Here is a 72,089-nt window from a genome sequence, read left to right on the forward strand (position 1 = left end):
TTAAAGTCTCTGATCAGCTTCTATTGAGCTTCATCAGTGTGAGTTAGTCATATCAGTGATATCTGACACATTTACTGTATTCTTAGCATAAAATTCCCTCTTAGTGTTTCCTGTTTCTCTGTGGTGGAAGTATAGTAACAAAAAGACTTTGCTACTAAAAACACTGTAACGTTGAAACATAGAAGATGAAGATTTGACTCATTTGGACTCTGAAGCTTCATTTAAATCCATGTTTACACAGAAGGAGGACTGTGGATTTAGTCCTCCATCACTTCCATTGTAAGTGCGTTATGAAGGGATCTTCTAATAGTCAGTATGAACAGGAGGAATCATTACAGACAGATAAACCTGTTACAGTGCTCATTGACTGTTGTTTTAAAGTAGGACATACTAGTGCAGTGGCATCTAGTGGTAAGGTTGCAGACTGCAACTAACAGAATACCCCTCCTCTCCCTGTACCCTTCCAAGTGTACAGGAGAACCTAGCAACCCCAAAAAATGTGAAAGCCCCTCTCTCTCTCTCTAGAACCAGGAGTTTGTCCATTCTAGGCTATTGTACAAACATGGTGCTGCAACATGGTTGGCTCTGTGGGAGAGGACAAAAACACAAAAAATCTTGTTTTCAGCTGATTATACACTGATTAGAACACACTTACTACTAATAAGTCTGTTCCACTTTGAGACAGACTTTAACATATCTTTATTGGCATTTTGTCAGCGTTGTGCTTTATTTTCTTGCTTGTGTTGTGCTTGTATCAACCACTGTGGTATTATTGTTGTGTTGTGCTGTTTTGTAATAAATACTGTAATGTAATGGCAAACACGCTTCATAAACGGCTCTCTGTGTGATTGTTTTCTAGAAGTGAAAAGTGAAACATGGACACACAGCAGCATTATGGTTGTCATGGTGTCACCTGTTGGGCATATGCTGCCCACCCTGCCGGACACATGCCTCCCCTCCAGGTCTCTGAAGAGGGGTTCAGGGTTCAACACACGTGTATGGCTCTTGTGGGGGTCGCGATTGGCTGAGGCGCGTCCATAGCTCCCGCCCCTCCCTGACTACGTCATCACGGCTGTGTCTGTGTGGGGCTCTGCAGCGCTGACCGAGAGCCGCACTGCACACTGAACAATCCTGGACGGGGCGAGGCGGAGAGCTCAGTGTGGCCCTCATCCATCATCGCTATGGGAATTACCACAGCGTTCTTTCTGAACCAAGCCCTCATCCCGTACTATCTGAAACCGGTCCACCTGGAGACTCAGACTATAAAACACTGCAGTTGAGACTGTCGCTGCACCATAGAGCTCGGCTCAGCTTGTCTCCTCCAGCAAAGCAGAGGAGGATGATGAGGATGAGACACATCTAGAGATGAGAAGTGTCTCCTCTCGCTGACAACTTGGACAAGGACGTTTCTCTCGACCCTCATCTAAGTCTGTGTTTTTCTAGATCGGGACGATGCCCGTCATGTGTGTGTCCGCAGTGGTGAGTACATCACACTTCATTCACCTCCGCCTGTGCTTGTTTTTATTCTTTATTCTAAGGACTCCTTCAGCAGGTTCTCCATTTAAAGGAGCAGTACCTGTTTTTTTTAAAAAAGCTCCACCAATTGTCCCCAGACTAAACTTTCACATCAACTATTCCAAAAATTCTTCCAAATCTGACTTCAATAAAAAAAAATTTTTTTATAAAAATGAACATCTCATCAGTGTGCTATTTGTTCCTCTGTGTGTGAACAACATTAAAGAGTATCCAGTGGAAGGATGGAGAAAGAAAGGACACTCAGCAGTCTATTGTTTATCTCGTTGCACTTGTGTCCACCAAACAACTGGGAATGTCAGTTGAGTCTTATCTGTTGACTGTCTGTCACCACAAAGACAACAGCTGATTCAACACATTTTTGTGGAAAACAAAAGCAAGTAAACAAAGGGAAAAAACACTAATGAATAAAAACTTTGATTTCGCAAAAAACAACAACAGATGAAATAGTGGACTAAATGCAGCTGTTAATGTGTCTATTCTACTCACACTCGTTTGTCTTTACAGTTATGTGTTGACTAGAGTTGGACCAGTAGCTGTTAGACCTGAAGGTTTTTATGAGCCTCTCTGTGAGTCACATTACGCTTCAACACAAAGACTTTGCCTTTGTCTCCTCACAAAGCAGGAAGCCCGTCTGTTTGTTGGCTTGATCGGGATCAGAGCTGGAATTCATAGTTCGGAATGTTTTAGGATTGAGACACAATACTGGTCAAAATTGGACTTTGAGGCGTCTGTTTTTATTTTTTTAATTTTGTAATTTTTTTGTCTTTTAAAATGCAGAGATGGATGTCAGCTGATAGTCAAACTGTTGCTGTTCTATGGGTTTGATTACAATAGGGCTGCAATTACTTATTCATTTAATTAGGCTATTGGTTCTTTTTGACTATAAAGTGTTAGTAAATAGATTAAATTATAAATAATAATAAATGATTGAAGTTTGGTTTTGTCCCCCCAACAATCCAAACCTGCATATTCACTTTATTATCATCAATGACAAAGAAAAACTAGTAGCTAAGTAGCTAAAATCAGCTAATGTTTGGATTTTTGCTTAAAACTGGCCAAAGTGAATTCAAGTTTTAGGAAGTGTGGTCCCCTTGGATTATCTTATAGAGTTCTACTATCTGACCCAAAGACAAAGAGTCCTAATGATTCATTGAGTAATCAATTAGTCATTTGATAGAAAGTTAATCTGCAACTTTTTAAGTAACTCTTTGATAGTTTTGAGTCATTTATTAAGGAAAAAAAGGTCAAAATTCTCTGGCTTCTCAAATGAATATTATATAATGAATATGTTCTTAGTCAATAGTAAACAGTATATACTGTATCAGTACAATATCTCTGGATAGTTGTTTGTTCTAACCCATTTTTCACCATTTGCTGACATTTTATGGAGTAAACAACTAATTGATTAATCAATTCTTCTGGCCCGGACAAAACAGACGTGAACCTAAACTGGCCCATGTAGTAAATGCTACATTTGGGCCAAATATCACAAAACGAATATGGCCCATCTTTGGCCGAAATATGGCAAGTATGGCAATGACTAATCCGGATGTGAGCCTAAAGAGGCCCACATATAAGGAAACATACTTGGCCCACCTTTGTTGAAACATATTTGGGCCAGTCTTGGCCGAACTGGTTTATTTGGTGTGTTTTTGGTTGACATCTGGCATTGTGATGGCTTGGTTATGGCCCACTTTTGGCAAACATGAGCGGACCGCCCAAGTGCCATCATTCCATGCTGTATGTGGGCCGGATGAACATGTCAGGTGTGGGCCAGATATGGGCCAAAAGAATTTTGCTATCTGGGATCCAATAAATAACAGATTGATTGATAATGAAAATAAAAAGTAGTTGCAGCTCTACCCAGCAAAGTATCATCTTTCACGTCTAGTTCTGGCTGTGCTGTTGCATAAAACTTTTGGTTTTTGGTTCAGGTTCATGTTTCAAATAGAACATAATATATACTGTATATATATGATTGTCTCTGACTTTAACAGTCACTTAGTCTGTGTGTCATGTTGCAGGTAATATACATAGTGCTCTGTAGAAAGACTGACAGAGACAGAACGTAGCTAGCCTGGAACGCTAGCAGTAAACCGTTGATTATCTAAAGCAACAATACAGCCTGGGGTCTCAGATTGGGTGGGGTCTCCACATGGGAAGTATCAGTTGGGTTCATCTTGATCTTAAAGACATGGGTACAAGTGCACAATACTGCAGTAGTTTTCACAGTTCCAACTCTCAAATGCATATGATACATTTGTTTTTCAATGCAAAATATGAAAAAAACACTGTAAACTTAAAAATGAACACACAAAGAGAAAGTTGAGTAACATTGCCTGCCCAGTATTGAACCTTTTAGTTGTGGCTAAAGTAGTGGCTGGTCAATGCATTTTAAATGAAGATGAAATAGCACTAAATGATTACCTACAGTAAGTTAGATGGACAGTTTTCCTGTATAACTACCATTGTGCTTGAAACCCACCTTGAACATGCAACCAACTGTCCAACTGCACAACTTATGCACGTGCACTATTCATAACACCTCTCACTTTACTTAATGAACAACAAAGATAATTTGTTGAAGAAGAGACTGAAGTTGGCAGGTGACACATTTATATTTTCACAATAGATGAGCTGAGTTCTTCTTCTCAGTGCTCCTCCCTTCAGTCATTAACAGTAAACTCAAACATCTACACAAATAGTCATCACTGCTTGTTGTCACTGATAAATTCAGCATCACCGAGTCTAAACAGAGTCTCTTTCTCTGGGCTGAAATGAGCCGCGACTGCAGTGCAGGATGACACGAGGACGCACAGCAACAGGTGCTGCATGCTGTATGTGTGTGTGTGTGTATGTATGTGTGTGTGTATGTATGTGTGTGTGTGTATGTATGTGTGTGTTGGAGGAGGGGTATAGTCTATGTTTTGTTTTAGTGTTTGTTTGCCAGTGTGTGCTGTGTGAATGTTTTGTATATGTGTGTGTTGATGGTGGTAGGCCCCGCTTTAATTGGACAGTAATTACAGCTTAATGCTCTTTGCCACACACGCACCCAAACATTTGTATGCACACACCTCATTATGTAACACACAAACACACACACACACACACACACACACACACACACACACTATCCTTAACAGTAGCTTGATTGTTTTCTATGGTGACCCACCACAGACAGTAAATGGAGTCATTCCTGAAAGCCTGACTGTAAAATCGCTGAAACATTTGCAGTCCTGCTCTGTTTCAATCTTCTATCAGTCCACAGTTTTCAAAAACAATGTAATTCCTGCTCTGCGGTAAAGTTTGTTAATCACAAGTCATAGGATGAGGCTGTAGCCACTACATCTAGCTGTACAGTGATGCCTTCAAGCCATATATCTTCCAGACAGGCGGCTCTCCTCTCATGTTGACAGCCTGTATGCGTTGGCATGGAGCCTGTCTGTACACGAGCATATTCACCAGTTTATTTTAAGATGTTGTCAGAAAACGTAAAGACACTGAAGAGCACTCCTCTTGCCTGTTGTTGTGTAGCCTTGTGTCTTTACACATTGCATAAAAGTGTTGTTTATAGTATTGTAACATCAATTACTGCATTCATTATGTATGTACATATATATATATGTGTGTGTGTGTGTGTGTGTGTGTATACAGTACATTAGTGGTCAACATGACAGGGTTAGTAAAATCAAAGAACACAGCATTAGAGTGCTACTCGAGGGATCTAGCATTACATTTTCATGAAAGCTAGGTACTTGCAAGTGACAGATTAAAATAGAATGGTCAACATTGAAGCAGCAGAGGCTGAGATATACTAACTTTTAGATGCAAAAACACTGGATCCTACAGTTGTCATAATGCAATTTGATAGGGTTTTGTTCTCCTCTGCCTGGTAAATTCCCACATTGGTCAAGCTGTCTGAGATCACCCTGATGACATCACAATGGCATCATCAGGCATTAAAAGGCTCCCCCTGACATCCACAGACATGAAATAACATAGTTCAGTCTTATTCAGTAACCCCCATGACTCTGACTCCCCCAATTGACTCTGCAGTTCCTCTAATGGCCACTAGATGCTAGTTTGAAGAAAACACCAACAACTTTTCTATCAAAATACAGCACAAATTAGGAGCTTAAGAGTTTGTTTCTACCAATGTGAATGTTACATTGACTTAATTTAAAAAGTTTTCTTAAAGTTAAATTGTAAGAACAGAGAATTGCTTAAAGAAGGGAACATGTCGGCTTGGTTGACAGGTGTCACATTCAGTCTTGGCGGTTCCTACTTTTAATCCCATCTCGGCTCCACCCAGGCTCCACTCTCACTGCTGAAATTTAAACGCTTGACAAATATGGTGCTCAAACTAAAGGCTTGATAACGCCTTCTTATAATCTCACTGGTGATGTAGCAAGTAAGATACTTACTGTAGTTCTACGATGACGTGGCAACAATACTGCAATGATGTTTTAAAAAGACTCCAGGCAACACACACACACACGCACACACACACAGAAAATGGACAGATTATTGTTGCCTACTATACGTGCGATTAAGAGCAAACAAACCCGTATAACACACCTTCAGTGACCGCCTCATTAATACACTGCCTTCACCCCTCGTTGACTCTCATATCAGTCAGAACAGCCATGGCACTGCGTCACGTGGCAAAAACATGCAAACAACTGACAGTTCACTCTCACAGACAAAAAAAGAAAGATGGAAAAAAGGGAAGTTAAAGAAGGTGCACATTTAGCAGTCTTGTCACCTAAAAAAAGATTTGACCTATCAGTTTTGCTTCCGCTTCAGTGCCTGCAAGGAAATTGGGCGCTAGGCGTGTCTCTGGACCGGTCTGTAGCTGCTGCTGGAGGTAGAATTACAGGGTGTTCTGCTCAGCCAGCCAGGCAGGCAGGGAGTCACAAAGTCGGGGGGTTGAGGTGTTTTTTTTCACTGAGTGACTGTGTGTGTGCGTGTGTGTGTGTGTGCGTGTGTGTGTGCGTGAGTTATGGGTGGGTGTGCTTGACAGGAACCTTCTCTGCAGTGGTGCAGTGGTGCCACTCTGTTGCCTATATGATGTAAACAAGAGTTGCCTGACCGGCGACCGCACCCTCAGATCTCTCCCTTTTCACCCTCTGCTCTGTCCTTTTGCTCTGTGAGTGAGTCACAGCAGAATCAGTCCCCTGTCACCCCACACACACACACACACAGACACACACACACACACACACTTAGTCCTCACTAACAGATTAAAACCCCAGCATACATAGTCCTACATTTTTAGACGATTGGATTGCGAGATATTTTTTTGTAACAACAGAAGTAATGTGTAATCACTTACTAACAGCATCAAATCCCTAGGGGTGAAGACTCCCCTGGAGGTTTGGTTACAGGAAGCCTGATTCAGGGAGGGGTCCAAAATTGAAACATGTAAATGTTATGAGTTTGGGAGAAATTTGCCCTGAAGTTCTGTACCAAATAACTAACAAGAAAAAGCAGTGGAGGTGATACAGTCACTTGCTGTAGATATGTATCTGTGGAGGAGAATATCCAACATTACAGATATACAAGATAAAATAAAAAGTGCTGTTTGGCACAAATGTATAAGATTACTGGAGAATATCAGAAGTAATCTGCTCATTAGCACTGATGCAGCAACAATGGCAAACAAGAAGTGGTGGATGTGGTGCTGTACTGTTGATTTGCCTCTGGTGGGACTTCCCTCAGACCAACAACAGCATTGTGTCCAATTTAAATGTTGCTACAACTTGAGGCAACATGATCCAGCAATGCACTGACCTATCAAATCATATGCAATCGCAGAAGTGTTACAACCACTGCGTGTCTTCTGTTTACCTCTCCATTTTAAAGACAAATGATAAAGTGATTGTCACTAAGATACATTTGTACAATCCCTCCATATAGCACTGCTTCAGTGTCTTCTCAGCCTTCAGACTCAGACTCATGAATCTGTTGTTCTTAAATGGAAGAAAACCTATTTACTGTTCATTTGGACACCTGACTGTTGTTTTAAGACAACATTTAAAAAAAATCTGTCCTTTAATCTGCTGCCCTAACATGATCTTATTAGATAAACCTTCCCTGTTTTTCAGAGAATGTCATCACTGGTTAGTAGGAAGAAGTGAAACCACATGTCAGGTTGGTACTTTATGGCTGTCCACACCTTCTCCAGGTTGAGAGCAGAGTGACAAAGACTGCAGTGCACAGGGAGCCGGACATATCAAGCTGGGAATGAAGAGATACAGAACAGTAGTGCAGTTCCTGTTCCTGTCTGTGATTGGCTGACGGGCCTTTGCACCAGGCAGATGATGTAGATTACAGGCAGTGCGGCAAGACATAGACAGAAGCTGGCAAAATATATGGGAAAGCAGGCGGCACTGAGACTTCACTTGATTCTTGCATCGCTGAGCTGCAGAGGTAGCTGTGAGGAAGCTTCAGCCAGTGTGTGTCTTCTGTGTGTGTGCATACGTGTGTGTGTGTGTGCGAGCAGAAATGCCCTGACAGTGTGCCAGTGCTGCACTTTGTTTCCTCTTCTCCTTTTTGTGTCTTTATTGGCCTTTTATTTTAATAATGGCAAAGTGGAAATGCAGTGACACAAGACTGATTGAGAGGGAGGGAAGCTCCCAGACACAACCACAGACAGACACACACTCACCAAACGTGAGCATCTATTTTTCTGCCATTAGCATACAGCACTCCTTTCTTTCTGTGACTTGTTGAATAGCAGCCATCACAGTAATTATCCTCATTAGCTTAAAACCATAGCTGCAGACTGAGTCAGGTCATCTGAGGTCAGTCTGCTCCCTGTGGAGCTTTATCAAAAGCTTTTATCCAGAGGGCAACACACACACAATGATATCAGCTCAGTGAAGTAATGTGTGTTGGTTGGTTTTCACTCATTTCCAGCAGCTGTTCTGCTTTTCGTTGGCTTCACATATCCTAATGTTCAATGAGCTGGAAAATAGTGCATGGTAAACACATGCAGATTCAGTGACAACTCTATTTACCAAAAAATATGTGCAGGCTGACATAAATCATAATGGCATTTAATCATAACTCACAGTTACAGGAAATGGGTGTAACATTACATGATATGTTGATTTCTACAAAACAAGAAGTCTAACAATGACATAGCTGTCAGTACTGAAAAATAAATAAATAAATAAATAAATTGAAAATCAAATCCAATCATGGATTTGGAGAATCATTACACCCCTAATTATCAGTATGATAAAATAACTGTGCATGTAATTGCTAATGAAAAAACAATGGATTAAGTGTTATACTTTTCTCTGAATTCAAACTGACATTGAAATTGCATTAGCTAATAATTATTAATGATTTCATCTCTGATTTTATAACATTCAACATTTGAGAAGACTCAGCTAGCTGTGAAGTATGTATTTCACTCGGAAAAGTGAAAGCTAGGTAGCCTAGCTTGCTAAAGTTAGCACAGATTCCATTAGTTTTTGTCATTTCAACATGACTCATGCACAGACCTCAGTACATATACGCTACTCTTCTCTGTAAAACTACTATTTTACCACACGGTGTATGTTGTTGATTTCACAGTGAAAATGTGCTTTCTGTTTTAAATATATGGTCTAGGTAGTGTGATGTAAGATGTGAAGATAGATTCTGTAAGTGTAATCTGTGAGTGAAGGAAGCTTCTGTTATAATACACTGTAGAAAACCCAGCCTAAGCAACACACGCTTGCCGCCTTAACTAATGTCTTCAAAAAAAAATTTTTTTTTAATGGATTATTGTTTAATTATGTATATTAATGTGCAACCAACGGCAGTGCTTACTGCAGGATGACTGGCCGGAACCGCTGTGTCCGACTGTCTGACTTCGACCCTGAACACACCTGTAGATCTCTCTGTACCTCCCGCTAGCATAACACAGACACGCTAACAGTGATATTAAGTTTAAGGAAAAACACAGAGAAGCTAACAGTGATATTAAGTTTAAGGAAAAACACAGAGAAGCTAACAGTGATATTAAGTTTAAGGAAACAAACAGACCACTGGTTAAAACATAAATCTACATCATCTGAGGCAGAACCTGCTCAGAAAAAAGCAGTGGAGCCCGAAAAACTAATGAAAACAGCGCCATGAGATGTCAACATTAACAACGTTTATCCTCAGACAGGTAACTGTGATGTTATTATAGTAACAAGTTTCAGGCTATACACCACCACCACTTAGTACAACCTCAATAATAAACAAAGTAGAATCACTTTTTTGACAATGTCAAAAAGAATTATATTGCACGTGTTCCTAAAGAAGTTGCAGGTGTAGTTCAGAGAATAAAACTACTATTTATTTACTAAATAACTAATTACTATATAATATAGTTCAGAGAATATCTTAAATTGAAGGAAAGTAACAAAATACAACCTGCAGTAAGAATAGGACAATGTACGGCCTATAGTCCCCCCCAACAAAGTAAGCCCCCCCCCCCCCACTGCTACCCACCACCTTAACTAACACATTTTCTGCAGGACACCCTGTATACGTATATGTTGGCAGACACTAATGAAGATTTCTCAAACTTGCAGATGCAGAAGCATGTTTCAAGCTTTAGAAAGAGCCACAAAAGAAATTCAGCCATTTTCAATCACAATGTTTACCTTCACAAATGAGTTATGAAGCTCACTGCTCTTGGTATTTTTTAATGAGCTTGCTTCTTCAGACAAAAACAAAATCTGCGCCCTGGGTACCAGCATGAAAAGCTTTGCACTAAACCATCAGAAAGTTCCTGTTTAATACCAGCATGCCTTTCCTTCCACAGCCCTCACATTAAATAGTGAGTGATACACCTCAATTATGGTTATGGTAAAGGGCAGGGCATGCTGTTTCAATAATAAAATTCAAGAAAGAGCCATGGGGGGACCATCCATTGTCCTGTAACAAGCAGAATGTTCCCATTTACTGCTGCGTGTACACCCTCCACCGACGTTTCACTTTGAACGTTGATGTGAATGAATGCATTGATGTTATTGACGCAACTGAGTTATGAGCAGCATGTCGAGAACATGCTCTGATGTTTATGGATGAGGTTCTGGGAAGGAACACAAAGAGCCAAATTGGTGGTGTGGTGAAAGGGCACTGGAGCACTGAAAGAATGGACAGCATTCTCCTTTGCTCTAATCACAAAATGATTTTGTCTTCCTTTGACCATTTATTTAAGAGTTTGTGGGGAAACTTTTTTTGGGAAACCACAATTCCACTTGAAAAAACCTCACTGACCCCAATGTTCTCAGGTATAGATGTTATTCAAACCGCTGAGGTGTCCAAATGGATAAAAATCATCATAACAAAATTCACGATTTCTGTGTGTGTGTGTTGTGTGTATGGACTTTGACCACCTCTCCACCCCCTTGAGAAACTACTGGTACTACACTGGCATGACTCTAAACTGATGCTTTTAGTTCAGTGGAAGATTTCGATCAGGCCTCATGGAAGACAAACATTCACATGCGTCATCAGCAAAATTCTCTCCTCAGTGCATCACTTCAAACCCACCAGCCCTGTTTATTCTGCATATGCATGCATGCACAGACACACACACATGCACACACACAAGCTACTAATCTCCATTCACATTTGTCTGAGTACACACACTGCGGGAAAGTACACAGTTAAACACACATTTTTGCACACAGATCCAAATTTTGTCTAACCTGTCTCTATGTCTGTCTGTGTCCCCTCCTGTTGGTTCTGTCACACTTTGTTTCTCCAGCCTTAAATTATGTTTTCTAACTCACTTCTGATATACTTTACAAACTGTGATACACATATAGAACAATACAATGCAAATCAAGCTTAATTTACTTATAAAGTGTAAAGTTAAAGCCACTATGCACAGTGCTAGGAAGTTTCAAATTGGTGGTATATGACCAAGGTTGTTGCTGCTACTAACTTAGCATCAACACACACACACACACACACACACACACACACACACACACACACACACGTCTCTATAGCTGTTTGTGAGGACATTCATTGACATAATGCATTCCCTAGCCCCTTATGCTAACCTTAACAATCACAGATAAATGTCTAACCCTAACCCTTACCCTAAACTGAATTAAACCCAATTCTAGCCATCACCCTAAAACCAAGTCTTAACCCTCAAACAGCCCTTTGCAGATGTGTGAGAAGATGTCACTTTCCTAACATTTTCTGACTTGGTTCTCACAGCCCTTACAATGCAGCCCTCTTCTCTGCAGGAAAAAACCAACAACCACATCAATCAATCAATCAATCTTTATTTGTATAGCGCCAAATCACAACAAAGTTATCTCAAGGCACTTTACACATAGAGCAGGTTCTAAACTGAACTCTTCAGGTTTTAACTTTAAAGAGACCCAACATTCCCACATGAGCAACAGTGGCAAGAAAAAACTCCCTTTTAACAGGAAGAAACCTCAGAACCAGACTCAGAGTGGGCGGCCATCTGCCTCGACCGGTTGGGGTAGAGAGGAGAGAAAGGAAGGATAGAGGAGAGAAGCACAATGAAAATCAACAATGGAGCCAGATGGTCCGGGACTGGAATCTGTCATCCAGAAGTCTACAGGCCCAGATTACCTGTGAGACGAGAAAGCAGAGCCAGAAACCAGAAACCAGAAAGACAACTCCGGGGAAGAAGTTTAGGTTATTGAATGCATTAATAGAACATAAGTGTTAATGGATATAGATGGATGGATAGAGAGAGAGAGGGAGGAGGAGAGAGAGGCCCAGTGCATCATGGGGGTGGGGTCCCCCGGCAATCTAAGCCTATGGCAGCATAGGCTAAGAGCTCTAAGAGCCCTAACTATAAGCTTTATCAAAAAGGAAAGTTTTAAGCCTACTCTTAAATGTAGGGAGGGTGTCTGCCCCCCGGACCAAATCTGGAAGATGGTTCCACAGGAGAGGAGCCTGATAGCTGAAGGCTCTGCCTCCTGTTCTACTTTTAGAGATACTAGGAACCACAAGTAGACCTGCATGCTGGGAGCGCAGTCTTCTAGTAGGTACATAAGGTACTATGAGCTCTTTAAGATATGATGGAACCTGACCATTAAGAGTTTTGAAGGTGAGGAGAAGGATTTTGAATTCTATTCTTAATTTTACGGGAAGCCAATGCAGTGAAGCCAAGATGGGAGTAATATGATCTCTCTTTCTAGTTTTTGTCAGAACACGAGCAGCTGCATTCTGGACCAGCTGGAGAGTCTTTAGAGACTTGTTAGGACAGTCTGATAATAATGAATTGCAGTAGTCCAGCCTAGAAGTAACAAATGCATGGACTAGTTTTTCAGCATCATTTTGAGACAGGATATGTCTAATTTTTGCAATATTACGCAGATGAAAGAAGGCAGTCTTTAAAATGTGTTTTATGTGGGAATTAAAGGACAGATCCTGATCAAATATAACTCCTAGGTTCCTTACAGTGGTGCTGGAGGCCAGAGTAATGCCATCCAGAGTAGTTATGTCATTTGATAATGAGTTTCTAAGGTGTTTATGGCCAAGCACAATAACTTCAGTTTTTTCTAAGTTTAATAACAGGAAGTTGCAGGTCATCCAGGCCTTTATGTCCTTAATGCAGGTTTGTAGTTTAGTTAATTGGTTAGTTTCATTTGGCTTTATTGATAAATATAATTGAGTATCATCTGCATAACAATGAAAATTTATTGAGTGATTCCGGATAATGTTTCCTAAAGAAAGCATATATAAGGAGAATAGTATTGGTCCAAGCACTGAACCTTGAGGAACACCATGTCTAACTTTTGTTTGCATGGAGGATTTATCATGAACATTTACAAACTGAAATCTATCACATAGACATGATTTAAACCATTTCAATGCGGTTTCTTTAATGCCAATTAAATGTTCAAGTCTCTGCAACAGGATTTGATGATCAATAGTATCAAAGGCAGCACTAAGGTCTAACAGGATGAGGACAGAGAGAAGTCCATTGTCTGATGAGGTTAAAAGGTCATTTGTAACTTTTACCAGTGCAGTCTCTGTGCTATGATGAGCTCTAAATCCAGACTGAAAGTTCTCAAATAAACTGTTACTATGGAGAAAGTTACACAGCTAATTAGCAACTGCTTTCTCAAGGATCTTAGAGAGAAAGGGAAGGTTTGATATCGGCCTATAGTTGGCTAGAACCTCTGAATCAAGAGTAGGCTTTTTAAGAAGTGGTTTAATTACAGCTACCTTAAAGGACTGTGGTACATAACCTGTCACCAAAGACAGATTAATCATATCTAATAAGGAAGTGCTAACTGAGGGGAATACTTCCTTGAGCAGCCTGGTTGGAATCGGGTCTAAGAGACAAGTTGATGGTTTCGATGAAGTAATCATTGAAGTTAATTCTGTAAGGTTGACTGGAGAGAAACAGTCTAAGGTATCAGGTTTAACAGCGATTCCTAGGTATTCTGTGTTAGAAGATGAATCAGAGTTTATTGAGGGCAGGAGGTGATTGATTTTGTCCCTAATGGTTACAATTTTATCATTAAAGAAACTCATGAAGTCATCACTACTGAGAGTTAAAGGAATACATGGATCAGTAGTATTGTAGCTCTTTGTCAGTTTAGCCAAAGAAACATTGGACAGTTTTTATTCTCCTCTATTAGTGATGAGTAGTAGGAGACTCTGGCGTTACGGAGGGCCTTCTTATATGCTTTAAGACTGTTTTGCCAGGTTAAGTGAGATTCTTCTAATTTAGTAGAACGCCATAATCTTTCTAATTTTCGTGAAGTTTGCTTTAATTGTCTAGTTTGGGAATTGTACCATGGAGCTGTTCTCTGTTGTTTAATGACCTTCTTTTATGGAGGGGTGCTAGAGTTCAGAGTTGTTCTCAGTGAGTCTGCAGTACTATCCACAACACAGTCAATCTGGGGGGGGGACTAAAATCAGAATAAGTCATCTCTGTTGTATTGAGACATGGCATTGAGTTCAGTACTGATGGAATTATTTCTTTAAATTTAGTGACAACACCATCAGACAGACATCTAGTAAGAACATGTTTGTCTAACTGCGTATAGTCCAGTAATAGGAATTCAAACGTTATTAAATAATGGTCTGATAAAGAAGGATTATGAGGGAAAACTATTAAATGTTCAACTTCAAACATATGTTTTTTACTGGCAGACTGAAAATGTTAAAGGTGCAAACCACCACCTACTGCACCAGACTATGCAACATCATCCTATTCACAGACGTCTCTGTTGTCATGTATGAGAGAGAAAGAGAGACAGATAGAGAGGGCGGGCAAGCAGTTCCAAAAATAGAAATCAATATTTGGCGGGCCGCCACAAATAAATGAATGTATGGTAAACTTTAACTCACTGAAAATTGTGTCACTATCTTGAATGCAGTGTTACCAATTATTTTCAGTTAAAAGTAGCTTAATCATGCTCAGAAGTCTAATTTGCATATCTGTGACATCATGACGTCATCACATATATTCAAGGTTTTAAAAAATAAAAGTAAAGAAATACTGGAAAAAAACACTTTAATAAACTCACTATTATTAAACAATCTATATCAAAATAGTAACAAGTCAAATAATTTATAATAAAACAAAGGTAAAAGGAAGAAGTTGAATAACTAGTGCCCTGTTGACAATTAGGTTGCCATAGTAACTAGTTAAGTGTAGTCAGCCCAATAGTATTATTAGAGACAGTCTTCTACCCGTAAGACTGCCTGATGTTATTATTACTTTGACATGACTCAGTTTGTGCGTGTGCATGTGTGTAAACAAAGACATGTGTGGTTTATTCCCCTAAACCTCATGAGTTGTCGGCTTCCCAGCAGAGGTGACAGGGAAGCCAAGAAGAAAAAAAAAAGTAAAGGAGAGCACGAGTCATTTGTCTCTGCTAAATTCTCAGCTGTGCTTGTAAAATGAATGCACACCATTGGACACTTTAAAAGGGATGGGATGAGTCAGCAAACAGTAAATAAAATCAGGGTGGATTAAATGAGTTTGTTTATTCTGAAGCTCAAATAGCACCATGAGGTATATTGTAAAACAGTTTTTTTCAGAATCAATGAAACCTGACATCATTACAATCATGTTTAGTATAAAATGTTCAGCATAAAATTCCCATCATGATTTTGTCCGTCTTTTGGATATCATAACGTGATACCAAACATTCATGCTTAGTCATTCAGGAGAACCATTTGGAAATGTCGCAGGGCTTCTGTCACGCTGCATAATGAATAAATATGTGTTCTGAGTTTGACATACCATAGAAAAGTGTGTTGTTAATCACACTGCCAAATTTGAATGATTAAAAAAATCGCAAACTCAGCTAACTGGCTAACTGTAGACTGTAGTAGTAGTAGTGTGTGCTGAATGTATTTCTACCTCTACAGCAGCAGGGGCGGGTTTATGCTAATCATTCAGACCCGCCCACTAAATCCTGAACACAGAAATGTTGAAACACAGTTTGTGAAGCCTAGCTCCACAATTCAAATCTAAATGGTTGAAATGCTTTTTACATCTTTTTTAGAAATACATTTATGACCTATTTAATGTGTTAAGAAGAAAATGTGTGAACACACTTTACATGGTCTTTTAATAATGTTGCTATTTTTGTCTTTTTTTAAAAACTCCCACAATCTCTTCTCCTCAGCTCTTATGGGTGGTGGTGGTTGACATCTCAGCCCGGGTTCTGACCACAACGAGCCCAGCTGACCAGCTCCTCCTCTCTCCTCGCCACTATCAGCACACCGATCCAGTCTCGGGCACCCAGCTTTTCTGCGACAAATGCCCGGCAGGCACCTACGTGTCCGTCCACTGCTCCCTAGCAGCTGAGAGGGACTGCAGCCCCTGCCCCGAAGGTACCTTCACCCGGGGCGAGAACGGGGTCCAGCAGTGCCACCGCTGTCGGGCTCTGTGTCCCGCAGGCTTCATCGAAAAAGTACCCTGCACTGCCACCCAGGACCGTGTCTGCACATGTCCCCCCAGCAGCTTCTTATCGGGGGACGGTGGCAATGAGTGTAAGCCCCACTCACTATGCCCTCGAGGGACAAGGGTGAAAAAGCGGGGCAGTGAAACAGAGGATGTGCTCTGTAAGCCATGCAACAAGGGGACTTTCTCAGATGAGGACTCGAGCGTCGCGAAGTGCCGAACCCACACGGACTGCCAAGCTCAGGGTTTGGTGCTGCTCACACCAGGCACAAGAGAGAGAGATAATGTCTGCGGCTCACCTTCTACAGCTCCCCCCTCTTCTTCATCATCATCACCTGTCTCCACAGCCAGCCCACTGGGGCCTGTATGGACTGTGCATGCTCAGGAACCAGTGTCTTCCTCTCCATCATCATTACTGGCTGCACACAAAGGTGAGAATAGGGAGCCTGTTTCATAGTTGCTCTTCCTCATGTAGCTGATGGTGGGATTTGATAATAATTTGAATTTATTCTTAGGCTAAGGTGAACAAGAGTTAGCCAGCGTATGTATGAACTTTCAACATTGATTTTTTAAAGTTAAAGGGGCTAAATGTGATTTCAATTTCACCGCTAGACATTGCAGCTCTGGACTGCGTGCAACCAAAACAAAACTAGCTAAGGGGTACACCCCCCCCCTTTCCGCTCGCCTCCCCCTCGCTTTCCGTCCGCTCCTCCTCCTCTACCTGCCTGTTTTCAGTGAAGCACTTTCCATCCGTGATGAAACAGCTGACTCAGGACACAACGGACCGTTGTGACGTCAAGTAACGAAGTAAGTAATACAAGCGAGAGTAACGTATTTCTAATGTAGTGTAACAGTTATTAGCTTTCTGATGCTAAGGTTAGCTAACTGCTAGTAGTTGAAAATTAACAAGCTGAACATAGTAGCCAAGCTAACAACTTCACATTGATCATTTCTGTTGGATTTTATGAGCACTGCTGGCAAACAGACATTTGGGTTTTTGTGCAATTGTGAAAATATTGACCAAGATGTGTGTTGCTAGTGTAATGTAGCCAGAGTCTGGTTCATCAACTGTCTCTAAGGTAGCTAATGCTAAGTTTGTTCCTTATAAAATGATAATGTTATATTATAATTGTTGCTGCTCTCTTCATAACTGATAGTTTGATTTTGGTTTTGGTAAGGGCAGCAGTAGCAGCATCATGTCTGCTGAGGCAGCTGCAGTGTCTGCCTCCTCAGAGGAGCCGGTGTGAGCTGCTCAGATGATGAGAAGAAACAGAGGTTTGTATCATCTGTGTTTCTATCTATTTGAAGTAAAGTGTAAAATATCAACATAGTGTGAAACGCCAGTTTTTCCAGTGTGTCTACATCATGATGTACTTTTCAGTGTACGTGTTGTTCATCTTTTACAGAGCCTGCTTCAAGACTTGACCCTGGAAGGAGCCTTTTGGACCTGAGGCCAGGGCTGGTTTCTGATGCTCTGATGATGCAGCAGGGCCATCATGATGCTCAACTGCCATGCCATACCTACCTCTGACATCTGCAGCAACATGCACCCCACATTTACAGGAACATGCATCATTTTGAGATCAAAGGCAACTCAGTCCTGTTCAGTAGACTCCTAACATGTTTAATTCATCATTTATAATAATTTATGTTCAGAAGTTATTGTTTAGCCTATTGTTCATTAATGAGTAAACAAATATTCTTCAAAAAATGATGTGTGGATCTGCTTCATTCACTAATAACCTAATTGTGAAACACCATAAGTTTTGTGCTTTGTGGTAAACAGTACATCAATTTACATTTCACTTGTGTATGGTCAGTGATTGAATTACACTCTATAAGCAGTAGTGGAATAAGCCAGTGTTATCTACAGTGTTACAAAGGATAATGTTGAAATGGATGAAGCATGAATATAACCTCAAATAATGTCAAGTTTATTGGTGAGCAGTATTGCAGAGTCAATTCCAGAAAACAATCATAAATACTACATTTTTTAGAGGTATACATCACCTTTCTCTTCTTGCTGTAACCATCTGGACAAAAAAGGTCAATTGTATCTGTATCTGTACAATCTACACTGTCATACACATTGATGTATTACAGTTCTGTTTTAACATCTCAAATGTGGTTTACTGCCCCTTCAGTTTATAACAAACTGAAGACAATAGATCAAAAGCAAATCAAATTCAGAAATAATGACACCATGTAAGGTTTATGATCAGTAGTGACAAAGTAGCAGCATGCAAAGTGTAATTCAGTATGGTTTGTCTGCTTTTGTGGCCTGCTGTGCTCAAAGCCACTGATGAGGACGTGATGAGGACGTGATGAAGAGTCTGAAGAGTAGTTCTTGGTGTTATTCCTTCCATCACACAGCATCTGCCAGTCTGCCATGGTGGAGTAACTGCAGTATTGGGCATTATGACCTGAGGAATGCAAGACAAGAAATGTAACCTGTGCATAACATATTTCAGAGCTTTAATCTAAACAAACCCAACATGACAGACAATTCTCACATTTAAAAATGTCAGAATTGCTAAACTGTCAATTACAATAAACTTCTTCAGTTATAGAAAACACAAGTAGTTGTCAGACCAAACTGTCTATCATCTTTATCAAAGTAAAAGTCACAGTATTTCATCACCAGTCCAACAGCCTGTTTATTATTTTTAGGACAAAAATGTCTTACTTTACATTTAGTCAAAAGTTTCTGAAATAGCAAGGACTGGTCCAGTGAAGCATGGTTAGCATTATCATCATCATCATCATCATCTATGTACTGCCCTGACAGTATTACAACTAACATTACACAAGCAGGCCATACATATGTTCATACTCACTTCTCTCCCTTTGTGCTATAAAATATGCGGACAGACATAAAATGTGATAACACACAGCACTAGTCGTAAGCATTCCTATTCCTTCCTCTGTTACTATTTTACGATGCTTATTGCTAACGTTAGCCACATGGCTACCAGCTCAGACGTATGACGGTAGCTCGCTTAGCTTAGCTTTAGCTCGTTTGTGTTAACAGCAAAACAAAACCGGGACCAGTCTGAGTAGAACTACTTTATATTCAGCACTACAGGAGTTACACACAGTCCGATTATTCGTCTTTGTCTTTCTCATAGAGGAACATAAATTTATAACCATCTTACTCACTGTGGCTGCGGCTAACGCCAGTATGACACACACACACACACACACACACTTTATATTCTTTATGTTTGAATGCTAGCTCGCTCCATGGCGGGATCATCCTTATGTTCCCCGGGTCCTATGTTCCCCGCTTTGTATGTGACCGGGGAACATAGGGATGATCCCGTCTGCAGTTAGCTGGGTTAGCGGCCAAGCTAGCAGCCAAATTAGCCGCCGAGTTAGCAGCCGAGCTAGCCGGGGAACATATGTATGCTCCCCTCTATGGCTATCATGAAGCTGAGCTGCAGCTCAGGCTTCGTCCTAAGACTGTCAACTAAATGAACATGATATGCGACATAATGTCTAACGTTAGTCTAACACTAACTAAACAGATATGTGACTGTATACACATAACGTTACTTACTGGTCCAAGAGAAGAAGAGCTAGCTCCGAGTCAAAATGTATCCCTTTTTCTTCTCGCAGGTCTCTCCACCTCAGAAATGCAAGGCCCATGTTAACCCGGGTCTTATTCCTCTCTTTATCGGAGAGTTTCTTGGCAACTGAGCGTGGTCTCTTCATGGGGTTTTCCTCCGCCATGTCGCTTTCGCTAAGTCCGCAGCCGGTCCTCAGTGGTTTGATAGGGGGAGTGGTATTACGGTCCCGGCTATATAGGGGGAGTGGGTTAACGGTTCCGGTGGAGGAGAGGAGGAGGTGGCTCACATGCACTAACATGAACGCGCTGCCGGAGCGGCTTCCAAAACAGAGGCTCCAGAACAACACACACAGAGGGCGTGTGACGTAACTCTCTACTCCAGATGTAAATACACCATTAGTGGGTTACATAGCAAAAATAAAATTCCTGAAAGCTAATAAAGATGTATTTCGCATATAGCCCCTTTAAAGAAATTGTTAAACATTTTGGGAATCAGGTTTATTTGTGTTTTTTTCTGAGAATTATATGAGAAGATCAAAATCAAGTAGAGAGCTCTCAGAAGTTAAAAAATATGCCTACCAGCACCTCTAATGGTGACTAATTAACATATATTTAATTACAACTAAACCTAGTAATTTGTGACTCTAGAGGGAGTTCTGTGCTGTTCCTATTACTTGATTGGTTTATTGATCTGCCCAGTGTGATATATGCTTAATATGGAAACTATGGAGCGCCAAACTTCATGATACATATATTTTGATAATTTTAGAGATATCAGAAGAAGCATTTTTTAGCCTTCAGCCCATACCTCCAATCTTTAGGTTAAGCTAGCCTCCCTGTTTCAGTTTCATTCATAAATATGAGTTTACCTCATATTCTTTTTTTAAAGAAGAAGCCAAAGAGTTTTTCATATGATTTTATTGATATTTTTTTGATATTGATATTGATATTGATATTTAATCATTTTGTCATGTTGAGATGATTGTGTAGTGGGCATTTAGCAGACATATCATTACATCAATGACATTGTTTTCCTTTGGGAATTCCTAAAGGGACGAACATTGGTAGGCATGGTTACAAACTTGTGGCAGCTCCCTACGTCAGGAATGCTACTATTTGTGGTCAGGAGGAGTTATGGGTATTTCTGTCTTGTTCCTTACACCTCCTTTCTTCCTTCCTCCCCCCTTCTTTCTACAGTTTGATGATAAGTTGGATCAGAGAACATGACAAATCATTCCGTCTCCCTTGTTTTTTCTTCTTTGTCCTCCTCTTTCCTCGTCATCTCTCTTGTCAGTCAGACGGTCATTTCTCAGAATCAACCATCCATAGCCAATATACCCCGCCCCCCCTCTCACAGACCCCCACACCTATAATACTGTCACTGCTGTTTGTGTGATGACTCGTAAGCCAGTTAATTTCACTCCGTCTGTGCAGTAAGGGGGAAAATGGGAGAAGGCGGATGGGGGTGTTACATACTGATGTCTGTTATTTTTCACCTGCCTTTTACTGTCAGTGGAGAAGAAGGAGGTTAAGTTCATTCTGGTAGGAAAGAGAGTGTAGAATGAGCTGTATGGTTACAAAAGTGTCTTAACACAACAGTAACAGCTGTGATAAACTTGTACCTCTACTTTTTATTTTATAGAATTCACTAGATGTAAAGAGGCTTTTGAAGTTACATCACAAATCATCTCCTAGCAACCTTGCAAGTCCAGCAAAGAATTTACTGTGAATATCTAACTAACTTGTCCAAGACACGGAGATACCAGTACCTGGAACACAATGAACTTTACTAGACTGGACACAGCACCAAGCCAGTAAATACACATTTCATGGCAGAAAAAGATGCTTATACTGTGCTTGTACTGTTGGCAGTGTCAGAAACAAAGTAAAGTGCATATATTAAGAAATAAAAGCAGAGTGGGTGGTCACACACTTTATTATTTACAACACCTGGGAAAAGTTGAACCTGCATTGAGTTGCATAACATGTTTGTTTAAAACAGCAAGCCCAGGGAAGCTGCCATGTTTTATAGAATGCATCAACAACTTCAGGCCAATAGTGTCATGCTGTCTTGTGTTTGTCAAGTTTTGCAATGGCTGATTAAGAAAAAAACAGACATGTTCTACAGTCATGCTTGCTGCAACAGAGCTGACAAAGTAAAACTTTGTTCTAGTGGTGCTACACTATGTAATGGATTAGATCCATTCAATAATTGTTGAGAAATTTCAGTCTGAACCTTATTGGTTGACTAACACTCACTGCCTCCCCACTAAAAAACACACACAGCTTTTACACAACTTTCAACAATTATGCACACACGCACACACACACACACACACACACATATGATTGAAAGGTTTCCTCACTAACAAGCTAACATTTCTGCATCATCCATCTACATTCATGCAATATCAATATCTTCATTATGGGAAGCAACTGCTGTGTGATATGGGCTGTTCATAATTTGCACAATTTTAAATTACTCTTCTTTGCCTTTACTTGTGTAGTAATAAAGTAATGAGTGTTGTTGTTGTGAACTCCAGTGCTTCACCTGGTTCACCATCTCTCCACTGCTCTGCTGTGTGTGGTGTTTCTCCTCTGCTCTGCTGTGTGTGGTGTTTCTCCTCTGCTCTGCTGTGTGTGGTGGTTCTCCTCTGTGCCGCTGTGTGTGGTGTTTCTCCTCTGCTCTGCTGTGTGTGGTGTTTCTCCTCTGCTCCGATGTGTGTGGCGTTTCTCCTCTGCTCTGCTGTGTGTGGAGGTTCTCCTTTGCTCCGTTGTGTGTGGCGTAGGCATGGGCCGGTATGAGATTCTGGCGGTATGATGACCATAAGAAAAAATATCACGGTTTCACGGTATGGCGGTATTGCGATTATAGCTCTAAAATGTTCCTAAAAGGAAGAAATAAAGACAGACATGTTCATTTAACCTGAATATACACTGTAATGACAGTGTGAGGGGTTGTGATACTCTACGCTGCAGCTGCACCACCTGAGGGATTTCTGACCAGCACTTTCTGTCTTTGACCAGACAAAAAACAGCTCATACCTTAGGAACGGTATGACAGAAAATTTGGCGGTTTCGGTTATCGTGGCTTTTTCAAATCACAGTATACCTTGAACACAGTTATCATCCCATGCCTAGTGTGGAGTTTCTCCTTTGCGCTGCGTGTGTGTGCTCCACACATCCTCACTCAACCCTTTCTGAACCAGAGAGCAGTGGAGAGTAGCGTGACCATAAATGACAGTAAAATCCAGTAAAGACTCACACTGAGCTGAAATTAAACAAGTGCACATAAATTATGTAAATAACCAAAAATAAACATAGTCTCTACTGCATTTTGCTGTTACTTATGGTCCCCATCTCACTGCTTTTCTCCTCTTCTCTGCTCTTTCTCAGCAAGGGCGTGGCTGAGCACACACATTTGTGAACACTTTTTCACTTTTTCAAGAGGACCACTGTGATTACATCGCCTGAAAGTTTTTTGTGCCATTCTAAAAAGTTGGCTGCATGTGTTTAAAGACGTTCTTGCTGCCAGTCAAAAAAAGAGCCTAAATTTTGGGATTGGACCTTCATCTCTGTCTGTCTGCTGAAAAGAGGATTAGAGGGATTAACACATATCCACGTGACAATCCCAAAAACATTTAGTTGTCCATTTATGATCTAATGTCATTATACAACTCCAATCCCATTAGAGTTACTCCATTGGCACAGAGCAAGCAGCAGGTAGGTTTTAGTGGCCACATCAATAATCAATAAAGTTTAATGACACACTAATATCAACTCACTATACGTTTGAGTTTCTTCACGTTTGAAAAACACTGTCCCTTCTGTTGTTTTTGTCAAAAGGCACACAAAACCAAACTATTCTTTTTCCATTTTAGGTAGTTACAAGGCTTTTTTGACAGTGATTCTTAAGATCACTTATTCCTCCAACTAAAGCCTGTGTCTGATCAGATTTGCCTTGCTTAAGCTTCCTTAGGAAACAGACTGTGGGGTGAGCAATTCAGAGGTTATCTGCTTTGAGATTACAAGGTGGAGCACAACTGGGGCAGAGCGTGGTGGAAGGAGTACAGACAGATTGTGTTTTGTTTGCAGTTAGGGACACCCCACCCTGATTTATACATCAACTTATGTTAGCTAGCAGTTAATGAATGCTAGTTCTATACTCACTTTGAATCAGAAAATCTCAATCCAATCTGTTCTCCTATGTGGTACCCTGGTACCTAACCTAATAAACTCACTGTCTCTGGCCCATCCTTATTGATATAAAAGCTCTTATTTGACATGCACTTAGGTCTTAATGCAAACCTTGTGCCTCTGAAACTGTGTGCCTCTTGTGTCAGGTGAAATTTGAAGCTGAGTGCTGCAGCACTTATTCTCAATGGATGTCTATGAGCTACAGTGGGTTTAATTCTACCTCATTTTTACTTTGTCAAATTAATCATTGTAAATGTAATGTAAACACAGAATGTCCTGTTGGACTCTGTTTGGAGATGACCACCAAAAGGATGATAGAAGTTTCAAAGGGAAGCAGATCAGTGAGACCAGAAGAGGGAAGGCTATCCCGTCTTCTGTTTGTGTGCCAGATTGCTCACATGGATTAAGTGTTAGGATTCGTCGCCTGCTTTCATTGTCAGGGATAAGCAAATCTCTTGAGTGAGTGAATTTAATTCCCTCCCTCTCTGTCTCTTTGTTGTCTCTCATCTCTTACTTTGGTAATATCTTGTCTCCTTGCTGTCTTTGTTCACTGTCATCTGTCTTCTTCATTGATCCCTCTCTCTCCAATCACAGACACCTACAGCCAGTCAGCAGCCATTTTACTGTGGGAAAACCCAGATGGGAAAGACCACCAAGCAGAGAGCCTACTCCTCAGCCGGATGACTACTCACACCCCACCAAACCGTCAACCCATAGAGACTCCACTTCCTCCAGCTCGCAAGCAACTGGTGGATCGCAAGGGACACCCAAATTCTGACCCTATGCCAGGCCCTAACAAGAGGGCAATGGAAGGTTTAGAGGATGCCGAGGTAGTCAAGGTTGGGACGGGTATCAACAAGATAGCTGGACAGGGTAGTGGAGGTGGTGTAGGTGGGGTCTCCAGCTCCTACAGGCCCACTCGCAGGGGGTCCCCACGGCCAAATACCCATAATCACTTTGACATCAACGAGCACCTCCCCTGGATGATCGTATTGCTGTTACTGCTGGTGCTGGTGGTGATTGTGGTGTGCAGTGTGAAGCGGAGCTCACGGGTTCTGAAGAAGGGTCCCATGCAGGACCCCAGCAGCATCATGGAGAAGGCCATTCAGAAGAAACCTTCTGTGCCCCCAATGCAGGTCAAAGAGAAGTGGATCTACTACTCCAATGGACAGGGTGAGTCCACTGTCTCCTTTGTATCAAACAGGTTGGTTTTAGAGTCTAGGACACTGTTTTGACATAGGTTAAAATGACTTTCTGAGTTTTTGGGCCATCATCAGCCTGCACAATCAGCTAGCTTAGCTTCATTGCTCCTCATCATAGATTTTTCAAGTCTCAGGAACACTAATGGAGGACTCAACGTTATTTCTCCAAACGGTGTTCCCTGATTATGCTGGAGTGTGTTGCTCCAAAATCTCCCATAGGTGTTCAGTGGGGGTCGAAATCTGCTTACTGTGAAGACCAGTCAGTCAGCATTCTGCATCTTACCTTTAATTTGTCAGCCACCTACACCAAAATGACAGACCCAGTCAGTAGAAGTTTATTTATTAATGGAGTGACCCAAATGCTGCCACGCTAAATCACTTCATAGAGGACTACCATGCTTTCCCACTCACCGGTATTCATAAGCACCCTCAGTGTATTTGGGTTGCTCATTTACGTCTGAAGAAAATTTCTAGAGTTAAACAATGACTCAAATCAGTGGCACTGCTATCTTTAAAGTTGTAATATGAATTTTTCATATATTTTCAAATCTTCAATTTGTTCAGTTATTCGAACAGGTTTAGTATTGTATCCACTGATGACTGTTTTTCTGGTTGGCGGCCACTCAGAGCTTTGTAAATGGAAATATGATTTGGCACATCATCGTCCTACATACATAGCTTAATAGCTAGCAAGGTACAGATAGTTCCTTAAATAACAAACAATTTGCATATTTAATTGTATCAATTTTCTTAAATAAAAATGCATAAATAAATAAGTTAACTGGTCCTAGCAACAGCCAGTGTACTTACTGGATGTCCACAGGATACGTATGTCACTCACTACTGATTGGTTTGAGCAAAACTCAAAGGGCAAAAAATACGTCCCTTCAAAAAACAAATCACTTGACATTAACACAAAAAGACTCCGTAAAACATAGTGACTTTAGGGCCAAACCCTCTCCAGCCTAAATGATACTGAACATTTGGGCCACAAATTCCTCAAAAAATACTGACTTTGTAAAACTTGCTTTAATGGACCTCCTGCAAAGTTCTTGAGAGGATTAGTGGTGTGATGAGATATCGAGCTATCTCGCGAAGCAGTGTTGAGGGGGCAGCATGGGGCATGCACACCAAAAAAAGAAAGAAAAAAAAAAGACAATCAGTTTTCTATGGCTCATTTGCACGTCACATCTTTTTTTTAAATGTTATTGTGTGGATCATTAACCTTGTTACAGAGGGAGCACTCATTCTAGTTTGTGAACTAACAGCTTCTACCTGCTGAGAAGATCTCACAGTCAGCAGTATGAGATGAGGAGAGGAGCAGGTTGATCTCAGGTCTCTACACTGACAGCCTGAGGTAGGAGGAGCAGCTGTGGAAGCCTAATGATGCAAAAAGTAAAATGAGTCACACTACCAAATTAAAACACAATTTATAAGTGTGTTGTTCTACTTGTATATTTATGTGATATAGGATTTGTGCAGTCATATTTACATACTGGATTTGTTTCTATTCTTCATACTACATTTTTGGTATTTATGATTGTATATAATGTTGACCTTTATGGTGTTATTGCCATAAATACCAAAATGATCTATCTATTAAATATGTATCTATATGGAGGGTGGGGAGACCTTTTACAGTGCTTGCATTGCAACTGATACTCAGAAAGTAGAACTGAAGCGACATTCATTAAACGATGATAAGGTAAAACATTTCAAAATGCACCTGCATTGTTATACATTTAGTGACTTTCAGTCAAATAAAAACTATTCCAGTCATATTTCCTCATTGAAGTTTTCTTAAAAAATACTTTTAAAATCTCGTCTCGTCTCGATATCATGAACCCAACATCGTGTATTGTCTCGTCTCATGAGCTGAGTGTATGGTCACACCCCTAGCTTTTGATATCAGTGCTGCAACATGTTTGCATTCTAGAAGGGTCATTATAATGGCAATGTCATGGTAACTTCCTGAGCAATATGCAGGACTGTGATATGCTCTTCCACTATGTTTCTTATCACTTCTGTCATGACTTTTTGTGAACTGGTAGCTCATCAGAATCTAACATATGGAGAGCTGTGCAGTTTTACTCCCATACTGGATGTCCTGTATCCAGTGTAATGACATGAGTCTGTTGTGTTCTTCAGCTGTGTAGAACCATCTGTTGATGTGAAAGCATCGCTCTGGCTTTCTGATGGAATCAATTTTGCCCTGCAGTGCATGCTGTGGCGGGCAGTGGTTACACAAGCAAGGACATGACCCTGATGTAGTACCAACCTGCTGTCACTATCCACCCCTCTCTCTCTCTCTCTCTCACACACACACACACACACACACACACACACACACACACACACACACTCAGCTTTCCTTACTGGTCTGAGTTCCTCTCCAATTTCATCACAATGTCCTTGTTCCTTTCTACCTCCTCCACTTCCCTTTTCACTTCTCCAGACCTTTATTTCCACTCATTTTCTCTTCTTTACTTTGCTTTTTCACTCACTACTTTCTCTTTTTATCTTCTCCTATTTCCAACATTTTTTTTATCTTTTGTGTACCTCCACCTTTGAGTGCATTTTCTTCCACTGTCTCTACCTCTGCCTGCTCTTTGTCTAATTTTGGAAGAATTACCTGTCTTCATGTTTCCCCTCTCCATTTCCATGTTGTTCTACTTTCCTTCTTTCTGTTTTTGTCTCTCACGTCTCACTTCTCTTCCTCCTATTTCTACTGTTACCCTCCACACTCCTCTGTTGCTCCTGTCTGTTGACACGCTGGCTATCAACAGGTAGAGAACATTTTGCCCTGCAGCCGAGCTCTTGATTTCACACTGAAAGAGAGACAGAGACCCAAACTCAGAGGACACCTCCTGCGTGAGACACTCGACTCTACTTCAAAACTGTATGTGTTTGTGTGTGTGTGTGTGTGTTCGCTGTGATAAAACTGAGCCACCCGCCACCCTCTCTCTCTCTCTCTCTCTCTCTCTCTCTCTCTTTCTCTGCTCCCTCAGTGACTGACCACAGAGAACTGGAATAATCTGGTTTCAGCTGCATCAGGGTTGTTGTTTGGTTGGCAAGCACATTAGTGGGTCAATCGGGTCTGTAACAGGACGACAAAGAGATATATAGACAGAAGGAAATGAAGGGAGAGATAGAGAAAGTTAGTGATGTAGGAGTTATATGTAACTGTGTGTGTGAGGAGGGGGTTATGTGTTTGACAGGGGGAAGCGTTGTATTGTACGTTTTTTTGGCTAACTGCGCTAGGGTTTCCCTAGGGTTACCTAGCAGCACTAGTTAGACCAGACACGAGATGTCTGACAAAGAGAGGTATGGAGACAGAGAGAGTCAAGTCAATTTTTAAGCGACATTGTTCACATCATAAAAGATGAGGTGCAGAGGTTCGCCAACCCATGAACTGTATTTCATTACACAAAACAGCAGCTAGGTTCCTCTGCAGACAGTAGATGTGGTGAATGCCTGGTTGAAAGAACAACTCAGTCCTCAACCTAATCACCAATCAGTACTTATATTAATGATGGAGCAAAATGTATGTGATGTGATCTGTCTTTTCTTTTGACAAACCCACAGAGAATTATCACTACCTTAGCAATATGGTGCATGTTAGCATATTTAAGCTAATCATTTTTGTTTTGCGCCTTTAAGTGCTCTCTTTTGGTTCAGTCATATTTCTGTCATCAACTTAGTTTCCAGTCAGTGAAAAAGCTGATATTACCGACTGTACACTACCTGTCCAGAACCAAATAACGGACAGTCAGAGTTAGCGACTAGCTGATGAACAGAGTGGAGCATTTAGTAGCTAAAAAGCTAGATATTACCTTTAGGAGTTTTTTGGAGAGCAAAATAGAGCTAAAAGGAAGGCAAATACTGCACTTACATTTGTCAGGTAAACAGAAACTTGACACCAAATCTTGATCTGTGTAAATAGTCATGCTAACACTTTAAAAGTAAAGTAATATAGAAGCGTTGTGGTGCAGCTTGCTAAATAAATAGAGGTTTTCTGGAATTGTTTTTAGGCTAAGTTGTTAGCATATGTTGGCCATATTTCACTGTTTCTGGAGACTGTGTAAGTTCATTCATAATCTATTAGTGCTAAAATACCTAATTACGTCTGCTAAAAGCAGTCATGCAGTCCTCTTGTTCATAGCTCATCAGGATGAAGTACTATAATATCCATGTGTTTGGGATCAGCTGAGTATTTGATTGGATACTTGCAACTTATTTCTGAGTACTGTAATGCTGTTTTGATTAAGCCTCTGATAAACTGTGTTGTACCAGGGACTGCTACCACTTTTAGCAGCACAATCTTCTTTTAATGGACGCAGATAATGAAAGTAATCAAACCATCAGTGGAACAAATGTTGGCACCTGTCCACAGCATTTTACTCTCTGTGTATTATCTGATCATATTTCACAGGAAATTTGCCAGATTATGTCATAGCAGTATGTTTCATTCCTGTTCCCCAAAATTCAGACAGCTTTTTAAAAAACTTTTATTATTTGAATGCGAATTACAAGACAAAAGACGACAATAGTTTATAAAGAGTTCAAAATTCCCCTCTACGCCACTAACTTGAGAGCAACAACTGAATTAGACATTATCACAACAGGGGGCAAAGCCAAAAGGCGCATCAATTAAACCCACATGGGTATATCACATTTGAAGAGTCACTCATGTGGGAATGTTGGGTCTCTTTAAAGTTAAAACCTGAAGAGTTTGGTTTAGAACCTGCTCTATGTGTAAAGTGCCTTGAGATAACTTTGTTGTGATTTGGCGCTATACAAAAAAAGATTGATTGATTGATTGATTGATTGACTCTCGACCTTGGAAACCGCACTGTGACAAAAACAACAACAGATCTAAACTGTCAACCACACTGCAGGGCCTTCTTCAGCAGATGATGCTGCTCAATTGCCATGGAGACAGTTTAGTTGTTGTCATGTAATTTAATTACGGAATCTTGGCGATGTAATAACAGGTGGCTGCATATGTGGGTGTCTTTGTTTTAGCATGGATGATGTGAGTGTCTGATGACTGACTGCTGGCCAATGACCTTTGACCTTTTCACAATTAATGCTGTGAGTGGTTTTGGTCTGGTGTTTGCAGTTATCTCCCACAGCTGTAACATGTGATGTCTTACACCTCATACATACCATTTACATTAGAGATAGAAGATGTTTCCTAGATAATTGTAAATGAGATGAATCTCCCATCTGTGTTGACCTGCACTGTGAGTTCTTTCTTTTGGGATTTTCTGTTGCTGGAGCAGGAGTTTTGTTGTCGGTGATCCCCCATACCTGTTGCTGTTACTGCTACCAGTAATAAATAAGGCATCCTTTTTCTCTGTTGCAGAGAATATTTCCTAAAATAACTTGCAGCATTTCACTCTCTAGGCGACACTGGAAACATGACTATATGAAAGCCATTTCTGTGTTAAATCCTTAAAGATTTAAAAGGCGTGTGTGTACATGGGTGTTCTCCTGATAGGATGAGTAATCCTCTGCCCATGTGTATGTATTTACGTGGAGATGTATGTATGCACATGCAACCCAAACTGCCATTTTACACTGCTATTTACCCTCTGGAACATAAAACAAAACAGCCTCTTAATCCTTCCAAGGTGTGTGGCTGGCTCCCCTTGAAGGTTGTAATACCCCTTTACTAGAGCAGTTAAAACACTCAGGCAATAAAGGAAAAAAGAAAGGGAAATGTGAAAGCAAAGATCACACACATACAAAACCTGGCATTGCTCAGAGCCGGCCAGGAAGTAGTGAACATTGCTACTCCTCCACAGCAGGGCTGAATGGGGCTTTCCACGGCCACAGGCCAGATTTTTATTGCACAGGATCCGAAAAACACATTTTTTTTAAATCTGAAATGAGGGTGAAGTAGTCAAACTGCATTTGTGGGAGCTATTAAAGGGAATCACAAAAATGTTGTATAAAGGTTAGTTTGAGGCTAAAGTTTGCTAACCTTGTTGTTTTTCCCCCCTTTGCCCTACATTTCCTCTGTACAAACAGCTATGCCATTTTTGCCTATGGATTTCATTATATCACTGTTAGGTGATAAATATATATTGAAGTCAATGTGTTAATGTTCACACCAAAGCCATGTTAATGGCTTCAGTATGCTTCAAAGGACAGGGTCTGAAAGGTCAACGGTTTTGTAACTTGGAACAATTCAACAGTCATGAAGACAGCAATTAGCAAGGTGCATAGATATGATGGTTGGTAGTAGTTTAGTAATTTGATCTCCTTGTCAAACTCTGTTTTTTATTCTTTTGGTACTTTTCGTTTGTACAGCCAAGTGCAAACTCATGAGACCCTTTGAGAAGCCATCATGCCCGTATCTCAAATACATCATGCTGTAAGACTAAAAAGACATACAAAAGACAGAATTGTTGGGTAAAGATTGGTGCAACAGTGTGATACGTCCAGAAGGAGGATATGACAGTATCTGCACCTTTCAGTATGGCCGGTAGAAACATCTGGAAACACCTTTGCCTTTGGATGTTCGTATGATCAAGTTTGTCTGAAAGATACTGTAGCTTTGATGGATTGTGCAGATGTTTCCATCAAATTCCAAATATCAGTAGTTGTGGCATTGTTGGTCATATAACAGAAGACATTTATGTCAGCTTGGACTTATATGTCAGTATTTGCACGTTATTTTCACCCTGAAAGCTGAGACTGTCAATCAATCAATCAATTTTTATTTATATAGTGCTAAATCACAACAAACTATGCTGATATCATTCGTTGGTGGTGTGTTCAAAGACATTTAGAAATGAGAAACTTTAGTGAAATCCACTTTTAAGAGGCATTGCTTTTTCTTGTCATGCTGTTCCAAAACAAAACCTGGTGGAAAGAACATGGACAGAATCAGACGTAGGTAATTCTGTGTATCTTACTCATTGACTAAAATGGTAATCTCTCAAAGATCATTTCTGTCAGATTACCCTTGATTGATCTGTCTCTTCTTGAAATTGCAACATTGCAACAAGTCAAAGTCAAAGTAGTTTATTTGTCATTAACCCTAACCCTAGAAACAGTGAGACAGCTGCCTCTCAGATAAGCAGCAACTTTACATTTTTATGTCTGTGTGATGCATTTCATTTGTGAAATGGAGCAAAAGTAATGCACATTAAAAGACATGACGCTTTGCAATGTAGTCCCTCAGTTTTACTCAAAAATAAGGCAAGAAAATGTCACTTTGTGGGATTCATTTTTTCCATGCAAGATTTGCAATGTCTCAAATACTTGAAGGTAGTGAATAAATGTAAAAAGTTGCAGTACTTCAACTAACCAACAGTAAATGATATGCATTTTGTAGGTAATGGTCTTCAACATGGAAAAAGACTGTAATGATCCTTTAAGAGAAACATCACATAGAGGTAGTTTGCACTTGGTGTGATCACCAGCCATATTATTTACAACATATATTTCCAAAGTACGATGCAGATTGTCGAGGAAAACACAAAGGAAAACAACATTCCACCTGCCCACCATCTTCCCTCGTTAAACATCCACACCGTTAATAATACCAAGCTCCACATCCAAGCCCAGCAGGGAGCCACGTGTTAGAATATACTGTGCTGTGCAGTACCAGGGTGGGCTGGGGTAGCCTGCTCTCAGTTCAGCCTGGATTTAATTGTAAAAAGTGGGGTTTGGGGTGGGGGGTTGTTGCCTGGTTGGAGGTATACAGCTCCCACGCACACATTTCAGCAATTTAACGTTATGTGTTCTCAAATTGGAATAGATGGGAGTATGTGATGTGATTAATTTAACAGAATGCTATTTGTAAAGGCGCTGACGCACACAGCTCACTGCCTCACATCACGTTAAACACAATAACACAGTGCAGAGGTGAGACCACTGCTTGATTTCAGTTCTGCCATTTACCATTTGAATGTGTCATTGTAAAAATAAGTCAGAATTGTCCCTTCATTTTATGAGTTGAAAGACAATAAAACAACAGTTTGCATATCAAAAGGCCTATATTCTGAATGCTGTAGTTGGGAAAGTCCATTTAAAATGATAGTCAGCTAGCTAATCCAAAATCATAAATTGAACAGTTTCAAGCTGTTAAATCTATCCAAAAACTTCTGCAAGCTTCAAGATATAACTCTAATTTCCATTCCTTTGGCACCAGAATTTAAAAATGAATTGCTAACTGGTAGTCCAAAAATTGGTTTGACAGTAGTGAGGGGGTTGTTGGGGTCTCTTTCATGAGTTAGGGTAAAGTGGAACAAAAGATTGACATGTGACACTGATTGATGCCATGTTGGTTCTTAATTTACCAGCAGATCCACCACAATTGTTAATGACCAAAACAATGAGATTCTACAAACAAACAGAAATGAGTTCCCTTCGCAGGGTGGGAGATGAACCGCTGTTTGTTCTTGTCATAGCCTCAAAATGCTGGACCCAGACCACAATGGAGGGATAATAATATGTACAATATGTAAGAGCTAAACCTCAGTCAATTTAAATCTAAAAAGAAAGAGAACATGGAGTCATTCAGCAAATTAGAAGCCTGATCACAAAGGTGTCAGACTCTGAATAACTACTGATCTCTGCTAATTGTCTATAAAAATGAAAGTGCTGGCTCCTTTTAAAAACATATTTTCAACTTTCTGATGGTCATATTTAACACTCTGAACTTCAAGAATCAGAATCTTTCCATACTTGGCAGCAGAAATGGGTTAGACAACAGACAACAGAGGACTCAAAGTAGTAAGTGTCAGAACATGATGACACATAATGAGTCAAGTATAAGCCATGACACTTGAATGTTGCTTTTCATCACAACAAAATGTTAACAAAAACCGTATGTCATTACTTGCTGTACCGCATGCACAAATGACAGCCTCAAGTGACACACCTTCAGTATAGCACAGTTTGTCCCCTCCAGGCAGCCGTATCATGCTTTATAAGACAGTTTGACAAAACATGCCAGTTTTTTTTTTTTTTTTTTATGGGTTGGAGAGCTAACAAATCTACATACAACACAGGGATACACACACACACAAATAAATACACACCCTGCTATTCCTTCATGCAATCATATAAACACATCCGCAGGCTGACTTACTGAATCATCATGAGACTTTTATAGGTCATTTAAATGTGGCCAGCTAACAGGGGACAGTGAGGCATGCAGAGCAGGAGGATTTATCTTCTGTGGCTGCATGTCATGAGAGTGGACAGGCTCTCACGCCAGAAGGCTGGCACGCCAGCTCCTCTGGGTCTCTCCAGGACTCACGCGACTTTATTTATGTCAAGCAGAAGTAGTGGATTAAGTCTGTGTGCGTTCTACTACTTGCAAAATTAGGTCACATTTATTGTAGTATAGGGTAGTACTATGTGTAAAGATCAAGGTTCATGTAAAGGGTGTTTGGTCATGTGTGGCAGTGAATGAGTGAGCATGTGTATGCAGCACACATCTATTTATATATTCCTCTTGGCACAAGTGTGTGCTTTCATATCTGTATTTACATTCATGTACACGTGTGTGTTTGTGTGTGTGTGTGTGTGTGTGTGTGTGTGTGTGTGTGTGTGTGTGTGTGTGTGTGTGTGTGTGTGTGTGTGTGTGTGTGTGAGTCATGAATCCCCACCACTGGCTTTGGTCCTTTTAATCTGTCTGGTCCAATCTCACTCAATGATCCTGGATTTATGCACTTAGCATGTTTGCTACAGTAGACATTAATCAGGGATCAGGCTGATACAGTACTTATCAAAAGTGGAACAATTATACGTTGATGCTCGTGAAGGGTAATGAACATGTAGTACATGAAGCATCAGTGAGGAAAACATATTGGGCAGGAACATTTGACCTGAATTTTAAAATCAAGGCTGATTTATACTTCTGCGTTGGAACGACGGCGTACCTACGCAGAAGTCTCTGTGTCGACGCAGACCCCTACGCCGTAGCCTGACATGCACCTCCAAAAAATCCTAACTATGTGTCATGGCAACGCGGACCGCAAGGGCTGTGATTGGTCCGGTCAAAGCGTCAGTTCCTCCGGCAGTTGCTTTATTTATTAATAATGAACGAAAGGTATGTGTTTTCTGTTATTAGCACACATAGCGCAATGCTACATGCTACATGCTACTGTGACCAGACGATAAACAAGAATACAGATAGAGACTCCTCTGAAACCACACACACACACACACACACACACACACACACAGTCACAGTCACACCCCCAAGCAACACGTTTCCTTGACGCAGAACTTTGAAAGGACAACTACGGCGTCGCTCCAACGGCGTAGCAACGGCGTTGCTCCGACGCAGAAGTATAAATCAGCCTTTAGTGAGTAAATAAAAAAGATAACACATGAACACATGGGGAAATCAGCAAATAGGCAGATAGATAAGGTTGCAATATACTGTAGTTCTGTAGTGCTGAAAGAGACACATCTCTATTTAGGGCTGGGTGAAACTGTAGAAATTCATATTATTTCATAAAAAGAAACAAAGAAAATGTTCAGAATAAGTTGTTATTTATTCTATTCACTTCTTATTTGGTAATATTTTTGACAGTCCTGCTCTTCATACATCTTTGAGATCCCATCCTTTCAGATCTCACTCTGCAGTTGACACCTCAACTCATTTAAAGTTGGCACACTTCAAAAAACACCCCAGCTACTTCTAGGACACTTCAGTTCCTTTCACCAAGCTGACAGTCAGCCCTTTTCACTCCTTTCACTGCTTCACATTTAAAGACTTTTCACTTCTTCCAGTTTACCTGACAGTCAGCTCTCTTTAATTTTACACTTGAGCTCCTCTCAGAACGTTCAACACCTTCAGGTCATTCCCATACTTACAAACTAACCACCTTCTCAACACCTGTCAGCGCTGGCACACATCTCACTGCTTTCTTTTCTTCTTTCATTCCTCAGTCTTCTTCTAATAAACATGCTCGTAATGCTTTTTATTATCCACTTTTAAAAGCAGTGATGTTCAGCTCCCTGTTTTTAAGGCAATTCTTTTTTAGCTCTCAGCTTGTATGTCGGGTTTCCAGTAATGTAGTTCAGCTTCAAGCTTTTCAAAGCAAAGGCCATACATTGCTACAGCAATGCAAAGGTATGCAAAACCCCACAAACACTTCAGATCATATATTCATTGCTCAAGACTTTTGTCAAGTAATACTGTTAAACATTAGCTGAGAATTAGCCTTTGAGAATTAGCCTGTTTTATATCACTTTGAATTGCATATCTTTGGATTTGGGGCTGCAATTTGAACTAAACTAGAACAGTTCCCTTGGACTTGAGGACATTGTGAGCTCTATTCTGATGTTCTTTCTTAGAATAATAATCTACAAATGATTTCATAAACAAAATAGTCATTAGGTGCAGCCCTAGATCAATGCAGTGACTGATCCATTGCTATACATTACAGTCTTTACACATGCTAACTGTTAGCATCTAATTACAGTTCAAAGTTAAAAGTCTTTCTTTTTGACAACAATGTCTTCATGTCAAACTGCAATTCCACTGAGAACTGTAATCTTAACTCTACATAATAATGAAGAAATGGTCTTCACGTAGTAGAGATGTAAAGATTTCAAATATTTAAAACCCAGTCTTTTCTAGGCATAGCTAGCATGTTTCCTGTCACATCAGATCCCCAAAGTTTCATGCTGCGTGTGTATCAATCACCCATCATGGTCTCTGTTCCATTTGTAGCTCAGGGGTAGATGTATGATAGAACACATGCACCGCCACAGCAACAAAACCATTAATAATGTATGACCAGAAGGAGCACACCCATATCAGCGTCGCCTTTTTTTCTGTCACACAAAACAATGCAAAGCTACTGTCATTTTTGCTTGACAAACATGTGAGTCAGCAGTTATATTTTCAGCTGAGTTATTGTCAGTTCACATAAGCATCAAGTGAAGAAGTGGAGCATAGAGAGTCTGAACAGGCAGCAGGAATGACTGAGGGGGAGAGCTGCTTGTGAAAAATCAGTATTCACAGCACAAGTGCAATGCCAAGTGGTGATCTGTGTGTGTGTGTGTGTGTGTGTGTGTGTGTGTGTGTGTGTGTGTGTGTGTGTGTGTGTGTGTGTGTGTGTGTGTGTGTGTGTGTGTGTCAAGAGAGAATGTAAAGTACAGTCCAGTGTGAGGCTGTTCCATGATCCATGCATGTATTTCCTGTGGCATGCCTTCACTGGAGACACTAATAGAAAATGTCTCGTAGCGGTTCTGTATTGATAGCTTGGAAAAGCAGTAACCAGATACAAGTGTGACAGCTGTCAGCACAGCTGTGACTAGTTGTTTTGATTAGTTTACCAGGGAAATCTATTCGGGTCTCATGCGCTTGTTTGAAAACTACAGTGGTCTTGAGTTCTAGAAAGGTGCGGTTCCTCAAAGTACACATTGTAATAAAAGTGCTGGCAATTAGAAAACAGCAGAACAACATCAATTCAGCAGACGAAGCATGCACCCATAAATAAGTACTGGTTTCCTCTGTTGAGATAATCTTCAAACAAAAAGAACCCAAAGACCTTATCAAGAGATAACACCTTGGAGCTGCTTCAAAAACACAGTAGACCTTTTTTACTTAAAGACCTTATGACATGTTGGAAAGGCACAGGTGTAGATAATAAAATGAATCATGTCTGATTTCTATTTAGCTGCTTCTGTTTTAGGATTGTGGTATTGTGCATGATGATGATGATGATGATGATGATGATGAATGCGTGTTTCCACCCAGTACAGTTAGATGGAACCAAGAAACATTTGTTCAAACTACTGCAAAGGAAAAGTTAGCAGTGCGATGATAATTAGAAGGGCAGCAGTCAAAGTGAAATGATTGAACACTGTGTGAAAATGTGATGTAACTTTTACATTATTGTTTATTTCATGTATTCATAGGGCTGGGCGATATCCCGGTATTAGTAGTAATACCGATATAATTTTAAAAGAGATATGTAGTTGAGACAATATCGTCATAATATAATGGAATATTTCGATCATGTTGTACTTTGTCACTTTGTCAAAGCCATTTCTGCGTTTCAACTGTTCAGAAAGCGGCAGCTTTTTCACACTGCTCAACTGCGCCCCTTCTCGCGAGCGCATGGTCTCCCTCACAACACAAACTTTGCTTTTCAGCATGGCGGAGAAGCCGACAGGTGAGGTAGAGCTCGTTCCAAAGAGAAAAAACAACGGGTCTATTATCTGGAAGTATTTTGGTTTTAGGATTACTGATGAGGAACAACAAGAGACTTTATGTAAAGAGTGCCATAAGAACATTACGACAAAAGGTGGAAGCACAAGCAACTTATTTCACCATCTCCAGCAGCATCACAAACTGCTTTATGAGGAGAGTGTAAAACTACGCGGAGCTGCTGCTGCAACCTCTAAGACCCAGCAGCCTGTGACATCTGTCGTGAAGAAACAAAGCTCACTACAAGAGTCATTTAGTAGTGTTGTGCCTTACGATAAAAAAGGGAAAAAATGGCGCGACATAACTAAGTCGGTGGGCTACCATATTGCCAAGGACATGGCCCCCATCTCGGTTGTAGAGCAAAAGGGCTTTGTGAACATGCTCCACACAATCGATGCGAGATACCAGTTGCCAAGTCGCAATTACTTCGCCAGGGAAGTTCTGCCAGACATGTATGCTACTTTAAGGCAGAAGTTATCTGAGAGACTCGCAAAAGTCACGCATTTCGGACTGACAACTGACATGTGGACAAGCCGGACATGTGAGCCGTATATGTGTTTGACCGTGCACTTTATTGAAGATTGGGAGATGAAAACGGCGTGCCTCCAGACCAGCTATTTTCCCGACAACCACACCGGCGAAAATATTGCTGAAGCTCTACAGGACGCCCTCGCTAGCTGGGGGCTTAATGAAAAGGGACTCGTTGCCATCACGACGGATAACGGGAGCAACATCATCAAAGCGGTGGAGCTGCAAAAGTGGCCCAGAATGCAGTGCTTTGGTCATCGACTGCACTTGGCTATAGGTGAGTGTGTTTAAACAATTGTTTAAACAAATGAATGTTAGCAAGTTAAAGGTCTGGTCATCATAAATTTGCTTGAGATATTTATATAGCAGATGAATTTGGGGATATAAAGCACATGGCCTACTGCTCATTTCTTGTAAAATAAAATTAAATAACCACTCCAATTGATTGCAAAAGAGAGTTCACCTTATTATTTGTATGCACATTTTGCTAATGCAGTTATGTTTTGTTGTGTATGCTTATTCTGACAGGGCATGGCTTGGATGGCCACCGAATAACAAGGGCCATCTCCCTTTGCAAGAAGGTAGTCAGCGCATTTTCTTACAGCTGGATAAAAAGGCGTGAGCTATCTGAAATCCAGCAACAGCTTGGACTTCCAGCCCATCAGCTAATCACAGAATCTGCAACACGCTGGGGGTCGAGGCAGCTCATGATCGAAAGAATCTTGGAGCAGGAGGGGGCCATAACAAAAGTCCTCTCGTCACACAAAAAGACCAGACACCTAGTCCTCATGTGGCAGGATGTCGAAGTACTGGAGACCGTACAGAAGGCTCTAAAGCCTCTCCAGGACTTCACCGATGCTCTGTCCGGAGAGGACTATGTGACCCTTTCCTATGTCAGACCTGTCCTTCATCTTTTCAGCACAGGCATCCTGGCAGAAGAAGAAGGTGACACTGAGTTGTGCAGGTCAATTAAGACCTGCATTATGAAATATCTGAATGACAAGTACGCAGATTTAGCTACAACTGACCTACTTGACATGGCCACATTTGTGGACCCACGTTTCAGGGATGCGTACATTCAAAGAGACAAGGTTGATGGCTTGAAACAGAGAGTTGTGGCTGAGGTAAAGTCGCTTTTGTCTGATGATGAGAGGTGTGAGCCTAACCTAGCTTTGCTGCCTGAAGACCAAGAGGAGACAATGGTCCCACCAAAAGCAAAGAAGAAGAAGTCACTGGCCAGCTTCTTCAAATGGAGCACAGTGACCAACAGTAACACACTGACACAGCAGGAGAAGATTGAAAACGAACTTTCAAACTATTTGCTGTCAGCTAGGGTAGAGAGTGATACAGATCCTCTGAAATGGTGGAAGGAACACGAGACGGTCTACCCGGCACTTAGTCACCTTGCAAAGAAATATCTCTTAGTTCCTGCCACCAGTTCTCCTTCTGAACGCGTATTCAGTTGCAGTGGTAACATTGTAACTTGTTATAGGGCATCCCTGAAGCCTGACACCGTAGACAGGCTAGTTTTCCTTGCACGAAACTTGTAATGGGTCATTAATTTTTTTACACATGGCATTTGCTGTTGAATGTTTACAATCAGTCAGTACCTGTTTTGTACTGTGTAGCCTACTTGGTTTGTTATTTGCCCAGCTCTTTGATTGATTTGTTATATTGGCCATACTGTACAGTAGCCTATTTTTATTTATTTATTTTTTTGTATCTTTAAAAAAATTCTGTTTATCTTTATTTCTGTTACTTGCACAGTTCTGTCAGAGCAGCTGAGTGCCTATCAGTATATAATACAGGCTATTAAAAGTTTTTTTTTGTGTGTGATGTTTATGGATCTGCCATACAAAAAAAATGAAACCGTATTTGCACAGCTCGGTTAGAGTTTTAAATCTTTGAAATAAAATGGGCAGTGATTTCATATTTGTGGCTTTCAGATGCTCATTCTTTTTAAAATATCGTTATATATATCGTATATCGCCTCTTGGCCCAAAAATACCGGGATATCAGTTTTGATCCATATCGCCCAGCCCTATGTATTCATTTGAGGAGTCTTACAGTCTCCTCATCACTCCACACTGATATAAGAAAAAAGTCACATGATTCTGCTTCTGTTGCACTTTGTTGCTACATCAGTCTAAGCATAAAAACATTTTGAGATATTTCAACCTTTTTTGGAAGGACTGAGCATGTCCACTCCTTCCAGTTTTTTATGTGCAAAGGAAAAATGCCAATTAAAAGTAATCACATGGTTACTGATCCACTGTCATTCATTAATGTGCTTCTGGTCTAACAAGTCAAAATGTCTGCTAAGGTCTATAGGCCATTTACTGAGATCCTGTTCACACTGTTTCATATTGTATTAAAACCACATCTATTCTTAGCGTTCTGATAGTGGATAGCTATCTGACCTGCCCAAGATGCATGAAATCAACAACAACTACATAAAACGTAGAAATGACTCTTGACTGCTGTTCCATGTGGATTTATGATCATAAGTGGATAGATGTATTGTCATCTGATAGTCAGCAGTTTCTCATAGAAAGACTAGAATAGCAAAAATGATCCAAGGGCAAAATGTAGTCTTGAGCGGTGCACATGTTTAGCTACTTCCTTAGTTGGTCTCAGCTGGCGTGAGCACCAGATAAATAACAAGGCCAAGTGTAGACAGGTCCATCAGTCTACCATTCTTAGCAGGGACTGGGAACATGTTTGTTTTGACCGTTCCCCATAAAATCTTTGACCTCTTGTACTGGTTACAAAACACCCAAGGGTTCTTATGACTTCTGTTCACAAGCTCTGCTTTTCTTAGAAAGTTGGTGTTGTAAATCAAATATGAAACTTAAAGTAAATTCTTCCACTGAAGAAGAAAGGAAACTGTAGATGTGATTAGTCCAATTCAACCTTTAATGTTGAGGTCTCCTAAACAGGTAAATTCATTTTGTTGCCGGGGGGATTCATGAGAAAATAAATCTCTACACACTCAGGATTTTCCCAGCTGTACTTCTGTTCTCCTCTGTGATCGATTAGAACAAGATCAAACATGACACAAGAATCAGATCCTACTCTTATCAGCTGTCTGTCCTCAAGATGTATGACTCCGTGCATCTTACCACTTTCAACCAGACAGCAGGTGTGTGTCTACATACTAAAATACATTGCCCCAGCTGAACCCAGGAAGATCCAAGACTAATGGCATGACATGTTGCTTCTTGCATCACACTGTCTAGCATGTGTGGGACGCTGAGGTGTTTAAAAGGTGGATCTGTTTCACGGGGTGGATTTCTTGAGTTGCTGGAGGGCCATTTGCCTAATGACTCACTTAGACTGCTGTGTCAAAACATTATGTCCTACAGGTGGCACAGCAGAGCTTTATGTCTGAAGGAGTTCTGACCAGTTGGGTCAAACAAATGTCAGATAACCAGCTCAACTGGATGTCAAATGACATTGGATTTTCTGGAACTTTGTCTCAATTATAAAATTGGTACGAGGTGATCAATTCAGTACTAGAGTTTTGTGCCATCTGTTCAGTGTCTGCCCAGCACATGAGATATTTTCTAAAGCTGGACCTCACAAGTTGGAGGACAGGGGTAGGAGCCAAAATGGACACACTTATCAGGAAACTGAAAGACTTCAGTGATTTAGTATTGACATTCCATAAAGTTGGGGGAGTCTAACTCTCATCGTTTTACTTTATGAAACAGTCTAACACTCTGCTTGTGACCTCTTGCCACATTTTGCATAAGCCAATGATTTGTGACTCTCAAAGGCAAAAAGGTAAAAATATCCAAATACATAATTTTGTGTAGGAGAAGTATATTCCGTCTACTTTCCTGCCCTGTAAATCATATCTGGTCCACTCAGGTTTTTATTGCGACTCATTTCAGGCATCACCACCCCCAGGTTTGGAACCAGTGATCTTGATGATGTGCTGTAACTGACTGAAAGAACAAAGGTGTATTGTGCACAGCAGAACATGAGTCCTCCATTAGTTAGATATGAGACCATCTGTTTGGTGCTGTGTCTTATTAGTAGCTGACATTTACTGACCTACGATTTTCAATTAAGATGAAATCCAGCAATTGTCTCAGTCTAGTTCTCTTTACCTTTTATATTGGATTCTCACACCTTTAGACCAGGCTTTGACATTTCTTTCTCTCTCTCTGCTTAGGGGTGGATATTCTGAAACTGGTGGCAGCCCAGGTGGGCATCCAGTGGATCGACATCTATCAGTCGTTGGCCAATGCCACGGAGCGGGAGGTAGCTGCCTTCTCCAACGGCTACTCGTCCGATCATGAGCGGGCATACGCCGCACTGCAGCACTGGACCATCCGGGACAGCGATGCCAACCTGGCCAAGCTGATCAACGCACTGCACCGGCAGCGCCGCATCGACGTGGTGGAGAAGATCCGCTACGTAATGGAGGACAACCCACAGGTAGGATGGATATAAACGGGCAAAACATGGAACTGCTTTAGAATCAGGTCATTAGGTTTATTTATAAGTGTACAAAGAAAATATGTGTCACCTTTTCTGTCTTGACATCTTTTTCACATGCAGCTCAACATCACTGGCACAAGCTGTAGTACAAACTGTTCTCTCCATCTCTCTCCCACTGAAATCTAATCTCTGAGGAAAGCTCTCTGGTGTGTCCCCCAGAAGCCAGTCCCTGTGGTTCAGCTCAGCTGCATTCCTCACATTAAAGCCACAGTTCACTTTGGGCAAATGATTTGATGTTTAAACAGTAATTACACTCTTTTGAAAAATGCTTACTGGGATGAAATGCATCCTCAGATCAGATGTTTTGTCTGTTTGATACCACTTACAAGGAGGTATTCTGACATCACAGACTGAGGCGTGACCAGAGAGGGCTGCAAAGTGAAAACTGCAATCCAATTTTGACAGTTGTTGTTTTTTAAATTTCTCGCTTCAAAACCCTTCAACATCAAGAAAAGTGCTGGAGTACTTCTTACATTTGATCTCAGATGTAAAAGGGTTAATATGTAAAAAATGAAAGGTAAAATTATCCAGATTTAAAATGTGAACTTTGGTGATCTGCTGACTTTTCATGCAGCGCCATCAACATCTGAGTTTGTCCGGTACTTTGCTTCATCACCAAATACCTGCAAAACTAATGACATTTCCATCAGCCCCTGGTCTAATATGTGTATGCCAAACATCATCATGTTTGCATTGTCATTGTGAGCATGCTAGGATTCTCACATTAGCATTCAGCTCAAAGCCCTGCTGTGTCTAAGTACAGCCTCACAGAGCCACTTGCATGGGTGTTGACTCTTAATCTTGTTATTGGTTTTGGCTGATCTGCCACAAACCACAAACTTTAATTGATGTTCAGTATTAGTAATACGTACATGTACATATGGCCCCTTTCTTTCCTTGTCTTTTTGTTCCTCTATTTATTGCCTTTATAGAGGTGAAGCTATTTCTGATGTTTACAATGCAGCTGCACATTTTTCCCTCGTCTCTGACCTGAATGCAGCCTGGTGCACGCATGCAGCAGGATGTCTGTTATTTAATGAACAACTCACATGTGCAGCCTCAGTCGTGGACGCCTTGTGAGCCGCCTAGTATCAGCCTCACACTGTTAATGAAGAACACACACACACACACACACACACACACACAGGAGAAACACACAAAAGAAACACAGGGGACTTATGGGACACAACGTATCCTTCACCACCATCCACTTTCCTTCATCTGTTCCCTCCCAACTCCAATCTAACTTCTAACTTTATGCTCATACGTATCACATTAGTGCCCTGGACCGCACTCTTCAAGGTCAGTGCTGTACAGGAAGAGTCTTGTTCTGGTTTTAAAGACAAGCATGACTCTGAGCTTGGTGCTGAAGTAATTTGGCTTTCATCACCTCTTAATAATCAGCAGATGATCTCCTGCTATGTTTTCTGTCTTTCTTTGTGGACTGATTGCAGATCAGATAGCAGTTAATACATGGAGTAAGGGAAGCATGCTGATGTGTAGAATACAGTGTGCTGGAGAGACTTCAGTATGAATCAGAACTTAAAAAGGATACATCCATAGGAATACTTCCTATTGCATATCAGATACAAGTTGTTGATGTTTTCTTAAGTCTTTCTAGATCATGCTTCAAGCATAGATACAAATTTGCATCAAAACATGCCTGACCCTTAATCTGCACTGCAAGTATTCTTTTAAACAAATTCATTTTGCAGCAGTATTTAATGGTGTACACTGCAACAAGATCAAATGAACAACCCCATTTACATTTGTCATTTCATCTGTCTTAGAAAAAAAACAAAAAACAGATTCAATTCAGATGCTTTGAAATATGCTTTCATTTACATGCATGTATTTGTTCTCCATTAGTAAAATAATCTGATTGTAATCTGTCTTGGTTTCCCTGGACTACATGCAAATCAGTGTAAGCTTCTCCAGCTCAGATGGTGGTAATGCAGCTAAAGTTGTCTGGTGGATGTCAGAAATGCCATAAGAACTATAACTAACTTACTGTATCAGTTACATTACAACAACAACTGTTTAGCTAGTAGCTGACTACTGTTTGTAGACTACTCAAACACGTGGATGACTGGTATGGATGGACTACGAGGAAAACAAATGTTACATTGTCTTTCTGGCTCTCGGTCACGCTGCTCCCTTGTCACACACACTGTTCATTCAGTGCTTATAGTGAAGATAAATGCTACAACAGCACTCACATTTTATACATTATGACTGTATGTGTTGAAATAGCAGATGCCACTTTTTCCTTTCGTTTTAATGATACACAGAGACTTTTAGTTTGATTTCAAAGCTAACTTGTATCTTAAAGGTCTGCCCATCAAGTGATTGAGTGTAAATGGGGTAATTGGATGATTCGAAGTACCTGAACAAAAGAAGCTTCTGAAAAGGTTTAATACCTGCTTTCACTGTGGAGGGAAGCTTCATTCATTCATTCATTCATACAGGCCAAACCTGAAGGCACATATGAAAATCAAACCAGAATAAAAACTCAAACCAAAGTAAAAGCTCAAACCAGAAAGGCAAAAGATAATCAGAGTCATAGTTGACAGTGAAAAAGAGAAGAGATGCAAAACTTCAGAATAATCACTTTTACAAAGGTCAATGTCAATCAATACTTTGTATGTTCTCACCCATTTCAAACCAGGTCAATGTGACTTACTTACTCACAGCAAGTGTGCCAATGTGTATGTTACATAAAAGTAACAACATTGAACATTGGAAACACAGTGGGGGAAAAACATTCACAGTATTGATGCTGTTCCCATTGGAACAACTGAGCGTCAGCTGTCTGATGGTTTCTATTTTTACCTCAGCTGCTGTGTGAGAGTTAAGACCAGACAGAATGATGGTGTGACTCCATGTCTGTTTCCTGTTTGCACTCACTGTGAGCTATGAAACATCCTATGAAGTGAGTTTGTTGTCATGTCATACAATATGGATCTGTATCCCTATGTAAGCCACATGTTGGATTCTGCTATTTTATTGGTTGACAGATCTTATTTTCAAGTAACATAACTCTTAAGGCTCTGGTCAAACTTCAGTTAAGTCGAAACAACAATAGTTGATGCATGTGTTATTCATGCATAAAATGTTTTTTTAATAGATACTGCTGTGCCTGCATGCTTCTCCGGCCTTGGCATCAGTATGTACAAGTAAGTGATTAAAGAGCAGCCATGCTGTTTCATTTCGATAACTCTCCTGTGTGCGGCTAATGAATGCATCATGTCAGAGCCTGCAGCAGACGGAGCTGCCATCCTGAGGGAGTAGTGAAAAACAGAAGGAACCAAAGAAGGGGAAAAATGGCTGCTCTGTCTTTCCTGTTTTTTTTTTAAAATATATTGTTATTGATGAACAAATGGGAATTATACAGAAGAAAATACAGGTTTGTATTTATCCTTCAGGTTTTTCATTTGACCAACATAACAAAAACAAACTCACTTCTCCCCACTGCACCCCCCACCCACCACCCCCCAAGAAGAGGGAAGGAAAGAGAAAGAAAGAAAAAAAAAAGAGAAACAAAGCACACAAAAAAAGCCAGCAAATGATAGTAGTGGGTAGTGACAGTCTAAGTACATCACAAGGCGGTACATGAAAAGGATAGCTATGACTCAAGTGGTAGGTGCATCACACTGGGCTTGGGCTAGCTCGCTAACCTCTGCCCATTTGTCTAGCAAAGGTTGCCATGTTCTTTGGAAAGAGGAAATGTCTGGGTATATGCCATGGAGCCTGGCTTTGGAATAATGCAGTCTGTGGACTACCTTAGATTGAACCAAGGAATGTCTGGAGTTGATGGAGCTACTGTGAATTCTATCAAGAATACCCTCCCACACTGTTTCTGATATTTCTATGTTAAGTTCCTGTAGGATGAATAGAGGTCTTTCACAAAAACAATATTCCTTGCTTTCCATATGGAAAAGGAAGGGTCCATCAAGGCTGGGGAAAACAAATGGTTGTTGCTAATTGAATTAATCATTATAGACTTTAGGCAGGTCCAGAAAAGATTGAATTTGTTTCCATATTTTTAAGTAGTGAGTTATTACTGGATTAGTTATGTTTGGAGACTTTAGTTTTGCAGGATTATTGAGGAGTGTTAGGAGGGAGGATGGCCTACATGTAGATATTTCTATTTGAAGCCATGAGGGCTGGTCTTGGACTGATGGCAGACCATTACGCCACAGAGAAAGTGCATTTGAATTTGCGGCCCAATAGTATGGCGTAAAGTGTGGTAGACCAAATCCACCAGCAGCCCTCGCCTTCCATAGATGTTTTTTTTTTTTCATATAAATTCTAGCTATTTTATTGTTCCAGATGAAGGAAAATATGATAATTTTTTTAAATAATACAGGAGGATAAAGACGGGAATGTTTTGAAAAATGTATAAAAATCAGCAATGTGTTCCAAAACTGAATGTTCTGTTTTAACTGAAGTATCTTGGGTTCCCAATTGCTGTTTAGGAACTCACCAAGCTCTCTTGTAGCAATAATACCTAATGTTTTAAATTGGTCCTTTGTAATTTTGAAAGGCATTAGCCAAACATATCAATTAGCTGTAATAATGGAGGGACTGAAGTTTTAGGGCGTGTTAGGAAAATTCATCTACAAATAAGGATATCTTGTTCTTTATGCACCTAATTTCAATTGGGGCGATGTCCTGGCTTAATCTGATTGGACAGGCAAGGGCCTCAATGCATAGGTTGGATAAATAAGGTGACTAAGAACAGCCCTGGCCGACTCCCCTGTGGAGGTGAAATGATTGTGAAATGTCACCACTAGTGATAATGGAAGCTTGAGGGTGAGCATAAATGATCCTGATCCATCCAATGAATCCTGGACCAAAGCCAAAATATTTGAAGGTAGTCAGCATGTACTTCCATTCAATATAATCAAAAGCCTTTTTCGGCATCTAAGGCAATAACTACAGACTCATCTGTCTGTTTTTGCTACATGATGTTGAAGAGGCTAAAATATATGTGTCTGTCTGTTTCCAGCTGGAGAAGAGATGTTGGACGATATGATGACACATCCAAAGGATCTCTGTCTTTTTTAAGGCTCAAAGCAATGTTTGCATCAAGGGGGGGGGGGGGGGGGAGTAATTAATTAATCCAATTAATGATTAATTGGAGTAACAAGGAGGAGAGGCAAGATGAAAATGTCTAAAATTAACTGGTAAACCTATCTGGGCCAGGGGCCTTATTATTGGGAAACTGGGAGATAGCTGCTTGGATCTCCTCCAAAGTAATATCTACATCCATTGCCTTGGCTGCTGCTTCATCTAATGTAGGAAGCTGGCTGTTCTGTAGGAAATGATTTATTATCAGTCTTTCCTGTTTTATCGACACAATGTGGGATTTCATTTGTACGCAAAGTCAGAAAAAGAATCAAAGGTGTAAAGAAATGATGAACCTTTCACACCGCAGGAATGCTTTTGGAAAAGTTGTACATGCTGTTGGTGTGAAAGGGTCAATCCTGCTCGCTTGTTGACCCTTGTCCCTACCGATTTTATCAATCAATCAATCAATCAATCAATCAATTTTTATTCATATAGCGCCAAATCACAACAAAAGTCATTTCAAGGTACTTTACACATAGAGCAGGTCTAGACTGTACTGCACAATGTTCTAGTAGGTACATAAGGTGCTATGAGCTCTTTGAGATATGATGGAGCCTGACCATTAAGAGCTTTGAAAGTGAGGAGAAGGATTTTATTTGACCAACTCATGTGGAACATATCAGGTGAAATGCACCCTTAACTATGCTGCCAAGAAAATAGTGTCCCAGTGGTCCTTTGCTGTTTGCACAGGGATAAAAACTCATCCCCATTTGTTTGCTGTAAAATAAAGCATAATATAAAAGCATGGTTGTAATTATATTTTATATTTTTATTACAAAATGCTCCAAAAGGGGGGTCTACACATGTGAAAGGTCAAAATACTGGTAGTTATCATTTTTAAATAGGTTTATTTATATAGCACTTCATAAAATTAGCGATTACAAAGGGCTTTGCTAAAGGCAAACAAACAATAAAAATTTAGATCACATAGTGAAAACAGAAAGAGGACAAAGAACAAAAAATAAAGTCAATACAATCAATACAGTAATACATTACATTACATTAATATCAAAACAAAAACAATAATTTAAAAACCTAAAAACATATGCATACATATAGATATGCAAACTACCTCTACACACACAGAGAGACACTCACACACACACACACACATACACACACACACACACACACACACACACACACACACACACACACACACACACACATAGACATACAGTAACATTGGATAAAAGTCAGAAAACGGTGCAAAAGAGGAGGAAAAGTCTGAGTTGGTCACTAACATTATTTCAGGCTTGTGTGCCCTAACAGCAGAAGCCTTAAACCTTCTTAAATCTCTGTGCTGGAACGACCAGCAGGCCCTCAGACTCAGACAGGTTGATCAGAGGAAAACAGCTCAGAGATGTATTCTGGGGCCAGGCCACGAAATGGTTTAAAAGTAATGAGTATGATCTTTAAATCAATTCTTCAACAAACTGGCAGCCAAAGCGGAGACATTAAGGTGATGTGTTGTATTTATTATGAGTGTAGTTGCGGTCTGCACAATTTGGACTTGTTTTCTGAAGTAGAAAGCTTTTCAGATGTTATCACTGTAAGTAGTATCTTATAAATGTCTCAAAACCAGTGTGGCTTAATGTAGATAATGTACCATACAAATATATGTCTAAAGAGAAAAAGCAGTCATAACTTAGTAAAACAGATTCACAAAACACTGTAATGTTGCCTTCACTAAACACCACTTGAACATAACATTTGCCATCCTTTCCTTCTGGGCTGTAAATTTCTCAATGACTTTCTGGTTAAAGCCAGTCTCTTTGCCAATGACAGCATGACTGATGCATTCAGTCTTTCCTGGGTCATGATGCTTCTTAGAAAAGCTTGAATTCTTTTTAAGGTTGAGAAGCACCTCTCAGCTTCTGCTGTCATCATGGGTGTGGTGATGAGGATATTTTGGAGTGTGTCAGATTATTCTCCATAAATAACTGGAATAGTACCATGACAGAGTTGGGTAGGGACATTGGGTAGACATTCAAGCTGTTGCTCAGTGCATCTTCAGAAAAATGCCATGTTGTGCTGTTCAAACCTGCCCCCCTGCAGCAAGGTGGCACTGACACAGTGGTTTGTAAAGGAGAAGCATTCCCTGGTGTGTCCCAGTATGGTTTCACAGATCCACAGAGAGAACAATTAGAAGAAATGTAGAGGTGACAAAATACCCATTTCACCTTCATCACCTAAAGCTACCAACAGGCAACAGTTCAATATATAAATATGGAAGTACTAAACTTGTTTTTACTGCAACTGTTACATTCTTTGAAGTCATGAAAAGAGTAGGATATTATTAATTAATGAATTAATATTAGCTAACGCCAATGTCATTTATAGAGCATTCTGCTGCCATCTCCTGGACAAACTGAACATATGTTACTGCTGAAGAAAAAGTTAAAAATATCTTGAAATTAAATTCCTGCAGTTGATCATGAATCTGATGTCAGTAACAAGTCTCTATCTAATAGTCTGAGCACATCTTCATAGAAAATGTGGAAGAAATTCACCTTTCAGGTTTGAGGGTGAAACTCTAAATAGCCCGTAACTGATTTTAAACAAGGCTTTATTTGCAACACAGTACATGCAGCTCAATAGTGATACAGTAGTGTGTCTACACAGAGAAGTTGAAAAAGTATTCTAAATACTAGTTTACCAGGTATAGGAGGGACTCAAGACATAACAGGTGCTTTTAGTCATATTATGCCTCTCCTCTAAAGTTGTATTATTATTATGAACATCAAACTACTTATCTGCTAAACTTTTAGACATATGTCATTGAATAAGATGGAGAAACAGGAAGACTTTTTCACAGGTGGTTAGAAACAAAGGGTATTAAGATTATCCCTAACACAAGATAGCAAGAGAAATAAAGATCAGATGAAGATTTGCACCAAGAGAAGCAACATTCCCACCAAAGCACGTCATATTTTTGATCATACAAATTGTATTCTTCTTCAGTGATTTGTTCACATTTATTTATGAGGGTGAATCCCTTGAGATGCATCTTATTTTCAAGGTGGGTCTCAACATATAACATAGCATAACAAGTTATTTTATGAAAGACAGCACATTTCTGTTGTATGTGAACATGCAAGGACAATAAAGGCATTCATTCAATAATAGAGGATACAGTGAACTTCTCAAGAAACTCTTTCAATACTCTATCAAGGGAGGTATAATGAAATCCACCAACCCGCAGAATATCTCAGGGTTACTGTGGTTCTTACTCTCATCATGGCCAACTCAAAGGACATCACAAAATTCTATGCAGTCTATTATTTTGGACACTTTTGTGGGTTTTTGTTGCCTCTTCTGATACAAGATATGAGTGAAGCATACATCACTTCCCTATCATCTGAACGACTGTGCCCCCTATTGGGTGAAAACAAGCACTGTATAAGTGTCTGTGCCAAATAAGGTAAAATTAGTGGCAACATGCCTAAAAGCTGCCGCGTTGCATTTTGCACGTCAAACAATTTTGATATCGGCGTGCAGGTGGTTGAGTGGTTCAAGCGCATGCCATACATACAGCCGAATCCCGAATCCGAATTTGAGGGGCATGTGCTCAAGCCAAAAAAAGAGCATTGATAAGTGGATGCATGAATTCACATTACACACACACACACACACTCACAGTGAGTGGGGGAACCAATCAGAGCAACTTTGATCAATTTTACAATCAACAGGGAATCAATCAAACTGTGTCTCATCAGGACAAATTCCTTCAGTTTTTTAAAGAATGAAATCAACCTGAAGTACATCTAAATCTACACTTCAGGAAGTAAAAGTTCATCAGGTTGGCCTGTGAGTCCTGTTCACCAAGAAATTCAGACTCTCTCTCAGAGTGGAAATCTGTCCTGGTCCTGCTTCAGCTGTACCAGAAAGGAAACTGCAGAAAGAGATGGGATAGATAGAAAGAAGAGGAGGAGGGAGAAGGAGTCATACCACCATTAAATATGTCTGGCAGACTGTGATTTAAGTGTGGGGTGGAGTGGAGGGCCGGGGGGGGGGGGGGGGGTAATAGCAGCTGCAGTTAATTGCTCTGGTAGCATCTTAAAACCTGTCTCCCCCAAAAGCCCTTGGAGCCTGAATACTGCTGCTAACAGAAGAGCTGCAGATACAGGAAGAGAGGAGAGGAGAGAGGATAGGAGAGGAGAGATATCCAAATATGATTGCATAGACTATTAATCATGTAATAGTATTGTCCCATTTCCGGTTGCCGGCATTTCTGTATTACTGATAGTGTTTTTGCTCCTGTCAACCTTGTTAATTTAAGCTATTTAATAATATAAGTGTAGTGGAGCAGGTGGACCCAAGTGCATGAGACTGTAGGAAAGATTAACCTCTTTATTCACAGCTCGAGTGCAGACAAAGTAAAACCGAACTGAACATGTTGAACCGAATCAACACAGAACAAGAGAATAAACACCAAAGGCAGTAGCTGCTCTGTGCTGTGGACACATGCTGAGGACACAACCCAGGTGTATTATACAAGTCAATAATTTTTAGCCATAATTGTTTCGCACTAATTTATGTTTAATTAAGAAGTAGACTTTCTTTTCTAGCGCCACTTTTGGAACTTACAAAGTTTGGATGTATGATGCCCCCATGCTAAAAAATGCAACATGTACAATCAAGTAGTAATTAGTAGTAATTTTGATATAACCTAACCTAATCTCATGTTTCTGTTTTAAATCCTAATCGTATTTGCATTACCTAAATGTCATAAAGGTAAGTCTAATTAGGTTTCCTCATCTGACTGTAAGTTGATTTGGACTTTCAGATTTATTATCATTTAAATTGTGTGGCTTACATTGAGTAGCTAAGTCTCATTTTTTCCAATTGGTAGTTACACAAATAACTCTGCTTCCAAGTTATTTAGCTTAGCCTCACGGTGGAAACAAGCACCTGTGTGAGAGGTTTCTGGTTTTACTGTCCAACCTGAGTTTAGCTGAGCTGGTGATGTCATCATTTGCAAAGTCATCATTAAAGTGTGCTACATTCTCCACTTCTTGAGTTTAGACCCCAAACCTGTCAAGTTTGAACACCCCAAATATACGAGTTTGAACCTGGTGTCCTCATTATTGAGAGAGGCCTCTTGACTTATGTTGACAAGGTGTTTTACCTGTGAGTGACAGTCTGTGACAGATGGTCAAACACAAGTTGAAACTATGTTCCCTGTCATTTGTTTTTGAAAGGGGCGCAGCATGCTTAGCCCAGAACAGTGAGTAAGAAAAATACTGCTGCAGTCTGTTGATTCAATTGTTGATGAGTATCAATGACTCAACGATTACTTAGCCAAGTGCTGAGAATTCTGGCTCACAAAAGTTAATTTCACTCTGTTTGGAACAAGATCTGCTCGGCTAATTGGACCTTGAATATGGCCAATGACCAACAGCTGAAGGATGTCAGCTCCTGAGTTATGAGTCTTATAGTTGTGTGAGGGGAAGCAGTGAGATGGCTGGCTCTTCAATCTTACTGGAAAAAAGTATAGACAGAAACTTAATGGCTTGACTCTACAGCTGTGTCAGACATTAAAGGATAATATAGGTTTACTACGACATATTCCTGTAGTTTGACCATCATCCTTGTCCACCGCGCTACATTATGGTCATTGAAATCTGGGAAAGCAGCAAAATCTTTGAAGAAAAGTCTGGCATGAAAAGTGTGTATACACAGATGTCCTGTGCAGGGACCCATGGTTTTCAGATCTCAATTAAGACAAGTTAAGTGCACTTCATAATCACTAGAATCGACAGCCAATACTACAGAGTTAGTAAATTATCCGTGAAGCTGCAGTAAAACAGCAGCATATCATGTTTTAAACACAGTTGACCCACTTGCAAAACAGTCAAATAAACCTCATGAATTGAGTGAATTTCCATATGGAAATATGTTCTTTAAGAGGTTAAAGATTGATTGTTTTTCTCACCATGCACTGCACCAACATTATGCACACAGTATAACTTGGAGCGGTTGAAATGGTTGAGTGCAAAGAGGGTTCATTTTAAACATAAACACCATGATATTATATCAAAGAGAGAAGATTTTTAGAGTTTGACAATGCAGTCTTACCTCAAGGTCCTCTTAGTAGTGTTTTCTAGAGCTTTCATCTGTATTACTTTGTCTTCATCAGTGGCTGGAGTCAGTGCAGTTGTCACTGATACAATAAAGCTCTAGTTAGTTAAGCTCTAGTTACATGGGTTTAGGTTTTCACTGATCCACAGATGAGACAGACAAAATCCCATCATCTTTTCTCCACTTTGTCTTTTCCTCTTCTTTCTACATCTGTTAACAGAAAATAAACCTAAACATGAGGGCTGCAACATACAATAATCATGTTCCCTTCCTGCCACAATGATGCACAATCAAATGCAATTTCTGCCTTAATTGGATGTTTATGCCTCAAGTCCCATTAGATGCTATCAGTCACTTCCATAACGATCTTAACCCATAAGATAAAAAACAAACAAACCACATTCATTACTTCCTGGAGAAAAGGACAAGATCTTCCCCGAAACGGCACTGATTCTTTAAAGGTAATTTAGAGAGATTATCTACATATGATTGTGAGTGTGTTTGACATGCAGGCGGCCTGGCAGGGTTAGCCGTCAAAGATCTACTTTAAATGAATTAGTGGTGAAAACTGAACATGCTGTGACATCATGTGTGTGTCTTTGCAGCCAGTTCTTCTCTTAGCTGCATTTTTAGTTAACAGCTCATCTGTTTCGGGAGTAATTACAGCTGAGTGAGATTCTTTACTGTAACATTTTTGATCAAATTAATCAAAATATCCCCTGTGTGTGTGTGTTTTTTTATCCTCGTGGGGACCGCAACCTGACACATTACTAGCCCGTGGGGACCGATTTTTCCTGTGGGAGAGTTATTGATATTAATATTTGAAGTCGTTTTTTTGTTCAAACAGAATTATGATGAACTTAGGAGTTAAAATTACATCTCTAGACCGTTTAGAAAGTGTGGACCCCATGGGACATCACCCAGTCAAGAGTCCCCACAAGGTAGTAAAAACAGGTATGTGTGTGTGTGTGTGTGTGTGTGTGTGTGTGTGACCAGCAGACTCTTGTGTTGTGTTGACAGGAAAAGTCAGCAACTCACTCAGCCTGATCTTTTTGTCACACAAACACAAACAAACAAACACACAAACTAACCTGGGAGCGTTCTGGAACAGCAGCGCAGTTCTTCCTCTGTGCTCAGTCCTCATCCCAATCAGCTCAGCTCTCAGCCGTTCACGGCAGCCAGTGAAGGGGTGATCAGATTCCATGGAGCGGTCTATCTGGGTGGGAAGCGGTTATGTAGTGAGGGGACGTTACAGCAGTGGGCTGGTAGTGTTTGTCAGTGCGGTGTAATCTAGTGTGATTACAGTGTCAGTATAATCACAGCCATGCAACCTGTACAACAAACAACTGCTGAGCCCATTTCTTTCCAATAACAAACACAGTCGCACAAATTACAGATCCTACAGATGAAGATTATGATCACGTTAAAGGGTCAGTTCACTCAACAACACATTTTCTCATATACCTCTCATACCTATTCATGCACATAGTATTGCTTTTATTTTCTCAGGGTTTCAAATATTATATTCAATCTTGTAATACAATCCACTGGAGGTGAATAGAATGAACCTTGTCTTTTCTAGAAACTGTTTCCTGGTTTCTCAGGCACAGTTTATTTGATAGAAAGTGATAACTGTTTATAATGTGTTCAGTGTAAATTATTAATGATGTGAACGCCACAAGTGAAATTCCATTTACCGTCAGGCTCCATCAACTCCCTAGATGGACGCATATCAGTTTAGGAAAAGGACAATGTCACGGGTTCGTTTTTAGCAAGGTGGTAAGGATGGCTCGGACGACAAGACTTCAGTGAAATGATTGTTTTTTATTCACCTCAAGTCCCACAACCGGCAGTGATGACGGGTGAAAATATTTACAGTGGCAACAAACAAACAAACAAAAAAAAAACATAAATAAAGTAACAAAACTATTTACACAGAGATCTCCAACAACAGGCAGCTCAGCTGGTCTCCTTCCATACAGCTCTATCCTTCAACAGCCAACAACACACTGCACCCTGCAACCAGCTCCCTCCTATAAACCCCCCTAGCCCCGCCCCTGGGCATACCAATTAACAAACTATTCCAATTGCCATGTACAGTCCACCACATTAATACGCAGCGCACAGATATATGACAAAAGCCTGTATATATAAAAGTGCCACTCATTTCTCTTCATACAGATGACCATACAAAACAATAACAGGACATAAATATCTGGTCCATTCATCATTAATGGTTGAGTCCATGATCACATGATCTTCTGAAGCGCCAATCATGACTATAAATGAGGTGACCTGGAAGTTCCTCGGTTTGGCCCGGTTCTGCCATAATCTGAGGCGGCAGCAGCAGCAGCAGGTGGGAAATGTGTTTTGTGTGTATGTGTGTTGCGTCGGCGCCGAGTGTGCACCCTCGTACGCCAGCAACAGGGGAAAAAAAGAGTTGGGCTGTGGGGAAAAAGTTTATGAAAGTCCAGGACCATGTAACACAGTTTAACCCGTGCGTCGGGGAAGGGCTGCGCTCCGTGCGCTCCCGACGCACAGAGAAGAGAGAGAGAGATAGATACACGCTGGTCGTGAGATGACGGAGCGCTTAATGCCGCCCCGTCACATTATCCCCCTCCTCCCCGAGGTTGGCGATGTGCGGCAACCTGGAGAGATAATCTGCCACCACATTTGTCTTGCCAGCTCGATGTCGGATCTGGAACTGGAAAGGCTGGAGGGAGAGATACCAGCGGGTGAGACGACTGTTGTGATCTTTCATGGAGTTCATCCAGGTCAGAGCACAGTGGTCGGTCTCCAGGTCGAACTCCCTCCCCAGCAGATAGTACCTCAAACTCTCCAGGGCCCATTTTATGGCCAAGCCCTCCTTTTCCACAGTGGAGTACCTGGTCTCACGGGGCAGCAGCTTGCGGCTCAGATACAGTACCGGCTGTTCTTCACCAGGATCACCTTGGGCCAGGACTGCCCCCAGTCCCACCGCGGAGGCATCCGTCTGCACCAGGAACCGTTGGCTGAAGTCAGGGCTCCGTAACACTGGCGATGAGCACAAGCAGGCCTTGAGGTTTTGGAACGCGGCCTCGCATTCGTAATTCCAAGTGACCGGGGTCCTCTGGTCCTTCGCCGTCAGAGCTGTCAGAGGGGCAGCGATGGTTTAGAACTGTGGGACGAACCTCCGGTACCAGCCGGCCAAACCCAAGAAGGACCTCACCTCCTTCTTCGTGCGAGGGCGTGGGCAGCCGCGGATGGCCTCGACCTTGTCCACTTGTGGTCGGACCTCACCTCGTCCCAGCAGATAACCCAGGTACTTCGCCTCCTCCTGGGCCCACTGACACTTGGCAGGATTCAGAGTCAGGCCCGCCTGCTGGATCTGACCCAGGACTCGCTCCAGATGACAGGTGCTGCTCCCAGGTGTCGCTGAAGATGACCACATCGTCCAGGTAGGCAGCACTGCAGTCCTCGCACCCCTGCAGGACACGGTCCATCAGTCTCTGGAACGTGGCGGGTGCCCCATGCAGGCCAAAGGGCATCACGGTGAAATGAAAGAGGCCGCTAGGGGTCTGGAAGGCAGTGTAGGGACGACTCGACGCTTCTAAGGGCACCTGCCAGTAGCCCTTACAGAGGTCCAGGGTGGTAATGAACCTGGCCCGGCCAATCTTCTCCAGCAGGTCGTCGATCCGGGGCATTGGGTAGGCATCGAACTCTGACATGGCGTTGAGCTTCCTAAAGTCGATGCGGAGGGAGCCATCTTTCTTCATCACGATGACTATCGGACTGCACCACTCGGACTGCGAAGGCTCGATTACCCCCAGGCGCTGCATCTCCTCCATCTCCTTCACGAGCTTGGCCACCTGGTGTTGGGGCACGCGATAGGACCTCTGGCGAATGGGCCCCCGGTCTTTCAGTCGGATGACGTGCTGTCAGTTCTTCCTGGGACAGCCGCAAACAGCTCGGAGACCCGCTGAAACACCTGGCCCAGCTGGCGGCGCTGAATGTCCGAGAGGTGGTCAAGAATGGGATCAGTAGCCTGGTCGGGGTCGGTCAGGACAGACTCCTCCCCGTCACTGTCCACCTCCGTCACCACCAGAGATGCCCAGGGAACCCGGATTGGAGCCTCCTTCCACTCCTTCAAGAGGTTGACGTGGTAGATCTGCTTTGGTTTTTTCTTGTCAGGGTGGTGGATCTCGTAGGTTACAGGACCCATTTTCAGCAGCTTGCTGTTGGAGGACGGCAGGAGGAGCAGGACCTTCTGACCTGGCTGAAGTTCTCGGTGCCTGGCCTGCTGGTCGTACCACGCCTTCTGCTTCTGCCGGGCCTCATGTAAGTTGCTCTCAGCCTCGTCTCTGTACCCCGCCAGCCGGTCTCTCATCTCGAGGACGAACTGGACCACACTGCGATCACTGGAACCGGTTGCAGGAGCCTCCCAGGTCTTAAGCAGCAGGTCAAGCGGGCCCTGGACGTCCCAGCCATACAGGAGCTCGAACGGGGAGAATCCAGTGGAAGCTTGTGGGACCTCCCGGTATGCAAACAGCAGGAAGGGCAGCCACTGGTCCCAGTCTCGTCCAGTATCTGCAACAAACTTCTGCAGCATCCTCTTTAGGGTCTGATTGAACCTCTCAACGAGCCCGTCCGTCTGCGGATGGTATGGGGTGATCTTTATGGCCTCAATGCCCAACTACCGATGGAAGAGCTGCAGCAGCCTGGAGGTGAAGTTCGTCCCCTGATCCGTGATGATCTCGTCTGGAACACCCACCCTGGAAAACAGTTGGACAAGACAACGCAGCACAGCAGGGGCAGTGACCATGCACAGTGGGAAGGCTTCGGGGAACCGCGTGGCATAATCACAGACCACGAGAATGTACTGGTGTCCCCTACTGCTCCGCACCAGCGGGCCAACAATGTCCATGGCTATCCGCCTAAAAGGAGTGGAGATGACAGGCAGTGGTTGGAGATAAGCACGGTCTGATTGGCGGACATAGCAGGTTTTCTGACAGGTGGGACAGGTTTTACAGAAAGTTTGGACATCTGTGTACATAGAGGGCCAATAGAACCTGGAAGCTATGCGCAAGTAGGTTTTGTTACGACCAAGATGACCAGCCCAAGGCAAGGTGTGTGCCAGGTGCATTATCATCGGTCGGCATGTTTCAGGAACCACAAGGCGCTTAACCCCATTAGCCAGAGCATACAGGATATCACAGTCAATGATAAAACATTCTTTGACTCCCTTTGCTACATCTGGACCCCCAACTGCTTTAGCAAACAATGGCGTAAGAGTCCCATCTTCCCTTTGCTGGGCTGCAATGTCCCCTGGCACCTCCCACATGTCCGTTTTCAGTCCGCCCTTACAGTCTGGCTGTCTGGATTGCAGCGCCTTTTCAAACCGGCGCTGGCGGCGAGACTTCCTCGGGCCCTTTGTGCCTCCCTCGAACAAACTGCTGTTCAAGGTCGAAAAGGGATCTGGTTCCTTTTCCTGCCTTGAGTCAGATGTCACCCCCGCTCTGGCCTGGGCACGGGTGATCACTGAACCTGACAAGTCCATAACACAGTCACTGTCTTTGGTCTCCCCCTCTGACAGCAGGTCCAGTAGCACTGGCAAGTCCCACCCCAGTAGCGCAGGTACCGGCAGTTTTTCAACCACCCCCACAGTCAACAAATAGGGTTGCTCATCCACCACCACCGTCAGGTCCGCAGTAGGGTAGGCATGGCTGTCCCCATGCACACAAAAAATGTCCTCCTGTTTGCCATAGTCCACAATGCCTGTAGGCACCAAATCTCTGCGCACTAGAGTCTGGAAGCTACCTGAGTCGACCAAAGCAGTCACAAGTTCACCATTAATGGAAATGTCTTTAAAACGTTGCCGCCTCCCCACAGCCCTTCCATCCTCAGCACGAGGAGTGTAGCACGCGCCACTCAATTTAGCTTTCTTGATGGGACATAGGGCGGCTTTGTGGCCGGCCTGCTGGCAGTAAAAACAGATGAGCTCCTTACCGGAACTGTACTGGCTGGGTGCAAGATGACGTTCCCCGGGCAGGTGTGGATTAGCTCTTGCTGCTGGTCTGGGCTGGGAAGGAGGATGACGACCAGCACCCCCTTGGTACGAAGCTGGGCCTCCCCTCCGCGCGTTGAGGTACTGCTGTGCTAGCTTGGCCGCAGCTAGTCCATCTGTGGGCTCGTGCTCCCTCACCCAGGTGCGGATGTCGGTCGGAAAGACACGTAGCAGCTGCTCCAGAATCAGCTGCTCACTGATCTGCTCCTTGGTGTGCTGTGTCGGACGAATCCATCGTCGGTAGAGACCCTTTAAATGCTGGTACGTCTCCGCTGGGCTCTCCCCAGATGGCACCACCATCGACCGGAACTGTTGGCGGTAAGTCTCGGGTGAGATATCGAACTTGGCCAGGAGAGCTGCCTTCAGGTTAGGGTAGGAGTGAGCCCTCTCCTCGTCCATCGCTGTGTAGGCCTCCAGAGCTTTCCCTGAGAGTAGAGGCACCAGTCGACACGCCCACTCAGACTCTGGCCAGTTCCAGGTCCTGGCAATGCGCTCGAAGCGAAGCAGGTAATTTTCAATGTCCTCTCCTGCCAGGTACGGTGGGATCTTGGGATCCCCATATGGCCTGCTCTCCAGCCTCGGGGTTTCCACCCTGTTGCTGGCCGGGCCCTCTGGACTCTCCATCGCCATGTTGGGTCGAGACCGTGAGCCTGGCGTTGGCAAATCTAGCCGCAGGCTCATCATCGACCCCTCCGATGGCGATGCGGCTCTGGCGGCTGCTGGTCTCGGTGCTACTGGGCTCCCCTCTGCCCCCATTGAACCTGGCTGTGTGGTGGTCATCGAAGCCCGTAGTCCTCTGAGCTCCGCCAGAAACCTCTCTTCTCTGCTCTGCTGACCCTGCAGGAAAGTCCTCATGACTGCTAGAAGCTCCTCTCCGGCACTTGGAGCTGTCTGTAGGGCCGGCGCAGCAGCAGCCCCTTCCTCCTCATCATCTGTGGCCCAGGCTTTCTCCTCTGCCACCTCCTCGGGTGCCTCCTCCTGCTTCTGTGAGCGCAGCCCGGCCCGTCTTCCTGGAAGCCGGCCGCGCCCCCGTCGTCCAGCCATCCCACTTCTGACACCAAATGTCACGGGTTCGTTTTTAGCAAGGTGGTAAGGATGGCTCGGACGACAAGACTTTAGTGAAATGGTTGTTTTTTATTCACCTCAAGTCCCACAACCGGCAGTGATGACGGGTGAAAATATTTACAGTGGCAACAAAAAAAAAAAAAAAAAAAAACATAAATAAAGTAACAAAACTATTTACACAGAGATCTCCAACAACAGGCAGCTCAGCTGGTCTCCTTCCATACAGCTCTATCCTTCAACAGCCAACAACACACTGCACCCTGCAACCAGCTCCCTCCTATATACCCCCCTAGCCCCGCCCCTGGGCATACCAATTAACAAACTATTCCAATTGCCATGTACAGTCCACCACATTAATACGCAGCGCACAGATATATGACAAAAGCCTGTATATATAAAAGTGGCACTCATTTCTCTTCAGACAGATGACCATACAAAACAATAACAGGACATAAATATCTGGTCCATTCATCATTAATGGTTGAGTCCATGATCACATGATCTTCTGAAGCGCCAATCATGACTATAAATGGGCGGCTCAGGAGGTAGAGCGGTCGTCCTCCAATTGGACGATTGGTGGTTCGATTCCCGGCTCCTCCAGTCCACATGTCGATGTGTCCTTGGGCAAGACACTTAACCCCAAATTGCTCCCGTTGCTGTGCCAACGGTGTGTGAATGTGAATGACTGGTTAGATTCCTCTAATGAGCAGGTTGGCACCCTGCGTGGTAGCCCCTGCCATCAGTGAATGTGTGTGAAAGGGTGAATGACTTGTCATGTAAAGCGCTTTGAGTGTCACAAAGACTAGAAAGGCGCTATATAAGTACAGTCCATTTACCATTTAAATGAGGTGACCTGGAAGTTCCTCGGTTTGGCCCGGTTCTGCCATAATCTGAGGCGGCAGCAGCAGCAGGTGGGAAATGTGTTTTGTGTGTATGTGTGTTGCGTCGGCGCCGAGTGTGCACCCTCGTACGCCAGCAACAGGGGAAAAAAAGTGTTGGGCTGTGGGGAAAAAGTTTATGAAAGTGTGGACCATGTAACACAGTTTAACCCGTGCGTTGGGGAAGGGCTGCGCTCCGTGCGCTCCCGACGCACAGAGAAGAGAGAGAGAGATAGATACACGCTGGTCGTGAGATGACGGAGCGCTTAATGCCGCCCCGTCACAGACAAATACTGCTGCTGGGAGTTCAATCATTGGCTCAAAAGCACCTCCACTAATGTGCATTCTGGGTACCAAACTACCTACCAGCATATCCATGTTAAATAAGACAACTAAGACTGAATTTGTCCTATTGTCAACCTGTCTTTTTGTCCTGGGAGGGTGGGTGTATGGTTTGTCTATTGTGTTCTTGTTTATTGTAATGTCTTTGTACTTGTATCAGATGCACTGAAAACGGCACAGAACAATTTTCCGAAAGGACAAATAAACAATCTATCTATCTAACTGCCAGCAGCAGAAAACAGCAGAGCTTAGTCGATGTTTATGGAGAGAAAGCTGTTCAATGTCTCAATGTCTCTATTCAACTGTTATTTCCCCTACAGTTTCATGTCTCTGGTTGAAAATGTAAACGTCTTACAATCACCAATTAACTAAACAGAGGCAATAATGATTAGATACATTCTTCTTTCAACTGGATTCATTCATGTTTAAATAGTTTTTCCTGGATGGTGGGAGCCACAAATGGATGAGGGCCCTTAACCACAACACACCACTTTCAGTAGCCAAGAGGGATTGGGGTTATCCTGGCAAGCTGAATATTTTGAATTGGATGAATGTGAAGCAAGATATTCCTGGAAATGTGCAAGCATGCTCAGTCCACTTCTACCACAAATGATCACAGGTTGTTTTGATTATTTATATGCAGTCCTTCTTCTTACTCCAGAGAGCTGAATATGTTCATATGGTTCTAAGCTGATTTGATTTTCTTGTCAGTGGCAAGAAAAGATATGAGGCAGTGTTTTTTTTTTTTTTGACAAAGGCCTATTAGTCAAGCATGAAGAGAATAGAATCACAATCAGATTGTTCTTGACAAAAATTGAGATTTTCAGCATGGATTTAGAGACTAGACTAACCAAAAATGTGTTGATTTTTAAAAGACACATTTGAGAATCAGCAGGGTTGAGAAGTTCAGTGGCACAAAGCATAATATCATTTTGTGTGATTTTGCCCAGTGTGTGTCTTATGTACACACTGACTCTCTGTCCCCTGAGGCTGCTGAATTTTGTCATCCCTTGTGGTGTGGTGTGCATTTATTCCATCTGCTCTCAAAAATAATTTGTTCCAGTTGCATCTGCTGCTGTGTGAATGTCAGCGTGTCTTTGCCACAGTGTGTTTTTGTGTGTTTTTGTGTGTGTGTGTGTGTATACATACATATGTGTCCCCATGGCTCTGAGCGTGTATGTATGTATGCCTTTGTGAGCCGGACAGAGTGTGTTTGTTCAGTCAGAATCACACTAGTGACCCAGACATAATGGAATAGTGAAAGAAAACAGCAGAGAAGAAGAACAGTGCTGGTGTTACAGCTCATTCATCAGGCCTGAAGACTGAACTGAGCACAAATCCATCGGAACAGATTGAATAATCCACTGCATGGAGATGCATTTTCATAAAAGGAAAGGTTTTTTGCCCAGTTGAATTTCCTTTCCTTGGTTTGGGCAGGGGGGGGGGTGGTGGTGTTTGTTCAGTCTGGTTCTTCCCTTTCCATGAATGAAATGACCTCTCTCTGCTACTGCGACCTTTAGGCCTGACTGGACTCGCGCTGGGAAAAACAAGATGTGCTCTCATGATCTCATCCCCAAACCAGTCACTACTGGTTCAAACCACAGGTTCATTACCACACCAAAGAGAGGCAGAGAGGCAGAGAGGGAGGGAGGGAGAGGAGTGGGAGAGGGTTGCAATGATAGAGGAGGGGGGAAAGAATGAGACAGACACAGACAAAGATGAAGAGATAGGGGGAGAAACTGAAACAAAAAAGGACAGAGCGGACGGAACAGAGGGAAAGAGAGATTAATGATGATGGAAAAAGAAGGTAAAGGAGAGGTTGAACATTTCTGTATCAGTAATACTGCTGAAAATTACAATTTAGTTTAATATAGGACAGAGTAAAAATCTGAGACTGAGATAAGATTTTACACCACACTATATGAAAGTCCCTGGTTCCAATCCAGCCAGGGGTCAATCCCCTCTCTCTCTCTGATTCCTGTCAGCATCTCTGCCAAGTACTGACTAAAATAAAGGCATAAAATGCCCAAAAATAAATCTTTTAAAAAAATGGATCTAGAGGCTGAGATATCCTGAGTTTTAGTCACTATGTGGATCTTTTGTCAGACCTTCCTGGCATAGAACATTAAATTCCCCGTTCTACAGCTCCTGTATTTAATTGTAAATGTCATTTTATAGCACAATTTTCCATGTCCAATCATATGTCCACATACATGTTCTTTATGTCTAAATCAAGGCATGCAAACATTGGCAGCTAATTTATTTAGTTTTATGTGAATTTGTGAATAAGCATTCAGGTTCACCTCATGTTCTGTGTCACAGGTTCAGGAGAACATACAGAGAAAACATGAGTTAAATACTGAGAGATGGAGAGATACAGAGCGGATGTGCTATGTGGGCAGCGAATAGCAACCTTTGTTTGTATGTGTGTAAGCTTTGGTTTCTCACACTTCCCCTTATTATCCCTCTCTTCCTCCAGTTTGACATCAACCAGCTGATGACCTCAGTGAATGTAAGCCAAAGCCTCAGTCCCATTCACAAGCCGCTCGAGTCTCCCAGCAGTGTCGGCAGCGGCAGCCACGCTGGTAGTGTTGGCGGGGGCAGCGGTGTGGGCGTGGAGCAGTCACCAGTGGACCGCACTAAAGGTTTCTTCCCTGATGAATCGGAGCCCCTCCTCCGCTGTGACTCCACCTCCAGCAAAGACTCCGCCCTCAGCAGGAACGGCTCGTTCATTACCAAAGGTGAGAGGAAAAATATGTCTCAACAGGTAACTGGGTCACTGACTGAGTGGCAGAAATAAAGTTACATCCCAAAGTGTATTTAGCAGAAGAAGCTAGTGGGTTAGGATTAGCTACTTACGTTAAACGTACTTGGCTGCTCCTGCTAGCTCCTACACATCCTACAAATACAAAGAGCAGAAGGGTTAGCTAAGTTGCCAAAAAAAAAAGTTTGTTTGATTGGAAGAAGATTCTTCACACATTCCCAAGTGGAAGGTGAGCCATCTAAAATGCTTGCATGTTTTACAGGAAATGTAAAGGTTAGGAGCTGGATGAAATTGAAAACAGTGGGAAAAAATGCACATTTTAAAACAAAAAGTGCATAAAAGCAACAGAAAGAAGAATAACACCGACAGAAACACAAGTTAAAAACATAAAAAGGTTCTCTAAACCTTTTTAACTCCCATTTTAACCCTCCTGGGGTCAATTTTAACCCGGAAGGACAACAGGTATTCTCAAAAGTTAGGTTTAATATCATTTAAATGGCCTATTGACCATAATTTATAAAACTATGTGTAAAACCTGTCATAGTAATTTTCAATGGAGTTTGTTAAAAATGTCTAACACAGAATTGGGTGATAATTTATACCTTATGCTTCATAAACAGTCAAACCAAACTGGGTACATTTTGACCCAGAAGGACAAAAGTTGCACCATCGACAGGCAGGCTAATTACAAGATTGTTTTAATTACCCTTTTTTTTCTCCAAGTGCAGTATATAAGCACCTAATAAATTATTTATAACACATTATCATGTAGTTATAAACAGATATAAAGATATGTATTAATGGATTATACTAACCAATATAACTAACTAAGGTGCATCCATCCATTCTTTGTCTGCTGCTTATCCTGGGCCTGATCATTCCGGCCGCTTGTATCCGCGACCTCCTTCTTTCGGTCACTACCCAAAGCTTGTGACCATAGGTGAGAATTAGGACGTAGATTGACCAGTAAATTGGGAGTTTCGCCTTCAGGCTCAGCTCCCTCTTCACCAGGACAGTCCGGTACACCTGCATCACTGCTGATGCTGCATCGATCCACCTGTCGATCTCACACTCTATCTTACCCTCACTCATGAATAAGACCCCGAGATACTTAAACTCCTCCACTTGGGGCAGCAGCTCCCTCCTAATCCTGAGGGGGAAATCCACCTTTTTCCGACAGAGCACCATAGCCTCCTGTTTGGAGGTGCTGGTTCTCATCCCGACTGCTTCACCTTGGCTGCAAACCGTCCCAGTGCCTGTTGGAGGTCCTGATGTGTTGAGGCCAACAAAACCACATCATCTGCGAACAGCACAGAAGCAATTCTGAAGTCACCAAAGTGGACACTCTCCTCCCCCTGGCTGTACCTTCAGATCCTGTCCATAAAGATCACAAACATGTTTTGAGACAAGGGTCAGCCCTGGTGGAGCCCAACACCTACTGAGAAAAGGTCTGACTTACTGCAGAGAATGTGAACACAGCTCTATAGGGGCAGAATGGCTCGCAGCAGCGACCCTGGTACCCCATACTCCTGCAACACCTCCCTCAAGGCCCCCCGACTGACTGGTTGTAAGCCTTCTCCAAGTCCACAAAGCATGTGTAGACTTGATGTGCCAACTCCCATGACCCCTCCAGTAACCCTGTAAGGGTGAAGAGCTGGTCCACTGGTCCACTGTTCCACAGCCAGGACAGATTCAGCATTGTTCCTCCTGAATCAGAGGTTCGACAGTCGGACTGAGCCTCCTATCCAGTACCCTATCCAGTACCCTGGCATAAGCTTTTCCTGGGATGCTGAATGACCTCAATGTCCACATTCAAGGTTTCTTCCCGAACTCATTCAAAACCTGAAGGCACACCTGTGTGTTACCCCATAGCCTTTAGAGTAGTAGTTAGTAATAGAGTAGAAAGGGCTAATTCAAGCCTTGTGTCTGTTAGTCTGTCAGTAAGTATAATATTCATTTAAAACATTTCATGGGAGGGCAACATTAAAGTAGCAACATTGATGCCACTTACTGTCAGAAAAATGGAACAGATTAAAACAAATTTACTTATTATAATGCAATAAACATTAATATAATCAATAAACATATAATACAATATAATTATGATTACCATCCAGGCCAGTCTGATGTTTTTCAGACAATATTCGAGTTTTAGTTGCAGTGTTCAAGGTCATGAAGTAGTTTTTTTCCAGAACCTCAAAAGTGAGAGGTCTGCCAGAGGCCATTATACATTTTTTTAATCCCCAGATTCATTAAAAAAGCATCCTAAATGTCCCCTGGAGGTTCATTCCCTCATGTCCCACAGAGGAGAAGTTTGTCTGCAGTGGCCTGTGTAGTCACACTATCAGCAGTTTCACATTCTTCATACCCCTAGCACATTTTTCAGACACTCACTAATGTGTCTCATCCTTATTGAAAATGATGTGACAACAGTACACTCCATTCACTCATGAATATGTGGGCTCTAACTGCTCCCGTGTGGTCAGTCAGGGTATTGCTCTTAAATAAATTCTGTATTTTGTCACATCAAATAATACATAAGCAATAATTCCTCATTTTATTTTTAATTATTGTTAATAGCTTTGTTGTGATATAGAGCAATGCCTGGCATATCATGACTTTGAGGTACAATTTGACTTATCCAGACTTGTATTGTATAGCAGTTCTACATAATGACATCAGATGCTGTAAATATGTTTGGTCTTGTGTGCAGCAAACACACAACAGTAACATACAATCAGCTTCTACACTATACAAAACAGTTGATTATACATCCAGGACACACAGAGCAATATTAGCGTTCATTCTCAGCTGTGTCTGACGATTCGTCTGTTGGCTGAGGAAACTATCTGGCTCTTTAACTGCTAAATTATCATGTGTGTTCACCAGCCAATAGCTATCTTGCTGTTTGATAGTGGGTAGTTAGAGTACAGCAAGTATTTTTCCCGTCATGTTTGAAAATGACCCTGACAAAAGTGGTGAGACCAAATAAAAAATGGTGAATTTATGAGCCTTAAAACCGATCAATAAGCTGAAAGCAACAATTTGTGGAGCTGAGAGGAACTGCAGAGTTTGTGAATTCTTTTGTAAGTCCATCACTACAAGCGACCACTTTTCATATTACATAGAATAATCTGATCCATTATTATACTGATTAGTACAGATTTAAGGTCTTTACATTACAGTTGCCCATCTTCTACCCCTCTCTGTTCTCCCACCAGAAAAGAAAGACACGGTGCTACGGCAAGTGCGTCTGGACCCTTGCGACCTGCAGCCCATCTTCGACGACATGCTGCACATCTTGAACCCGGAGGAGCTGCATGTCATCGAGGAGATCCCGGCCGCCGAGGACAAGTTGGACCGCCTTTTTGAGATTGCGGGAGTCAAGAGTCAGGAGGCCAGCCAGACGCTGCTGGACTCGGTCTACAGCCACCTCCCAGACCTGTTATAGTGGAGGATGGAGTATTGTGCAGAGTAAGCTTGGGTTGGTGGTTGATCATGTCACTTTGTTACATGATTTCAGCAGGGTGTTGTAGATGAGGTTATATACTTCCTCTTTTAAAATCTTTACTGGTACTTTACGCCTCTTTACCTTCAAATCTCCTCCTTCTGCTGTCTTGTGTGTAAACATTATTGCTCCTTAATCCATCCTCTACATCATGATACAGGGTCAAATGTAATCGAAGCCTTCTGAGTCGTACGAGGAGGAGTACCTTTCTTAAATGCGTTCAGCCTTAGCAATGAGGCTCAAAAAACTGTGCTGAAAAGGAGGATGTATTTACTACATGAAAAAATATAGAAAGCACTTTCCTTATCTTAACTGACCAATGCCTTCACCTTTAAAGGATAATACTGGTGTTTTTTGTTGTGTGTGCCAATCATGCAGGCTTTATCTGCCTTTAGCGATGAAATATATAGATAATTTAAAATGGAAATTTCACACAGACAATAGTAAATAAGCTACAGCACTGGTATTATTCTTGGGGTTTAAGGGGTTTGAGGTTATTAAAAGATAAACAATGGAGACCACATTCACAGATATTCTTTCCAGGTGTGGATTGGCCCTGAAATCATGTGCCTGAACTTGTCACATGTTCTTTTTCTCAACCCACAAACCCTCTTTTATTTTAACTTCTTGCACCCTCCTCCAGTTGCCTGTACTGTACCTGGAGCACATCACTTATCTGGGTCTTAGCATTTTAGCTTGTAACCACTCTGCAGGGCCAGCAGGGGGCAGCATTGGGCTAGAGGACTCAACTGCTGCTCTGGAACCAAAGCCATATATCTCAAATATTGGATTAAACGTTTAAATAATTCAATATTGCAATTCTGGAGTAATATGCATCTAATATTATGATATATGGCTTTGCCTTGAACTGTTTGCTTTTGGATAAAACTCTAAAATGAACAATTGACTGGACAGGAAGGGTGCAGTATTTTAGTGCCCCTGCCTGCTTCTCTGGAACCAAAGCCATATATCTAAAATGGTTTAGATAAGTCGCTTTGGAAACTCTGTCACTGTTGGACTCATGGACAGTATACAATAAATACTTTTACCAGTACGCACATTCAGATATCTGCTAGCTAGTCCCATTCGCCTCAATAAATGTAGCGTTGATGAAGTGTTCTTGATACATTTTGGAGCTTCATGTCGATGTGGCTTTTTGATCAGACCTGAGCGTCTTGAGTGTTTCAATGCTAATAGTAAAAAACATTTCATGCAGTTGTATGTTGCTACATGCTGTATGTAGTTGATATTAAAATGTAATGATGCACTAATTCTATTTTCTATTGGAGAGGCAGACATGTATTTTCTGTGTCCTTTCTTTAACTGTTCACTAACATTTGATTTTGTCACAACGTTTTCTACATTTCATTTGATTTACTATGTTATTGTAGCATCTTTTTTGTTAGCATTTTCTTTGTATCTCATGTTTTCACGGGGATTCAGATGTATTTTCCCCCCTGCTTGGATGACATGATGACCTGGCAGGGATGTAAGATATGCATACTCCATACTCTACTTGAAGTCTGTCTACTTGTGTTACTTGGTTTAAATGAGGATGAAATAATGTACTCTTTCAGTTCCTTCAAAGTTTGCAAAATAAAACTGAAACTGAAAAGCACCACCAAAAAACCTCATCAACCTTGAGAGAGGATTTCCCATGACAGCAGCAAATGATGGACTTTGTTTCCAACAAGCCAGTTATTATCAAAACTACTGTGGTGCTAGATGTGAACTCTCACTGACTGGCCTGACACAGGGGGCTCAACCCAAGGAATTATGACTTTTTAAAGTATTCCAGACTGATTGAAGAAGAGTGGAGGTTGTGCTGCTGTGGACTGCGTTGACGATGGGGATGTTGATGATGACTGTGATGGTGATGATGAGGATGAGGATGTGTGAGCTTGCTCTCCATGAAGCTGTGGAGACTCAAAATGCAGGGTGTGTGCTTTTTATTTTCTAACAGGAGTCTGAAAGGATGGAGGTGAGGTGCAAATGTGGCTCGAGTGGATGATTTCATCAAACTTCACGCGTATAACCAGTATGTTTACTACTATGTAACCTCTTAAAAAATCAACCAATTAAAGCTCAAAACATTTGTCATAACTTTGTGTGTAGTTGTCACATTTTTCTATCCACCCAGAACTTCATTGTGATTAAAAACAGTTTTAGGTCATAGATGGCCTTGATTTAAAATGTTCAAATATGTGTTAAGGGGCTAGAGCGTCGAACCTATTCCATAAAGGGCCATGTGGCTTCAGGGTTTTGTTCCAACCAATCAAGAGCACACACGTTCACCAATCAAATGTCTGAAAAGTGAGATCAGCTGATTAAATGAGTCAAGCCTGGTGTGCTCCTGTTTGGTTGGAATGAAAACCTGCAGCCACACGGCCCTTTGTGGAGGAGTCAGTAACACAGTAAAAAGACTCAACAAGGGAGGTATGCTAACTAACTACAAAACAAAAAAGTCTACGATGTGGCGATGAGGTGGAAATGGTATGTATGCAGACTCTGACACCTGTCTCCACTCCTGCAACCATGCACAGACAGAAGGAAGGAAAGAGTGAGAGATAGAGATAGAGAGAGCAGATTAGGAGGCAGAAGTGGAGGTCATGACAGT

At 41.8% G+C, this 72,089-nt stretch overlaps 1 protein-coding gene across 1 annotated transcript; it reads left to right on the plus strand.

Moving 5' to 3' along the window:
• Nucleotides 1-1,127: 1,127 nt before the first annotated feature.
• Nucleotides 1,128-25,456, plus strand: tnfrsf21 (tumor necrosis factor receptor superfamily, member 21). The gene is made up of 3 exons (XM_053336767.1): nt 1,128-1,479; nt 16,179-16,887; nt 24,816-25,456. Exons 1-3 carry the CDS (start codon nt 1,453-1,455, stop codon nt 25,454-25,456), a joined length of 1,377 nt encoding a protein of 458 aa, XP_053192742.1. The 5' UTR covers nt 1,128-1,452.
• Nucleotides 25,457-72,089: the final 46,633 nt, after the last annotated feature.

The sequence above is a fragment of the Scomber japonicus genome, chromosome 17 (assembly GCF_027409825.1).
Source record: "Scomber japonicus isolate fScoJap1 chromosome 17, fScoJap1.pri, whole genome shotgun sequence".
Lineage (NCBI taxonomy): Eukaryota > Metazoa > Chordata > Actinopteri > Scombriformes > Scombridae > Scomber > Scomber japonicus.

Excerpts from the sequence above, each read along its gene's own strand:
- tnfrsf21 (XM_053336767.1), top strand. The coding sequence starts at position 1,453 with ATGCCCGTCATGTGTGTGTCCGCAGTG. Across the intron at positions 1,480-16,178 it reads TCATGTGTGTGTCCGCAGTG|CTCTTATGGGTGGTGGTGGT; the intron begins GTGAGTACATCA and ends TCTTCTCCTCAG. Across the intron at positions 16,888-24,815 it reads ATTACTGGCTGCACACAAAG|ACACCTACAGCCAGTCAGCA; the intron begins GTGAGAATAGGG and ends CTCCAATCACAG.